This window comes from Pseudonaja textilis, chromosome 4 (genome assembly GCF_049901715.1).
Source record: "Pseudonaja textilis isolate UNSWEBS1 chromosome 4, rPseTex1.2, whole genome shotgun sequence".
Lineage (NCBI taxonomy): Eukaryota > Metazoa > Chordata > Lepidosauria > Squamata > Elapidae > Pseudonaja > Pseudonaja textilis.
The window spans coordinates 25,655,993-25,709,133 of NC_141993.1; the positions used below are offsets into that span (position 1 = coordinate 25,655,993).

The 53,141-nt window shown below is 41.0% G+C and overlaps 1 protein-coding gene across 1 annotated transcript; it reads right to left on the reverse strand.

Moving 5' to 3' along the window:
• Window positions 1-16,740: 16,740 nt before the first annotated feature.
• On the reverse strand, window positions 16,741-18,215 carry LOC113442771 (D(1) dopamine receptor-like). The gene has a single exon (XM_026710542.2). It carries the CDS (start codon window positions 18,213-18,215, stop codon window positions 16,896-16,898), a length of 1,320 nt encoding a protein of 439 aa, XP_026566327.1. The 3' UTR covers window positions 16,741-16,895.
• Between the last annotated feature and the right edge of the window lie 34,926 nt (window positions 18,216-53,141).

Consider the following 53,141-nt stretch of genomic DNA (forward strand, 5'->3'; position numbering starts at 1 on the left):
TAGCTTGGGTTTAAAATGCACCTTCTAAAACAGTGGTCGCCAATTTTGGTGGTCCGCAGAGAAATGTCACCCCCAGAGCACGCCCCCCAAAGCAATTAATCCAGGCTGCATGGGAACACAAGGCTGCATCGCTCATATGGCCCATGGGAACCCTCCCCACCTACTCACTCCTTACCTGGCAAACTTGCCTGCTAAGTTGCTATTTTTCCGTTTTTTTCCCTCCGACCATCAACTGTTCTGTGCCAGGAGATTTAGATTAGCTAAAAAGCAGGAAACCATTTGATTTGTTGCTTTCTAGCTAATCTTTAGATCTTCGAACCTTCCTTAGGACTGAAGCTTCTATTTGTCAGTGCAGACTCAGGTAGCTGATGGCAGATAGATAGATCTCTGAATGAATCTGTGATTCTGTGAGCAACTCAATCTGCCTGCCTGCTTTGCCTGATTTTGCGTAAAAAATCTAAAGCAAACCTTTTAAAACCATTTCCGAGTAACATCCATCTGTGGCTAGGAGGCAATTTTAGGTATTTTAAAGTGATCCTCACAAAAGTTCAAAGCTGCTTTTTATATCATCTACTCATAAATGCATTAAAACAATAGCAGCCTTTTACATCATGACGTGAAACCGGTAATTGGAAAGCGATGAAAATGTGTTAATTTAAGAAAAGAAGAAGCCATTTTCAGTCTGAATATATCATTATTACCCAGTGCATTTATGGAACTTTCTCAGACAATTACAATCTCTGAATTGGAGAATTTCTTAAGAGACTATAATACCTATTAATATTACTTATTGTCTTTCAAAAGCAAGTCTCCATTAAAATGAATGCTGCTGCCCCCTCCCTTCACTCTCTTTCATTCTTAATCCCGAGAGCTGGAGGTCTTTTGTCTTGTAGATAGGCTGGCCCAGTCCTGCTGGGGCTATTACAGGGGTGGGATGCTTCTGGTTCTGCCCGGCTCTATAGAACCAGTAGCTCTGAAGAGCAGCAGACACCAAACCGGTTTCTGTGTTTGCTGCTGTTTGGCCCACCCGCCCGCCTGGGCTCTTACCTGTCCTTTATTTCCTGTTTTTTCAACCTCAGCTGCTTTGCGCAGCACAGCTTAGGTTGTAAAAGCAGGAAAAAAGTGGCTTTTCAAATGCTGTACGTTTGCACGCAGCGCTTTTCAGCTGTCCGGGTAGCACAGCTTAAGGATTTTTAGATGCGTGCACGTCAACATAGTCACTGAACCAGTAGTAACACCAGTTGAATCCCACCTCAGGGCTTTTAACAAAGTGGGAGCTGCTTTCCAAGGTCAAGTTTCTCCTTTAGGGAAATATAATATTCTGCCTTTTTAATATTTCTCAAAATATTTCATTCTTCTAGGAGAAGGGTGGGCGCTAACTTTCTACAAGGCGACTGCTATTGTTTGGGTTTTTTCCCCCAATTTAAATGTGTACATGCCTTCAGAGTCCTATTGGTTCAGCCCTCCATAACAGTCCCAGTTTCCCATCTGACTCCTTGAGAAAAAAATAACTGTCTACTCCTGTTCTAGAGACACAGTAGAGATGGCTCCAAGATCTAACAAATAATAGAATGCTCTCTTTTTGTCCTTTGCCACTAAGTTCCAATAGTGGAAACACACTTTTTCCTGCAAAATAGATTTCTAAGCTTCAGAAACCTCCATATTTCTTTACTACTGTGCTAGTTGGTATTGAGGTTTGACAGTGTATCAAGGGTCACTGCTACATATGTGGAGATATATCAGGAGAAGGGAGAAGAGGCAAGGATAGAGATTAACGTGGAGGCAGAAGTCTGTTCACGGCCTGTTTTCTCCTTCCTCCCACAGACTCCAGAAATGGTAAAGAACTAAAAATGAAGCAAGCGTGTTGATGAGGTCAGATAATATACAGGATGGCCAAATAAATGTAGTTGAACGTTATTGAAAAAAAAAAAAATTGAGCACCAGAATTTGTATTAGATGATTGCTTGAAAGCAGCTTTACCAAATGATGTTGATTCTAAATGTGCGGGTTGCAGTCCCTGTAATTTAATTAAGAACAGTTGCAGGAATTGAGTATGTCTAGCTTAATGAAAAGAAGGACTAGGGCCGACATGATAACAATGTTCCAATATCTAAGGGGCTGCCACAAAGAAGAGAGAATCGAGCTATTATCCAAAGCAACAGAAGGCAAGTCAAAAAAACAATGGATGGAAACCAGTGGTGGGATTCAAAAATTTTTACTACCGGTTCTGTGGGCATGGCGTGGTGGGCGTGGCAGGAGAAGGTTACTGCAAAATCTCCATTCCCACCCCCCCTCACTAACCTGCTTTCCAGCTCCGTTCTCCTTTGCAGGGCAACAAAAGAAGACCCAACCGATCAGCTGGGACTCAGGAGGCAGAGAATAGATGCGGGTAGGACCAGTCAGTCAGTCAGAGGTGGTATTTGCCAGTTCTCCGAACTACTCAAAATTTCTGCTACCGGTTTTCAGAACTGGTCAGAACCTGCTGAATACCACCTCTGACGGAAACTGATGAAGGAGATAAATAACCTAGAACTAAGAAGAATTTTTCCTGACAGAATAATTAATCAGTGGACTGACTTTCCTGCAGAAATTGTGGGTACCTCAGTCTTGGAGGTTTTTAAGAAGAGATCGGACATCCATTTAGTCTGAAATGGTATAAGGTTTCCTGCTTGAGCAGTAGGTTGGGCTAGATTAGAAGATCTCCAAGGTCCCTCCCAATTCTATTATTCTGTTATTCTATTAACTCGATCGATCAATGGCTGAGTGGTAATTGCATAGATTGCCACCAAGCCTCCTTAGAATATACTAGGTTATTGGAAGGTATCCACGGAAAACATGTTCCTTGGAGACCTGGCAGAAAAATAGATGATGTTGAAGAAAGGGAGAAATTGAAAAACAATAGTTTAAGCAGGTGAGTTGCTAAATTTCAATCTTGTGAGGAATTGATTTCTTTGGGGAAGAATATCAGCATATTGCTTGTATTGGGTTTTTTTTTAATGAATGGGTGAGTTTCGGTTACCGCTTTGTGTAGAGGGCATATAGAATGGCCTTGAAGGGCAGGCAGAAGAACTGCTACCAAGGCAACAGTGAGAATAGAAGGGGGCTTATTTTGTTTGACCAGCAAAGTAACTTCAGAAAACATCTTCCCTGAAGATAACATGGGAGGAGGAGAAGCACATTCAGGCTTGCAAGATATGCAGATTAACGGAGTTGGAAGGGACCTTGTAGGTCATCTAATCCAACCCTCCACCCAAGCAGGAGACCCTACCCCATTTCTGACAGATGGCAGTCCAGTCTCTTCTTGAAAGCTTCCAGTGATGAAGCTCCCACACCTTCCAAAGGCAACAAACCAGTGGTGGGATTCTAATTTTTTTACTACTGGTTCTGTGGGCGTGGCTTGGTGGCCGTGGCAGGGGAAGGATACTGTAAAATCTCCAGTCAGAGGTGGTATTGGCCGGTTCTCCGAACTACTCAAAATTTCCACTATCAGTTCTCCAGAACTGGTCAGAACCTGCTGAATGCCACCTCTGCAACAAACACATTCAGACTTACTGTAGCTGTTAGAATAAAATTAATCCTGGTATATATGGCATTGGTTTCTTAGTCTGGTTTACCTTGTTGGATGATACTTTCACTTGGTGCCAGCTATCAATATCAGTGTTCCCAAATCCGTCTTTCCATTAATTTAACCATTTCCATTTCATCTTTTTTCTCATTCAAAATAACTCATTTAAAAATAGTGGAATATAATTTTTCACCCTTCACCAGCAACCCAGGCATTTGGTACCCATGGCTTCATGTCTCCATTCTAAACAGTTGCTTTATAAAAGCATATATGTATGTTTATTAGGCACTAATAGCTGTCAAGCTTTCTGGGCCAGGGCTTAACCAGTAAATCTCCGTCCCCTGACTTAAAAAAAAAAATCAAATTTGGCTGCAAGGTTCAGACAAATTTGACATTTTTCAGTCAAACCCGTTGCAATAGAATCCTTATTGCAAACTAGAATAAAGCTACATTATCACGGGACAGTTGATTGCCTTCTATCGAAATGAAGATAAGAGTTTCTTCTTGTACCCACGGCAATTTTCACTCTATCTTCTCCCATGGACTTCATATCCTTGAAGCTGGATGCTTGCTGGTTATTGACATCTCTATCTACAACACAATAACGTTTGAATTATTTTTCAAAATCCCATCTCTGAAGTATTTATTATACGGTAAACATAAATACATATGTTAACAACATGAAAATATGTTAATTATGATATATTATACAAAAAGAAAGTTGAGTGGGATGGGATCAGGCCAGTAGCTGAACATCTCAAAACAAAGCTGAGAAAATTCCTGTTGGATTCCTTAAGAGCTGCTGCCAGATTTTGGACATTTCCACATCAACTGTGTGTCCACTCCCCATTTCTCACAATCTTAATACAATTAGAACAATGGGACAAAGCAGACATATTCTCCTGCCTTTGAAACCATCCCTCTGAACTTTTAGCCAGTGTGTTATTACATTTATCAAGAGAACAAATGTTTTGTGTGTGTGTGTGTACCAGAAGTGGTATTCAGCCGGTTCTCACCAGTTCTGGAGAACCGGTAGCAGAAATTTTGAGTAGTTTGGAGAACCGGCAAATACCACCTCTGACTGGCCCCGTCCCCATCTATTCTCTGCCTCCCGAGTCCCCAGGGGTGGGATTCTACCTGGTCGGACCAGTTCTATAGAACCTGTTGTTATGATTCTGCCCAGTTTGGAGAACCGGCAAATTGCACCACTGGCTGGCCCCTCCCCTCCCAACCCACTCACTTCTTACTTGGCATGCGTGCCCTCAACTTGCCTGCTAAGTTGCTATTTTTCCTTTTTTTCTCCCCGACCATCATCTGTTCTGCTGTGCTGGGAGATTTAGATTAGCTAGAAAGCAGGAAATCTTTGGATTTCTTGCTTTCTAGCTAATCTAAAAGCAAAGCTGAACCTTCCTTAGGACTGAAGCTTCTATTTTTCAGTGCAGACTCAGGTAGCAGATTGCAGATAGATAGATCTCTAAGTGAATCTGTGATTCTGTAAGCAACTCAATCTGCCTGCCTTCTTTGCCTGATTTTGGGTAAAAGTTGCTCTTTTTTAATAAAAAAATCAATATTTACATAAATATTTACAATATTTACATACAAGCCACACCCAGCCAGTCATGTGACCACCAAGCCACACCCAGTCAGCAAGCCACAACCACCCAGTCACATGACCACCAAGCCACACCCACAAATTAGGCCATGCTCACAGAACCGGTTGTTAAAAAATTTGAATCCCACCCCTGTGCGTCCCAGCTGATTGGCTGGGTCTTTTTTTGTTGCTCTGCACAGGAGAATGGAGCTGTAAAGCAGGTTAGTGGGGTGGGAAGGGAATGGGATTTTTAAGTATCCTTCCCCTGGAGTGGGGTGGAAATGGAAATTTTGCAGTATCCTTCCTCTGCCACACCCACCAAGCCACGCCCACAGAATCGGTAGTAAAAAAATTTGAACCCCACCACTGGTGTCTGTGTGTGTGTGTGTGTGTGTGTGTGTGTGTGTGTTGGTACACCCTTAGACGCTTTGAGCATTGCTTTGTCTTCTTCTGGATTAAAGGAGTTTTAGAAGTCCAGAAACCAGAATAATAGAATGTAAAGGTTTTTCCTCAATTAAAAGCTGGCTGGGGAATTCTGGGAGTTGAAGTCCAAACATCTTTAAGGTGTCATGGATGAGAAACTCCACTGTAAGGATTAAAATTATAAAAGGATGGGTTTTTAAAAGAGCCAACTCAGAAAGCTCAAACTGCCCAAGGAGTTGCTGATACAGTTCTACAGAGAAATTATTGAGTCTATTATCTGCACCTCTGTAACTGTCTGGTTTTGTTTTGCAACCCATCAGGACAGGCACAGACTTCAGAGGATAATTAGGACTGCAGAAAAAACAATTACTACCCACCTGCCTTCAGTTGAGGACCTGTATACTGCACGAGTCAAAAAGAGGGCTGTGAAAATATTTACAGATCCCTCACATCCCGGACACAAACTGTTTCAACTCCTTCCTTCAAAACGACGCTATAGAGCACTGCACACCAGAACAACCAGACACAAGAACAGTTTTTTCCCATCACTCTGCTAAACAAATAATTCCCTCAACACTGTTCAACTATTTACAAAGTGTACACTACTATTACTGTTAATCTTCTCATCACTCCTTATCACCCATCCCCTCCCACTTGCAATTGTAGGAGTGTAACTTTGTTGGTGTATCCTTACGATTTATATTGACTGTTTCCTAGTATGATTTGATTGTTGATTGTACCCCATGACTATCATTAAGTGTTGTACGTTATGATTCTTGATTCTTAACAAATGTATCTTTTCTTTATGTATACTGAGAGTATTTACACCAAGACAAATTCCTTGTGTGTCCAATCACACTTGGCCAATCAAGTGTTCTATTCTATTCTAGCCTCTGTAGCCCTATGTAGCTCTGTTTAAAGGGATGCATAAGACCTCTGTTTCCAGCCACAATGATGAGTTATTGACTAATCAATACTTGTTGAACTGAGGTTTGTCTCTCTCCCTCTTCCCCATTAGCATTTTTTTAACTTTTGGGATCCTAGCTATTCTAATTTCATCATAGAAAGCTCCTTTGAACTTTTGTTATTTCATACCAATAGATGAGACAACACATTTTATGTAAATTGAATATTTTTCCTTGCTGCAAGTGAATGCAATTGGGCCTGAAATAACAGATTGCTTCCACCCTGGGATCTCTTTGGGAAGAACATTTTAACAGTTGTTTACCCACTTACACTATGTTTTGTTTTGCATCACTAATAGATTTGCACAGCAGGTAAGGAATCTTTTTTTTTGAGTTTCAGCTATCAAATTCCTAATAAGGTACACCAAACACATCATGCTGGAACCAAAGAAAACGTACATTTGCTGTTGTGCAAATGAAGGAAAAACTGGCTTAAACCAATCTACCTTAAATTATTCCTTTAAAAACAGCCTTTGCTGGTGTTACACATAGCCCTACAGTAGTGTCTTCTGATGATTTCTTATCACCTTGCCGCCTTTCCCCTGTTAAGCTCTTCCACTGAGGGCCAGCAGAAAGCTATAATGATACCAAAATGGCAAGGGTGTCATGATATATGTTATAAACATGTTATAAACATAAAGCATGATTATTAATACATGAAATAGATACAAATAAAAGGGAACATTAAGACAGGGACGTTGGTGCACTTATGCATGCCCCTTACAGACCTCTTAGGAATGGGGTGAGGTCAACAGTAGACAGTCTGAGGTTAAAGTGTTTGGGATTAGTGGAAGAAACCAGAGTCAGGTAGAGTATTCCAGGCATTGACCACTCTCTGTTCTGACCCAAACCTGGTTCCAAGGAAGCAAACACGAGACAAAGGTAGCAGCACAACCTTTTAATGTTTCTTTACGAATCCCGTTCCTTCATGGGTAAAAGGCTGCTTCAAACCAATTAGCTCCGATAAGAAAGAGCCTTGCCAAGGTTTGGCAAGGCTGCCAAGAACACCAGATAACGTTACTAAGCAATAATTCCAACACAAAGAGTCTCCAAACACCAACTCAGATATTCCTAACATCCACCAGGCTCAAGTGTAAAACTTCTTTGCCTTCTGCAAAGAACTGGGGTTTCTCAGCTGGCTTTTATCTCCTCAGGGAGGGGCCATTACCTTGCAGCCTTACTCCTGAGTCACCTGTGCTGCTGCAGCTGCTCTTTCCTTCAAGCAGCCCTGCACGCATGCATACTGGGCACAGGCTCCTCGGGGACCTCTTCATCACTGCTGCCAGCCTCCACAAACTCCAAAGGCAGCATTCCACTCCCTGTTGTTCCTGGCTCCATCCCTGCATCACATGCAGGCCCCTCAACTGAGTCTTCTCTCTCCAAGCCCTCTGAAGTCGTATTTCCTGCAATTGAGCTTTTGTACAGTTTACCCTGAGTTTGTATCTATTGTGTGCTCGTGTATTGTTGAGGTTGAAGCTGAAGTAGTCATTGACAAGTGGGACGTTGTAATGGATAATTTTATGTTCTACGCTTAGGCCAGACCGAAGGCGGCATAGTTCTAAGTTATCTAAGCCTAAAATTTCAAGGCTGGAGGCATAGGGTATCCTGTTGCGAGTAGAGGGGTGGAGCACTCTGTGTAATATTGCCAGTACATGCTATACATCTTTTTCTTTTCTTTTTTTCTTTTGAATCCCTTTAACTTGGGGTAGAGTCGGGGTAACTTAATGGAGCTGAGCATTTACTAGCCGGATGCCCTCCCTGATGCCTATGCAGAGTTCACAGCAGATATTTTCTCTTTGTGCCCTGATAGAGAAACATCTGCCACTGCCTTGGATTGAACCTTCAACCTTCCAAAAGGGAGGCAAATGTCTTCACCTCTAGACCACCATGCCGCTGAATAATGCCCTACACAATTACAAGTACACAATTCACAGCATTTGTGTGATGATGATGTGAAGAATGTGTCAAGGTTCATGAACCTTCTGGGGGTTGTGAAGGTGAAATAATATTGAAATGTTATAACCAGAGGGTTTCCCCCCCGCAATTCTGCTATGGTTGAATTGGCAAGGAAGGTGATCAGTTCTAAGCAATACATATAAAGAAAGAGACAGGAATAGATGCTGAAATTGATAGTGGGAGGAAAGGAGAGATCAATGACTAATTTAACTGCAAAACTAGGTGGTAGAGTAAGGCAAGATACTCACCCATGGAAAAATGGGTTGCCCAGAAAGTCTGCAGAGTTGCAGTTAAGTCAACTCCACTGAGCATATTACGCCATGCGATCAGTCAAGTTTACTTCCAACCCTGGAGCAAAATACTGGTTTGGAACTGTTTTATCTCGACAGTCTTAATTAATTGACCCACAGTCTAGTTCAGTAAGAAGCCACTTCTTGTGTTCCTATATGGAGAAAGAAAGATGTTCAAACAAATGTGGAAGATACCATACCATAGTCTTTCCTTCCTTGGTTGACTTCTTGAGGAATTGATCCTCAACCCACCCATTATCTTGAATCCAGCTCAACAGTGAGGAGTTAGGAGGAGAATCATGTAATTGATGATATTATTAAGCAATAGACTCAAAATAATTTTTTACTAAAAAATCTTTTACACATCTAGATATTTTCTCTGCCCACTCTTGTTAGAGAGGATTTTTCTTTAAAAAAATAATCAACACAAGTTAAAGGAACAGATGTCGAGTATCAAATGATTTATAGTTTTGCAACTATTTTTTAAAATCTGGTTATGGATTAATGTATGTCTACTTTATATTCATAAACACAGGTATTAGCAGGATATTTACAGGAGGTTCCTTCTGGGCTCAAATGGAGCAGATGGAAGCATGATTTTTCAAGTACACCACTATTTTAAGATATTATAATGACTTTTAATGTAATGTTATGTAATGTGAGGCTTACATTGCAATTCCAATTCTTTCAAAAATTCTTGTAAAACAAATTAAAGTTTTTATGGTTTTAAATGGAAAAATAAAGTTTCACGGTAAAGCTTTCCAAAACTTGGGATCACTGTTAAAACCCAACAAACATTCAAAATTTGCATTTAGAGTTGGAAATTCTAAATTGGAAAACTATCAAAAACCAGCAACATTCTCACATACTGATCTAGAAAGATCTCTGGATCCTTATTTTTTATTTTTTATTTTGCACTCCTGGCAGAAGTACTGAAGCGCTTCCAGATTGAAAGGATTAGCCAGTAAAATCACCATTGCCCAGAGGTTGTCGAGTTGGAGGTTCCTTTCATGTCCCCGGCAGGAGCTGGAGCGAAGGACGAGAGCTCACCCCATCCCATGGCAATACTCGGGTCTCCAATGCTGACTTGCTAACCTCCAACCCATCTTCCTAACCACGAGAGCTACCATGCTTCTCTCTAGACTCTGTAAGATGAGGATTTTCTCTCTCTGTGTTGCATTTCATCTCAAAGTCTAAATCCTTTGGCAATCTTATTTCATAAGAAACTGCCTCTTAAGTCATATATTAAATTGAAAATCTATATTGTTCTAAGAATAGGAAATAGTGCAGCATAACTGTAATCAGCATATATATGAATGACAATAGATGAAATTCAACATTGCTGTACACTGCTCAGAGCCACTTGTGAGCTTGTTGATATAAATTTGGTAAATACACAAACAAACACACAAAACGCATTCTGATTTTGAAACTAGGTTTTCAATGCAGGGGTATTTTGAAGGAATATGGGGGGCGTGCAGAGATAAGACAAATCATCACCTTCTGTTCCATTGCTAAAAATAAATTTATCAAGGGAGGCATATCAAAGGATTTAATCCAACAAGAAGAATTTATAAATACTTTTTAGCTTGATGCAATGAGCCTTATAATTTAAACATGCAACCTCCAAACTCCCAGAGTCTTTAACTGTTAACTAAGCTATTTATATCAGCAATATGAAAAAAAAGTCTCAAATCCAGACAAGTCAATTAGATTTTCCATGAACATTAACTTTGAAGAGCTAAGAAAAGAAAGTTTATACACAGAATATCTCCTTTTATAGCATGTAGTCAATAGCAAAAAAATCCACAGGAAATAAAGGAGCTGTCGCTGTTGAATTTCACGTTTCGTTTCTTACAATGCCGGCTCCTATTTTAGTTCAAAGCATTGCTAAGTATCTCTGGAGATCTAAAAATCAAACAAGGATTCAGCTTAGTCAAGTTGGATAAATTGCTCCCTTGCTTTGAAAAAGAAAACACTCCTGCAAAGGATACAGAGCTGAATAAACTTTCATCTGCTTGATGCAAAGAGAAGGTACCCACGCAATGTATTTGACAAATGTAAAAGATAATAAATTAGCTGGTTCTCAGTGCTTCTTTGTTAAGGCTCCTGAGAGCTCCTAATAGAATAGAATAGAATACAATACTTTATTGGCCAAGTGTGATTGGACACACAAGGAATTTGTCTTGGTGCAAATACTCTCAGTATAGATAAAAGAAAAGATAACATTTGTCAAGAATCGAGAATCATAAGATACGACATTTAATGATAGTCATAGGGTACAATAAGCAATCAAATCATACTAGGAAACAGTCAATATAAATTGTAAGGATACAAGCGACAAAATTACAGTCCTACAATCATAAGTGGGAGGGGATGGGTGATAAGGAGTTATGAGAAAGTTAATAGTAATAGTAGTGCAGACTTTGTAATAGTTGAACAGTGTTGAGGGAATTATTTGTTCAGGAGAATGATGGCTTTCAGGAAAAAACTGTCCTTGTGTCTAGTTGTTCTAGTGTGCAGTGCTCTATAGCATCGTTTTGAGGGAAGGAGTTGAAACACACCACACCACAATCCCACTGTTTTCTCCTTAACAGATTTTCTCTGGAAAAAAAAAATGATAGAAGGGATGAGGGTTGTAAACAGATACGGTGTCGTTTGGAGCTTTGGCACTAATTTTATTTTACATCATAGTTGTCAATCCTGAAGCTTGAACCCTGGCTGAAGCCATCTTGACAGCTTCAGTGTTGCCACACTGTAGCTGAGGGATAGGGAGGGGGGATTTGAGATAGCTGGGATTTAGTAGCCAAAACAAAATACTTTCTCTTGGGAACCAAGGACATTCTCACACCTGGTCAGAGGAAGGAGGAATGATGTCACCAGGCAACCAAACCACGCTGTGATTGGACCACGTGACTGATTGTTTTGAGAAAGTGACAAACTTTTACTTTTAATTAGGTGAAAACTGCGGGAACCTTCAGAGTCGGTTCTCACCAGTTCTGTGCCAATATGATATATCCAATAAAACTATTCTTTGAGGAATCTACCTGCTTCAGAGATTTGCTTTCTATGGGTTTATTACTTGGAACCCTGACAAATAGTCTTGACCATTCTACTGAGCGGAGATATACATGTAGTCCTTGAGCTTACAACCACAATCGAGCCCAACATTTCTATTGCTAAATGAGACAGTTCTTAAGTGGATTTTGCCCCATTTTATGACCTTCCTTGCCACAGTTGTGAATCACTGCAGTTGTTAAGTTAGTAACACATTTGTTAAATGAATCTGGCTTCTTCATCGATTTTGCTTGTCAGAAGGTCACAAAAGGGGATCCCGGGACCCCTGCAGCTGTCATAAATACGAACCAGTTTGCAAGCATCCAAATTTCAATCACATGCCCATGGGAATGTCATTTATGGTCATAAGTGTGAAAAAGCGGTCATAAGTCACTTTTTTCAATGATGTTGTAACTATGAACACTCATTAAATAAACTGTTGTAAGTCAAGGATTACCTGTAATTTAAATCAATAGAATTAATTTATCTATGCTTTGGATTTATATCCCTTCTGTCACGCAGGAGCTTGAAGTAACATACACACCGTTTGTTGATCTTCAATGGTTTTCCCCAGAAAAGTTCTGGAAAAGAGTTGGATTCAGGGGTGGCATTCAGCAGGTTCTGACCAGTTCTGGAGAACCGGTAGCAGAAATTTTGAGTTGTTCGGAGAACCAGCAAATACTACCTCTGACTGGCTCCGCTCCCAATCTATTCTCTGCCTCCCGAGTCCCAGCTGATCGGCTGAGTCTTCTTTTGTTGCCCTGCCCAGGACAACGGAGCTGGAAAGCAGGTTAGTGGGGTGGGGAGGGAATGGGATTTTGCAGTCTCCTTCCCCTGCGATGCCCACCAAGTCACACCACGGCCACCAAGCCACGCCCATAGAACGAGTAGTAAAAAAAATTGAATCCCACCACTGGTTGGATTGTGTTGTGTTGATTTCTACAAAGAAAGTCCAGTTTCCCTTTGGAATAGCACCTTTGGGGCAACTAGACCTGGATGAGTGAGAATTTCCATACACATTGACCTGACAAATTGCCAGTGTCCCAAAGTCATTCACAGAAAGATTACAGGTCTGGGATTATTCTTTTCAGTCTTGAGATTGCAGGTAATATGCAGTGATATTACTACAATGGGCAAGGATAGAAAATCCAATTTTTCCAATCCCTTTGGGTGGGGATGGAGATTATCTCTAAGAGTTTCTTTTTAAAGATTAGCCGTTGTGGGCGGAAGGAATGACTTTGAGAAGAGCTGCAACCTTCTCAAGGCAAGGATCTGATAAAAGAAAGTTGAGTCCAGAGCAGAAATGTAATTTGAGAGTGTGTCCCAGATACGAAGATAGAGAGCGGGGAGAGGGAAGTATATTCAAAGTTGCAAGATTCTCTTACTCTAACCATAAGTCATATTATCGTTCATAACTTTTCTTTCCTAGTCTTGTTTACCTTGAATGGCTAATAGTAGGTTTTCTGCACCACTTTAAGCACATACGTACCCTTTTACAAACCAAAAACTATACTGTCAAAAATCTGCTTTGGAGATTTGGGATGTAGACACTTTCTTGTTGCTCCTTGGTTGATATCTTATAAGACTATGATTCCAGGCATATTGGATGAGCTTCTCCTGCCATCCTGATCCTGGTGCTCTTCAGTAGTGTTAGGACTCCAACTGTGACCTACATATGCACAGCAACCAGGTCTGGAATGCTCTGTTGGATGGTCCAACACAATTGTAGGGAAAACCAAAATGGCAAGCAACATTATAGTCTTATTTGTCCCAAAGATCTTGGTGGGCATAAGCAATGATAATAGCAACGGCAACAACAAGAACTCAAGAATATGGAGGTGAGTTTGGTTTTTAATAGATATGTGGCAGAATGTAGATTCTTTTGTTTATTAGAATGTTCTCACTGTGTCCAAAAAAAGGAGTATAATAAGGCTGTCATGCACATATAATTACACTGGATTCCAATACAAAAGGTACAATTAGGGCAAAACCATACTGAGCATTGAAAATGCCTTCTTTAATGTCCAACTAATTTGTCCTCAAAAAGAAATGTATTTTTGCTAGAAGATTTTATTTGCCAAGGAGCCGAACAAAAGAAGTGAGAAACAAATACTTACATTTCCTGTGTAATCACATTTTCACCGGGCTTGATATAGTCCACTGACTTTATGTCCACAATAACAACAGTGTAGAACAGTAACACAACTGCAAAAGGGTTAAATTGCATACAAGCAGCATACTGTATTTTCAAAGTCACTCCAAAGCCTCAATAAATACTACTAAATTAGCCAAGTGATTATATTCTGATAATATATTTGAGATGCGGAGATTTATTAAGGAAACCATGTCTGATCTTCTATTATTTAACATTTTAAAAACAAGCAAAGAATTTCAGCTTTAGAAATGGTACAGTCTGTGAAAGGTTGGGATGGGAACATTAAAATGTGCACATAAGCTTTTATACATAAAGAAAATACATAACATTAATCCAATAAGAGATGTATGGTAAAATATTTTTGAGTCTTAACAATTCTCTCCTAATCACCAGCTAAATTCCTTGGCTACAAAGAGGTAATGGCTATATCATTTACCTAGAGCCGTGGTGGCGAACGTTTGGCATGTGTGCCACAGGTAGCACGCAGAGCCCTCTCTGTGGGCACTGTCACCCCATCTTAGCTCCACTGCGCATGCTTATGTGCCTCCCAGCTGGACTTCGTGTCTCTGCTGTGCATGTGGGGGTGGGGGGTGGGGCACATGTGCAGGGTTGCAGGCAGGGGTGGGATTCTACCAATTCGCACCTATTCACTAGAACCGGTTGTTAACATTCTAAGCAGTTCAGAGAACCGGTTGTTAGAAGAAATTACTGGCCTAATCCTGTAAGGAAGGCAGGGAGGAAATGTTCTGGTGTTGCTTACAGAAACTGCCTCTCCATTAACTCTTACTACATTCTTGGCAGGACTAGACTTTCTGTCTCTGGAACTTCTCTGGAGTTTTTTCCCCTCCTTTGCTGGTACTTTGCTTGTGTGGAGTTTACCATTCAAAGTTACAATGGCACTGAAATAAGTGACTTACGACCATTTTTCACACTTACGACTGTTGCAGCAACCCCATAGTCATGAGAGGCCAGGCGAGGAGATGCGTGCCTCGATGTGAGTGATGTTGAGTTGGCCACGCCCAGCCAGTCACATGACCACCAAGCCATGCCCACCAACTAAGCCCTGCCCACAGAACCGATTGTTAAAAAATTTGAATCCCACCCCTGGGCACAGGTGCATGTGTGGCGCAGGTGCATGCAGGGGGCACATATGGGGGTGTGGGTGCATGCACAGGGGGACGCATGCATGAGCAGGGGGTATGCCTTGCATTTTGGGTATGCATGTGTGTGCACGCATGCGCATACGCACTTTGGGCACTGATTGCCCAAAAGGTTCACCATCACTGACCTAGAGCTTCCTGTCCTCTTCACACAAAGCTGTTTTTTTTTTTTGCTAAATCAAACAAACAATATAAACAATTGCAACTGTACCTTCTGCCAAGTTCATGTAACAGAGCTTTCAACATTTATTTATCTCAACAAAGACATGCATACCTAATGTATTTATTGGCAGTATGCATTTCAAGCAAAATCTCTACACTACACTACTATATCTATTTTTTTATCTGTACACCCAATAAATAATTAATCTGCATGATTTAAAAATTTCTCATATCTTTGGGCCAGATGTAAAGAACTGAATATTGTTCCACTTGGATACAACCTAAATCTTTGGAATTAGGTTATAGGTTTAATTTAGTACACGTTTGCATTAATAAGTTTAATATTTAATATGGAATTTCTTATTTGCTTAGATACTCCATCCTGGTCAAGGGTCTTTGCAATATACTATAATAGTAATAATAACTGAACACTAGCTGTCCTGGTCTGTTTGGACAAAAGAAAGAAAAAAGGGAGGAAGGAAGGAAGGGAGGATTACTATTTATTATGTATTACACCCCCATAGTAATATTGATAGATTATACCTTTTCTGCAGAAATGGAGACTGATAGTTATTTCAAGTCAAACAGTCAATGAAAAGCATGCATTGGGTATTTACATAAAAGACAACCAAGAACTGATGCAAGTTAAAATTGGAACTTACTGAATGTACAGGACATAACATGAATATTGAAATAACGTAATAAATACACAAACAGAATACTGGCAAGGAAAATCCATTACATGGTCAATTTCTACAAAAGATCAAGGGGAAGGTGGATAAAGATAAAATCTGGCAATGGCTTACAACAGGAACATAAAAAAAGAAACTGAAGGCTTGATTTTGGCAGCTGTTTGAACTAATAAAATCAAGACTCGAACTGAAAAATCATCAAGTGATTTAAAGTGCAGATTGTGCAAAAAAGCCACAGGAAAAAACAATAGATGACAAGATCCTACAAACTGATTATAAACAATGACATAACATAGTGGCCAATCCAAATATCTGGCTGACTTCACAACCAACAATAATTTGACTATTCTGCAAAGCATCCTATTTTCTGCAGTGCCAAAATTGAACCTGAGCTGTAGCATTTCACAGAGGGATACCTATTCACACATACCTTCCTTATTGAAAATTAGTATGTCAGAAGAAAAGCTAGGTTAAAACTCTTTCTTCTGACATTATATGGGAAGAGGAAATGTATATGTGTATGCGGTTGTTAAATCCATCTTGTAAAAAGTACAAGTTTATCCTCTCAAACCAACATATCAACTGCTATCCAGAAGCAGCCATAGTTAGAAAAGTCAGAAATTATGATGGCCACCAGTTTAGATGACTGTGGAAAGGAATTGGCTGTATTCACAGAGCAGCTTCTTCCAAATTCAACAGCCTGTTGGGTTGCTATATACTTTCTAGAGATTATCTTACTTTTGCATAGCAGTCACTCAGAACAGCCCTTTAAGAAAACACATTAAGTGCGTTGGTCTCTCATTTTCTTCTTCTGTCCTATCATGTTCTCATGTGGTTTCTAGATCTAGGCACAACCTCTGAGATGAGGCTGTTGAGTTTCTAAGTTCCATCGTGGAAAATATCCGTTTCCAGAATTAGCTCAGTCTCACACTGAAAAGGTAGCAAAACTGGCATATTGGAACTGCTTCTGTAAGCCCTTGGAGAGGATGGACGCATCTCTTTCTCTGATATGAGCCTTCCATAGTGCTCTTCTTGGATGCTTGCTGTGGAGGGGAGTGGCTCATTCCAAGCTACAATGGCTTGTGCAGGTAAGGACATAGGGGAATCTTCATCTTTTCTGTGTGGGTAGGAGGTCAACTCACCACTCAGATGGACTCTCTGGGTGGCAGAACGGTTGGGAGTACAGCAAGGAAAATGGTGGCCGCCCAACAGGCTCCTGAATGCCCGCTGGAAGTCTACGTTGAAAGCATAGATCACCGGGTTGATGATGGAGTTGGACCAGCCAAGCCACATGAAAATATTGAAGACAGATGGGTTGATGCAGGTCAGCTGCTCAGGGCTTCTGTCCTTGGACCCTGTGTCACAAAAGGGCAACAGGCAATTGAGCAAGAAGAACGGCAGCCAGCAGCAGACAAAAACTCCTAAGATGATGGTCAAGGTTTGAAGCAACTTAGTTTCTTTGCACAGTGAGCTGCGCAGAGAAGAAACTGGCTCCTTCCCCTTAACCAAGCCCAGGCCACCTGCCCTTTCTAAGGTGGAGATGCGACGGATCTGAGCCTTAGCAATGCGAAATATCTGCGCGTACATCCCAATCATGACGGAGACGGGAATGTAGAAGCTGACCAAGGAGGAGACAATGGCATAAGTACGGTTGAGACGCGTGTCACAGTGATAGGGAAGCAAGCCAGGGGTCGCCTCAGCGCTGTGCCAGTGGAGGTGGACCGGGATGAAGGAAATGAGGACCGAGAGAGTCCAAGCCAAGGTGATCATCGTGAAGGCCAGGGACTGTGTCATCCGCCGCTCATAGCAGAAAGGGTTGGCAATGGCCCAGTAGCGATCCAGGCTGATGATGCAGAGGTGGAGGATGGAAGCCGTGGAGCACATGATGTCAAAGGCCACCCAGGTGTCACAGAAGGGGCTGCCGAAGAGCCACGCCCCGCCTGCCACTTCTGTGACCGCTTTCCAGGGCATGACCAGCAGTCCTACGCAAAGGTCAGACAAGGCCAGAGAGAGCACAAACCAGTTGGTGGCTCTGGTCCGGAGGTGGGGGAACCGGAGGATGGCCAGGCACACCACACTGTTGCCCACCAGGGTGCTCAGCACCAACAGCGACAGCAAGCATCCTGCCAACACCCTCAAGCCACTGAGCGGGCCTTGGGGCTCCCAGGCCTCCCAGCTGTGGTTGGAAGCATTCTCCATCTTTCTCCTTTCTGGGCTTCTTCTTTGAAAATAAAAATAAAAATCCCCTCCCTTCAAGCCTGAATTTGGTGGGTGCTTGTAGGGGACCTGGCCAGCCACGGGTTCATCAGCAGGTCCGCAGCGCCACCATCTTCGAATCAGAATCAGAGCCACAGAATTGGAAGGGACATTGGATGTCTTGGATATCTTCTAATGGTGCAGTGGTTAGAGCGCAGTACTACAGGCTACTGCTGACCTTCAGCTGACTGCAATTTGGCAGATCGAATCCCACCAGGCTCAAGGTTGACTCAGCCTTCCATCCTTCCGAGGTGGGTAAAATGAGGGCCCAGATTGTTGGGGGCAATAGGCTGACTCTGTAAGCCGCTTAGAGGTGAAGTGGTATATAAGTCCAAGGGCTATTGCCATTCTAATCCAAGCCCCGGCTCAAGCAGGAGACCCAATACCATTCCAGACAAATGGCTGTTAAGTCTCCTCTTAAAAAACCTCCAGTGATGAAACACCCACAACTTCTGAAGGCAACTTTTGTTCCACTGGTTAATTATCCTCACTGTTAAGAAGTTCCTCCTTCATTCCAGGTTGCTTGTCTCCTTGATTAGTTTTCATCCGTTGTTTCTTGTCCTTCCCTCTGGCGCTTTGGGAAATAAGTTATGTTTTTGTCTTTGTGGCAGTAGCGCCTCAAATCCAGGGAGAACACTGCTCTCATATCACCCCTTCATTGGCTCATGACCACCAGCCAACGAAGAAGTCTGGGACTCGCTGCCTTCATTCTTGAGAATGGTCCAATGCAGACTGGAAGAAAGACGGAGAATGAGAGAGAGAGAGAGAGAAGGGAAACCGGACGGCGCGCCTCCCCGTTGAGTTGCCTCCACTGCTTCCATTGCCAAACTTTCCTGCCTTTTGCGGGCTGCGAGCGAGGATCCGAGGCTGGGGTTGCGGTGGTCTTCGAGGAGAGACGGCCGAAGCGGTCGATGCTGCAGGAGCCGGTGGGATGCTACGAGATCCGGGCGCTCTGCCTCTCCCTTGAACGCGGAGCCAAGCGGAGGAGGCGAGGCGAGGCAGGAGCCGGTTCCGGGGGGCGATGTATCCGCGAACCAGGTTAGCTGTTTGCCGGGTCTCGTTTGAAAGTGCGTGGTGCTCGCCCCAGATCTTCTAGCCAGCTTTTCGCTGTTGAAAGAACGGGGAGATGCCTTCCCTTCCCTGAGTCTAACAAGCCAGCTCCGCTTATCTCTTTCTCTCTGTGTGTGTGTGTGTGTGTGTGAGTGTGTGTGTGTGTCTGCCTACCTACCTACCTACCCACCCACCTACCTACCTACCTACCTATATATCTACCTACCTACCTACCTACCTATCTATAAATCTACCTATCTACCTACCTTTCTACCTACCTACCTATGTATCTATCTACCTACCTACATACCTATCTATCATCTACCTACCTACCTACCTATCTATCTATGATGATGGCAGATGAGATTCTGCCCGAAACGTTGCTACAACTTTAAAAGCACAACTATGCTGATGTGGAAAATACCCGAACAAAGCTGAATACCATACATCTATCTGTCTGTCTGTCTGTCTATCTGTCTGTCTATCTATCTATCTATCTATCTATCTATCTATCTATCTATCTATCTATCTATCTATCTATCTATCTATCTATCTATCTATCTATCTATCTATCTATCTATCTATCTATCTATCTATCTATCTAAACAGCCCAGTCTGAAGCTGGCTCAGATAGAGAAAGACTGGGCTATTCACAGCATCGTGGGAGGCAGGCAGAAATTCTACAGGTGCAGCTTTCCTCTCTGATAAGGAGGAACAGGAGGTGGGGGACAAGCTTGCTGCCTAATGCACAACTGTGTAATACTTACAATTAAAAAAAAAAAACCTACTGGATGAAATGTCAACTGATGCTGAATTTCAAATGGGCCACCAAACTTTAAGCCTGTGAGAAGAGGGCAAACCAGTTTAGAGGCAAACCAGTTTATTCAGGCCAGGCCAGCAATTTCCTTGAATTGAATTATTAATGACAGAATTAACAGAATATATATTCTGATTTTACTATATTAATTTATTTGATTTTACTATATTAATTTATTTGATTTTACTAGTTGTTTTGTTTTAAACTGTGGTTTTACATGTAAGCCGCTTTGAGTCGCCATGGCGAATAAGCGGCAATACAAAACTAATAAATAAATAAATAAAATATAAGAGAGTTGGAAGGGACCTTGGAGGTCTTCTAGCCTAACCCTCTGCTCAAGCAGGACACCCTGTACCATTTTCGACAAATGGTTGTCCAACCCCTTCTTAAACGACATGAGTTCAATGTGCAGCTACCTGCCTTGATTGTAAAGAACAGGGGTCCCCAAACTTGGCAACTTTAAGACTGGTGGACTTCAACTCCCAGAATTCTCCAGCCATTCTCTGGTCAAGAATGACCTAAGCCCACAACCTCAGGAAAGAACAAAAGCGAATCGATCTATCTGTCTCTCCTTCCTTCACAAACAAACACCCAGTTTATCAGTGTATCTTATCGCAGCCCTGAAATTACCCTGAGGGTTTTTTAATCTGTCCTATTGTGGCTTTTGAAAGGAGAGACAGCAGTTAATCTGATTTAAGAAAAGGTTTCCTGAATTGTGGTTAGCCATTCTGCTCAGCTGTTCGTTTGTCTTTTGATTCAGAGACTTTATTGCTTCCATCCTTCAGAAGAAAATTATACCAGCCTGACATTTGCCTTCCTAATTGTCCGTCTCTATCCTGATTTTGTTACTCCTGGTCACTGTAAATTAACATGTGCCAAAACTAAACACATTTTCCATCCCTTCTGGTTGCCTTGAGATGGGGCTGATATAAGGGAGAAAATGGTCCTTTAAGACCAGCATAGCTAAGAGTCTCGCTCGTGGATTGGACATTAAATGAAGGCAATACGATTAATTTTTAGCATCACTTGCATCTTTTTAAATACATAGCAGAAAATACATAAATAGAAAACATTTGAAGGATGGTTGCTGGAATTGGGTATGTCAAGTTTAATGAAAAGGAAGACTAAAGGTGACATGATATCTGTGTTCCAATATCTCAGGGACTGCCACAAAGAAGAGGGAGTCAAGCGATTCTCCAAAGCACCAGAAGGCAGGACAAGAAGCAATGAATGGAAACTAATCAAGGAGAGAAGCAACATGGAACTAGAGAGAAATTTGCTAAGAGTGAACACAATTAAGCAGTGGAACAGCTTGCCTTTAGAAGTTGTGGGTGCTCTATCATTGGAGGCTTTTAAGAAGAGACTGGACAGCCACTTGTCTGGAATAAACAGATAACAGATAATCAGAGTTGGAAGGGACCTTATAGGTCATCTAGTTCAACCCCCCACCCAAGCAGGAGACCCTACACCATTTCTGACATATGGCAGTCCAATCTCTTCTTGAAAGTCTCAAGTGATGGTGCTCCCACAACTTCCGAGGGCAAGCTGTTCCATTGGTTGATTGTTCTCACTGTCAGAAAGTTTCTCCTTATTTCCAGGTTAAATCTCTCCTTGTTCAGTTTCCATCCATTATTCCTTGTCTGGCCTACAGGCGCTTTAGAAAATAGCTTGACCCCCTCCTCTCTGTGGCAGCCCCTCAAATATTGGAAGAATGCTGTCATGTCTCCCCTGGTCCTTCTTTGATACAGGGTCTCAAATATTTCTAATATTGTGTATGTTGTGGCAGCCTGTGCAGACAGCAGCAGAATCGACAGTGGGGAAGAACGAGGACCAGTCAGGGAGTCTGGAAAGGACTCGGATGAGGGTCCTGCATCTGATGCAGAGATGGGGCCAGCACCATCTGGGAGTGAGGTGCTGAATCTGGAGCCTCCAGAGTCTGGCAGCAGCGAGGCAGAGGAACAAGGGGAGCCTGTTCCCAGTGCGTATGTGCGCAGAACTGCTGGAAGGCAAAAGCAGCTGAGATAAAAGGGCGACTCAGGAGTAAGGCTTGGAGGTGATTTCCCCTCTCACAAGGTATAAAGAACAGGCAAAAGTGATGAAACCTTTGCAGGAAGCAAAGTCATTCTTCCTGTTCTGATTAAATCTTGAAGCTCTGTGTGGACTTTGTACTTCAGTTGTTTTTTTATAATTCATTTGGCACACTAGTTGTTGGCAGCAATTCAAAGGAAAGAAAGGTGGGTGCTTATCTTGAAGGGACAGTTTGGGATTCATTACCAGCTGGGAATGAACATAATTCTCAGCATTGAAATAAACCAAGAGTTGTTTTAACGAAACAGATGCTTAATTATGGTCTCGGGAAGCCTTGGTCAGAACAGTATATGTACACCTCACAGAGTCCTTCTATAAGAGAGTTGGGTGGTTTTAAAAATTTGATGAATAATTAAAAAACAAACAAACAAATCATCATGAGGCATGGCAGAAAAGGGAGGTTCCCAGGGCAAAATTCTGTCATAGTTAATGGGATAATCAACAAGTCATAGGCAGGAACTTGGAAATTTGGCCATATGTCTTGTTCACAGCTTAAAATCATGGGCACCTTCTTTACCAAGGCTTCATTGCCATGGCCCTCTTAAACCTTCATTTATTGAGTGAAGTTTTGTTGGCTGTGCTAAGCCACAAATCATTGCATAAAATGATAATCGTTGGCTGACAAATCCCAAGTCAAGTCCAAGCCAACCATGTCGCAAGAGTGCATGGTGGGTGATTGAGGCAACATGTTAAAATAATTCAAAGAGTTTGGCCCCTCCATTAAAGATAGATGCTTGTTTGTTCATTATCTATTTTCTTATTAGAGTTATATCCCACCTTTTTTTTACCAGGAGTTCCAGAAAACCTATTTAGCTCCTTCTTTGTATTTTTTACAAAGCAGGAATCATTTGAGTTTCCATCATTGAGGCCAGTCTCAAACCTGCCTCCAGTCACTATTTTTCTTCTTGTTCTTGCACCATATCCATCAACGGATGTTGACGATCGTGTTGGCGATCCTATTTTATGAACAGCCACACAAAAAAGTGTTGCTGAGTTTTGTCGAAACCAAAACTTAGATTTTGAAGCCATGATGTTCTTCTGCCTGCGTCTCATTTGGTTTCAATCTTTCCTTGGAGGATTAAGTGAAGTATGCTGTATTTTTCCAGGTATTGCATCACATGTCCAAAATATTCTTTCGCTTTTTATGGTTTTGATGATTTCCTTTGGCTTTCCCAGCCGGCATATACCTTATCACTATCTTTAGGGTATCTCAAACAATTATTTGGCTTTGGATTTCTCTCTTAGTAATGCAGTAAACATTGCAGGCTACAGTGTTAGATTTATTTATTTTAGAGCAGTCTCTTTCTGCTGATCTCACAGATATTTGCCATCTTCACCCTTTTTAATGTTAGAACTGTGAAAATTATATGTTGTTCTGTGAAAGCTCTTGGCTCTAAATGAAGAAACCAGCTGGCATCCAAGTTGGTGATAACATATTCACTTTTTTTTTTAAAGTACTCCATAAAAAATAGAGATGATTAAGAGCAGAATACCTCCAAGACATGGCCTCTCAGGGGAAAAAAAAACCAAGTTCCTGGTTTGCCAATCAAATCTTTTTCATTACAGTTATCTATGATGGATGGAAATATATGCAAAGGGCATATTCTTTTTCCCCCCACATGTTGGCTAGAAACATTTTTAGGTGCAGATAATTCAGTGATAAAATGTCCCTTGCATTCTGAAGTAGTATAAGATAGTCCTCAATTTTGATCATAATTGGGCCCAGAACTATGGTTGAAGGTTGAGGTGATTATAAAATCAAGTGCCCACATAATTGTCTCACCTACTGGCCACAATCCCTGCTCTGCCTGTTGCAGCCATGAAGTGACCACACAGGTTGTTATGTAGAAAAGAGGTGCCTCATGGAATCACCTTTGGGAAAGAGATGCAACTAATCTGCTGTGTGACCTTCCTCTACAGAGATTGAGTGCCAGAAGCAGGCACCATTTTGGGAGAGCCAGAGGCGGCTTTGTGCAATTCTGGAGCAAGTGCCATCCCACATGTCGCAGAGGTGGCTGCCATAGAGCCAGTGTCATGGTTACCCTCAGAACCCAGTTCGGAGAAGGAGGAGTTGGAACTAGAACCATCTGAAAGGGAAAGCATACCAGAGGCTGAGGACGGTGCTGTCCCAGGCCCCTCTGGCATTGGGGGAGGTAGTCAACCAAATGGAGAGCTGCCTGCCTTCATAGACACAGGGGAGGGTCAGCTGCTGACTGGCAGTGGTGCTGATAGACAGCCAGTCTCCTCTGATGAGGAACAGTAGTTTAATCCACTCTTTGCAAATTATGGATTGTAGTTTTAGTATAGTCAGACCACGTAAAATGGACCGACTGGATTTTATCATAGATTTTAGCTATTATTTTATACTAGAATGTTTAATTGTATATTTACTGAGTGTTTTTATTTGTTCTGGTCTCTGGTCTGTTACCGTAATAAATTGAATCGAATACTCCACTCAATCTAAGGGCAAGAAGAGTGGAGTGTAGGGTTAGATCTGCAAGGCTATTCGGGAAGAAGTCACTCACCCCTCTTCACACCTGCAGGGGAGTTAACACCTGCAGGGGAGTAACTTAAGGAGAAGCGGTGAGAAGTTAATTTTTGCCAGGAACAATTGTTTTCTTTAGTTGACAATCCCCCCGGCTTCGACTGAGGCCTGTTGCTGTTTGCCTTGCCTCGCGTGGAAGATTGTTTGGATCTAGCCCTTCTCTTGTGGTTCTGCTTTTAGCCCTTTGCTTCGCTGGCCCTTTGAAACTGCTTCTTGCCTGGGACCTGTTCCTCATCCTGAAGACTGCCCTTGTCCTGCGTCTGGAGTCTGCCTTGTGGATTGGACTTGGAACCTTGGACCTTGCCCTGTGAGTATGCTCCTACTCTGTGGGTTTTCTTTGTACTGCTGAGGCTGTGTTTGGGAGACGGAAGATGGCTGCCTCCAGGTTAGTGTGGGGGTGGAGCAGAGGTGGTATTCAGCAGGTTCTGACAAGTTCTGGAGAATTGGTAGCGGAAATTTTGAGTTGTTCGGAGAACCAGCAAATACCACCTCTGACTGGCCCCGCCCCCATCTATTCTCTGCCTCCTGAGTCCCAGCGGATTGGCTGGGTTGCTGTCAGGATTCTGGCAGTGACCTCAATTAACTCATGAGTCTCGAGCCAAACTTCCAAAACTTCAAAGGATTTATTGGGAGGTTAATATGTTGCCCTGCACAGAAGAACGGAGCTGGAAAGCAGGTTAGTGGGGTGGGAGAGAATGGGATTTTGCAGTAACCTTGCCCTGCCATGCCCACCAAGCCACGCCCACCAAGCCACACCCACAGAACCGGTAGTAAAAAAAATTTGAATCCCACCAGTGGGGTGGAGCCTTACCGGTCATTGCTGTTGGCTGGGATGTTTGTTGAGAGAAATAAAGAGGTATCTGGAGGCCTGCCTTGCCTGGGACCACCTGGGACAAAACAGTCATACCTTGCCTGCCATTTCATGCAACCTTGTGCAAAGGTCAGGCAAGGCCAGCAGGAGCACAAAACAATTGGTCGACTAGCTCACAGGCGGAGAAATCAGAGGAACCAACTGCTGTGTGTCCTGCACCAGCCAGGCACATCAGGCTGATGCCCACCAGGGCGCCCGACAGTGACAGCAAGCACCCTGCCAACATCCTAAGGTCAGAATAAAAGATCAACATAAGGAAGCAATTCACCTACCTTTACTTTATTGTAAAATGAAAAACAGAGTCGCTATGGAAATTGCTAAGAGACTTGGCATTGTCGCCAATTAGTGTTGAGAAGTTGTAAGCTGCTGTTTAAAAAGGGCAACCACAGCCATATTTTAAAGAAATAAAAATTGCTAAATTGGAACGAAGTCTGATAGACCGAACACTCATTAGGGCATAAGGGATCTCAGAAAGAAAGACGCTACACCTGTGGGCGGTGGGTTTGTGATGGGCTGTGAGATGTCAAGGACAGTGCTGTTTACAGATTACAGATGAGTTGGAAGGGACTTTGTAGGTCATCTAGTCCAACCCCCCGCCCATGCTGATGATGCTTACACACTCTACAAATGATGTGTGGTCTGCATTGGCTCTGGGACAAGGAGAAAGTGCAGATCTAGCCATTGTGGCATCAAAGCAACAAAAAACATGCCAAAATTTCAAAGAAGAAAAGATTCAAGCAACTGTCAGGACAAGCTATTATGATAGACAGAGAATGATGGGCAGTGAAAGCCTTGGATAATAAGCAGGCTATACAACAACTAAAAGTACATTTTTAAAGGAACGAATAAGAGAAAAAGATGTCAAAAACTAAAAAAAAAAAAAGAGAGAGAGATTTTTAAGACCAGAAAATCACAGAATCATTTACACCTAAGTTAAGATTACTCCAAACTAATTGTGGATGATATACAGTACAATAGAGACAAATGACATAAAGAAATATGGAAAGTTGGTATTGAAAGTCTGCAGAGAAGATTATAAAATAATAGAAAAAATAAATCAGAAACCTATCCCCCTAGAAAATTAGTTAGAAGACATAATAACCACTTGTCATAAAGAAAACCATCAGATGCAGAAGAAATACCCAGTGGGTTATTTAAAAGTTGAGAGGCAATTAAAGTGTGACATAAGACTTTAGAATCTAGAAAAGATAATAGATTCATAGATATATCTATACCAAAGAACAGAAATGCAAGAGATGGTGTACTAAATCTTCAAACAATCATATATTTTTTATAAAGAAGATAGTCATACTTGGAAGGAGATAGGTTAAAAAAACAGAGAGCCATATGTGGAAGCAGATATGACAACTATATCATAAAACAGGCAAAGGAACACAAAATCAGATAGCTAGCATAAAATGGATTATAGAGTGAATAAATATAAAAAGAAGGTTAACCTTTCTTGTACTGAGTATAAAAAGATGCTTGATTATGTCGATCATATCTGATAATGGGGGTGGGGGGGCAATGAAGGCTAGTAAGTATACCGGAATAGCTGATTTGAAGAACATTCACAATGAACAAGAAGCTATTGACAGAGGATAATTAGGACTGCAGAGAAAACAATTATTACCAACCTGCCTTCAATAGAGGACCTGTACACTGCACGAGGAGGGCTGTGAAAATATTTATAGACCCCTCACATCCCAGATATAAACTGTTTCAACTCCTTCCCTCAAAACGACGCTATGGAGCACTGTACACCAGAACAACTAGACACAAGAACAGTTTTTTCATTTCTCTGCTAAACAAATAATTCCCCCAACACTGTTCAACTATTTACAAAGTCTGCACTACTATTACTATTAATCTTCGCATCACTCCTTATCACCCACCCCATCCCACTTGTGACTGTATAACTGTAACTTTGTCGCTTGTATCCTTACGGTTTATATTGACTGCTTCCTAGTATGATTTGATTGCTTATTGCATCCTATGACTATTATTAAGTGTTGTACCTTATGATTCTTGACTCTTGACGAATGTATCTTTTCTTTTATGTATACAGAGAGCATTTGCACCAAGACAAATTCCTTGTGTGTCCAATCACACTTGGCCAATAAAGAATTCTATTCTATTCTATTGTAAAAACTAAAGTTAAAGAAACAATTGTTCAAAATTGGAAAGGGAATGAGGCAAGGATGCCCATTGCCCCATACATGTATTTATTTTGGATAATTATAATTGTTTTAATTATACTATATTTTTTGGATTGAATGTACACCATCATTGATTGTGACTGGCGGCTATAGAAAATGAATGAATGAATATCTGTTTAACTTGTACAGAAGATCTGATATCTAGAATCAAAATACTGTAAATAGGAAACCCTTAACCATTTTTGACGCTGAGATGACACCCACTGTGTTAGCTGAATTAGCTGAATGTAAAAAAAAAAAGACTTGAAACAGTTTGTTAGGAAAATTTTAAAAAGCAAAGAAAAAAAGTCAGGGTCAGGATTAGATGGATTATGTCAACCAGCATATTTAATGAATTCGCGGTTGATGAAAAAAAGATTAAGATAATTTTGTATTCGGGTGTTCAAGGACAGATAAACATGAATAGAGTATGAGAGAAGAAAAGTAGAGATTTATCCTGGCAAGAAGGCAGTGGAAAACTTTCACAATAATGAAGATATTATTACACTATGTTGTAAAGATAATCCTCATTTAGCAACCCATTTTGCTTTGTTTGCAACCTGTCGCAGTTATAATTGTAATGAAAAAAAATAACTGCAACCAATCCTTGCAGCTCTGTAAAGCAAAGGAAAGCTGAAGTAAAATAATAAGCACAGTTGCAGTTTTAATAAGTGAATATGTCACTTAACAAGTAATTGCCAATCCTAATTGTGGTTACTAGACGAGGGCTATCTATGTAATTACGAAGATCAGAATTGTTAAAACAATGTTTCTTTCGTTGGTGGTGCACAGTTCTGAATGCTGTGCCTTAAGAAAGAGAAAGAAACAGATTCAAAGTTGTTTATTATGGGCTGCCAGAAGAATCTATCAATTGGTTCTGGAAGAAATAAAGACTGACTCTTCCCTTGAACTGATGAGTGGCATAATTTCAGTGATGTGAGCAGATAACGTACTAATAAAAAACAATTGCCATACATTTGGTGAGAGGGAGGGAAGTAGAAAGTCAAGACAAGGGATGTAGAAGATCAGAGTGTCAGGATTCCAGCAATCGCTCTAATTAAATAATGATTCTTGAGCCTAACTTTTAAAAACATCAAAGGATTTATTAGAGGTGACATACTGGCATTGCCCTGTATGAAGCCCACCCTGGCATATGTAATGTACCTGTGACCCTGTTTCCCCCTTCCCCCGGGTGTCTCATAAATCAGATTCTCCAATTAAGCACATTCACGGGTTGTCATCAGTCACGTTTTCCAATTAAATATATTCTCGGGCAAAAGCTCTGGTAGTTTAGTTACAATCTTTTAAAGATAAGTGTTGGAATGTACTTTCGATTTCAAACTGCTGCACTGCTTTTCAAGATTTTCTCCCCCCTCCCTTTTTTTATGGAAGCTACTAAAACAGGCATAGGAATATTTTAGGAGTTGACACAGAGATACTTTTGGGATGTTCCAAAAAGAACTGCAAGATACTTGTTGATGCTCATCAGGATTAATATATATACACCACAAAGGTTGTAAGTTCTTTTTAGAATTTGCACTTTGTTCTTGAAAAAAGAACTGCAGGTTGTCACAAAGAAAAAATAAAGTTGGAAGATACTTGTTGATGCTCATCAGGATTAATATCTACACCTGTTGGAAGTTAAAACCCACCCCTCTCCTAGGAAAATGAAATATTTTAGGATATATTAAAAAGGCAGAATATTTCCCCTAAAAAGAGAAACTCGGAAGGAGAAGTTCATCCCCACCTTTGTTAATGGGTGGGCCATTAAGGCCTAGACCAGAGTATATTCTACATAACAAAGGCCTCTGCCCATCTCACCACCTGGCCTGGGAAGATTGCATCATCCAGCACTCAGTTGAACCCATGTGGTCCAGACAAAGCCTACAAAGTTAGTTAAGACCCCCGCCACTGGGAGTCTGACAGCCAATGGGTTACATTTCTTGCACAGGAACAGGAAACACTAAGGTGGGGCCCAACAGAAGGTATAAAACTAAGGGTTTCTCAGCATCTCGGCCCTTTTTTCCCCTTCTTTCTTAACCCAAGGCATGTGATCCTATCCACCATTAAACCATCTTTCCAAGCAGTCACCATGTTTCCAGTGTCTTTCTTCCCCACTTGGAACTGAACCCAGAAGTCTATTTCTTCCAACACACCACAACGGTGGTAAGATCTTTTTAGAATATGTACTTTATTCTTTTTTGGGGGGTGGAAATAACTAGCCAAATTGCATAGGAGAATTAACACAATTGTGCAGGAGACTTTCCTAACTGTAACAAAGCACCATCAAATAGGAAGGCCACAGGCAGGTAACCTCCTCACCGCTTAATTGACAGCAGCTGCAGACCCTTGAAAGCTAACATTTTAGATTTTTCATAGTGCATTACAGCCAGGTCATGTGGGGTTGTGGGAAAATTTGAAATGGTATCCCTGCTGATGACAGATGTTGGAGCAAAGTCAGAAGAGGCAGATTGGGACATTCCATTCAACCCATAGGATGTCTGGGGAAGCATATTTTTAAAAATGGAAGTCTATCTTTTATGTCCTGCTGTTTAATAATGTTGGTACAATCCTCTGTTGCTTTTGATCCCAGTAGCCTTGAAAACGCAAAAAAGCAAACAGAAAGGGACAGATTTCAAAGAGTACCACTAGAGGGCAAACCCAACATTACAAAAAAGTCATTTCCACCCCCGCTCCTCCCAGTTTCTGTTGACTGTCCCTTGATAGTCCCTGTTGTTCAATGATTCATACCGTCTGTTAACACATGGGGGGGGGGGATTCTGTTTCGTTCTTTAAGTGTTAGCAGTTTTTAATGTTAGGAGATGAAGTGAGAGACCGTTTAGGACACCTACAAATTGCACAGAAAAATGTAGTAGCTTGGGGAGTAATCCGTTCTGCTCAGAAAAATAAAAATGGTAAAAACAATTGCATTCTGCAACAAGACATCAAGGACAAGAGTTTATCGACTCTGGAAGGCCACCAGAGAATTCTAGGGGCTGCAGGCTAAATTTGGAAGTCAAGAAGCCCTGGAAGAAAAAACACTTTGATACTGGCATCCAAGAAACTGAATGGTTTTGCCCATGAAGATCCCAAGAGGTAGCTTCAACTCAAAGGAGCCTTACTTCATGAGTGGCCAGTTTACAATAAATTTTAAGTAAACCTAAATATCATTAAACCTATAATGCTGTTCAGCCTGCTTAAGAGCAGTTGCCATGTTTTTAACATGCTTTTCTTCCTTCTCCCAGTGAAATGTCTAAATTCTTAGATAAATTCATAAATGGAGTATTATCTAAGGGCTTCCTGCTTGAGAAGTGGGCTGGACTAGAAGACCTTCAAGGTCCCTTCCAACTCTTTTATTCTGTGTTCCATGTTCTAAGTCAGTGGTAGGATCCTTGGACAAATTCCTTTCTCCTCCTTTTTCATCATCTATATCCTCTCTCTCTCTCTGGTCAGCTATTCTGTTTGGCATTTATTGTTCCAACTGTTTTATAACCAATAATAAAAGTGTGTGAACTCATTCCTGATTAAACCATCTCAATATTTTAATACAGAACTGGGAAATAGATGCTTTGTTTCAGAGACTTAACATAATATGGATAGCACAGCCAAGTTTCTTGAAGGCATTTTTAATATCATCTTTTCTATTCATTGCATCAGCCTTCTCCATATCAATGCTCACCACTTTGGGTTTATTTAGTTATCCATAAGTCACACAGTCCCATGTTCTTATAATCCATACGTTGCATCTCAGTAGCAAAAATGTCAAATTTTGATTGGTGCGGTTTTTTTCCTTCTCTTTTTTTTAGAAAGAAGGCATCAAATAGGTATACAAAGCCATTACAAAGTTTGATGAATTGATTTTATAAGAAACACTCAACCCTTTAGTTTATGTTACACCCTTTCTTGGCAAATAATTTTAAAATCAGGGCGGAAATTTCTACTCTTTCCTCCCCTCTGATGGTATAACATAACCGATTGTATCTGCTGAAATTCTTGGAGGTTAAAACCTTATAATAATTATTCTTCTCTGCAAGAGAATATGCTTCATATGTCATGGTTAAACCAGAATCATAAACCCAATCTCCCTCTAGATGGCTTCTCCCATGGTTCCTTCCTTACCAGGTAGGTTGATCCATTGCCTTATAAACTGCATACATAGTGTGGGTGACTCATCTGATGAACCAGTCAGTAGGCACAGATTGTGCTCTGCATTCACTCACTGCTGTGTGGAAATGGATGAGGGAAGCCACAACATGTTTCAGGGCTCTTGAACAAAGGAAGTTCTTCCTGTTACTCAAGCCACAGAGTTCCTCTCTGTTTGCAGAGATCTTTAGATATTCAAGCTGGTTTTAGAATGCAAGGTCATGTTTGCCCTTTCCTAGGGGCTCTAAGTTCTGCTTCCAAGTCTTCTATAACAAAGGAATTTGAGGTTATCCTATCATTTCAGGTGAAGGAAAAACAACGGAAGGCAACCAAAAAAAAAGTTCATGAACACCTAAATGCAAAAGTTCTACAATCCAGCCATCAATAAAAGGACAACTAAATGTATTAGGTGTTAATGACTTTTATAAACAGAAAATACAAATAACAATGTGATTTCTATGTGTAACTAAAATTATTACCAGCCGAATGTACAGGGCCATATGGAGCTCAAAATACCTGCTAGCCAATGCTTTCTAACTGCTCTAGGTTATAAGACCCCTTCTCTCGAACCAGGCCTTTGTAATCTAACATATAGCCATGGTGGCACAGTGGTTAGAACGCAGTATTGCAGATGAACTCGTTATTCACTGACAGCAGCTCGATCCCAACCAACCCAAGGTTGACTCAGCGTTTTCATCCTTCTGAAGTCGGTAAAGTGAGGACGCAAATTGTTGAGGGCAATATCCTGATTCTGTAAACTGCTTAGATAGGGTTGTAAAGCACTGTGAAGCAGTATATAAGTCTAAGTGCTCCTAATAAGTGCTATTACTATATATGGAAAACATCTGATTGGAGAAGGCTAACCGCATTTAATGTGCTCAGAGGCTTTGGACTTCAAGCAGCCATCTTCATTTCATAGTTATGTGAAACACTGCTTTTATCATTCCAGGTAGTTCAGTGGAAATTAGTAGAAACAATCTAATGGACAGGTTCAACCTAAAGTAGGTGGATGCACCTAAAGTAGATCTTCAGATGGCTCAACAATGTAATATATCACATGAGAAGGTTCAGTTCCTCCGTTTTTCAAGAAGTGTGCTTGGTGAACCATTATTGTCTTCTTCTAATATATTTTGGTCAACTTCCTTGTCTAGCTTTCAGAGACAGATGTGTTATTCAGCAGGTTCTGACCAGTTCTGGAGAACCGATAGCGGAAATTTTGAGTAGTTCAGAGAATCAGCAAATACCACCTCTGACTGGCCCTGCCCCCATCTATTGTCTGCCTCCTGAGTCCCAGATGATTGGCTGGGTCTTCTTTGGTTGCCCTGCACAGGAGAACAGAGCTGGAAAGCAGGTTAGTGGAATGGGGAGGAACGGGATTTTGCAGTAACTTTCCCCTGGAGTGGGGTGGGAATTGAGTTTTACAGTATCCTTCCTTCGCCATGCCCATCAAGCCACGCCTATCAAGCCGCACCACACGTACCAAGCCATGCCCACAGAACTGATAGGACAAAATTGTGAATCCCACCATTGTTCAGAGGTGGTAGTATATTCCAAGTTGAATGGAGAGAAAGTTGCAAGTTGCAAAATATTGCCACTTTGGAACAGCAGTACATTTCTCTTTTCCCAGGAAAATGAATACCCTTTTTGGTTTTGTTTTATTATTTTATTTGTATCCCACCTTTATTATTCGTATAAATAACTCAAAGTGGTGAACATATCCAACACACCTTCCTGTTTTCCCCACAACAAGAAGTCTAGCTAAGAGAGAGTGATTGGCCCAAGGACTTTCATGGTTGACTTTCATGGTTAAGGTAAGATTTGAACTCATGGTCTCCTGCTTTCTAGCCTGGAGTCTTAACCACAAGACCAAACTGACTTTACTGTATTAAAAGCAAGAAGATCAAGGAATTCTTGCCCTAACCAGATTCTTTTGGAGTATTACTTAATAAAACTGAATAAAACTGAACAAAGGGAAACAACAACAGAACAAAAATTGCACACTTAAGGGCCCACATACACAGGGGTGGGATTCAAATTTTTTAACAACCGGTTCTGTGGGCAGGGCTTAGTTGGTGGGTATGGCTTGGTGGTCATGTGACTGGCTGGGCATGGCCAACTCAACATCACTCACATCAAGGCACGCATCTCCTCGCCTGGCCTCTCGTGATGTGGGGGTGCTGCAATAGTCGTAAGTGTGAAAAATGGTCGTAAGTCACTTTTTTCAGTGCCATTGTAACTTTGAATGGTCACTCCACACAAGCAAAGTACCAGTAAAGGAGGGGGAAAAAAACTCCAGAGAAGTTCCTGAGACAGGAAGTCTAGTCCTGCCAAGAATGTCATAAGGGTTAATGGAGAGTCAGTTTCTATAAGCAACACCAGAATGTTTCCTTCCTGCCTTCCTTACAGGATTAGGCCAGTAATTTCTTCTAACAACTGATTCTCAGAACTGCTTAGAATGTTAACAACCGGTTCTAGCAAATAAGTACGAACCGGTAGAATCCCACCCCTACACACACACAGGTAAACTTATACAAACAGTCAGAATAACAAGCTTGCAAGGGACTTCTAGTCCAGGGGTCCCCAACCTGTGGGCCATGGCTCCCTAGTGAGCCGTGAAGGGTTTGCAGTCAGGCCATGGAAACGGCCAGCAAGCATGCGCACATTTGCATCCCCACTTGCATGTTCAGCGGGCGAGTGGGTGCACACACGCTCCGTTTAAGTGAGCAGTAGGTGCGTGTGCATGCCGCTCGTGCAAATGGTGCTGCATGCACATGCGCAGGCGTGCCAATTGCTCGCGCAGAACCATCCCTTCTCTCACTGAATCCGCAAAGCCAGAAACATTGGGGAACTCTGTTCCAGTCCAACCCGCTGCTTAAGCTGGAGAGCCTATAACATTTTCGACAAATCGTCTCTAGTCTCTTCTTAAAAGCCTCCATTGTTGGAGCATCCACAACTTCTGAAGGCATGCTGTTCCATGGGTTCATTGTTCTTACTGTCAGGAAATGTCTTTTTTGTTTTAGATTGCTTCTCTCTTTGTTCAGTTTCCATCCATTGCTGTTTCTCTCGCCTTCTGGTGCTTTGCAAAATAGGTTGACCCCTCTTCTTTGTGGCAGCCCCTCAAATTTCGGAATTTAGAATACTTAGATACAATGAATCTATCCATCTGCCGAGATTTTTATAGCCTAAACCAACCAACCTTCCTTCCTTCCTTCCTTCCTTCCTTCCTTCCTTCCTTCCTTCCTTCCTTCCTTCCTTCCTTCCTTCCTTCCAGATACCAGCCCAGAAAGAGTGCTATCTCCTGTTATTGGATAGGCAATGAGATTGGTGTACAAACCGTTATCTTAAGCCTGAAGGTAAAGAGGGGGAATTGGCAAAATTGTGAAGATTTTAGTCAAATTAAGCTTTGACTTCAGCTTGGTTGACCCATCCTGCCAAGCCACAAATCAGAGGGTAGGATGCAACTTGTTTAGGGCTGTACCATTTGATGTCTAAATGACAGGATACAGCTTAGCATGGCACAAACACAAATCCTGTTTTTTCTTCAGCAAATCAGGAGATGCAAACTATAGCCTAGCACACACCCATCCTGGCATATGAACCCAGTTTTGGCCCGGTTTAAAAGGAAATGAAAACAAAACATATTGTAATTGAGACGATTTAGATCACCATTATAGCTTAAGAAACACATGAACAAAAATTATAGTCCATGATAGTAAAAAAAAAACCCTCACAAAGAAATCAACTCCGCTGCAACCAAATAAAACAATTTAGACAAAATGGTTTCTTTTTTTAAATGAAGATTCCCCCCCCACTCCATTGTTGTAGCTACCTTAAGGCTACCAAGTGCATTCAGCAGGCTACAAACATGGTCATTAGATATAAGGCTTTGTTGTGATATAAGCTTGTTGAATAGGCAGTTGTAGACAATTAGCAGCAACATTCACAGGTTATATTAATAGGATCACTTAAGAAGAGTTAGGGAGTTGACCAAATCATTGTATCTATCTAAGCATTACTGTCCTATAAAGAAGGCAGTTAGCAGTAGCAACCAGATATAGAAGGGGGTAATCTGGAGTAGTTGTAGGGACATGTACAATGGCAGGGATGAACTATATTTGTGCAGTAATGTATCAGTGTTGTGGAATGCAAAAGAAAACCATTAGTCACTGGGGAAAAAATAGCAAACGAAAATGGTGATTTCTCCAATCTCTAGTAAGAAAAACAATGTAGTTCTCCTGGCTGTTTTTCCATTAGATGAAACTCACAATCTAAGCATTTTGTCTTCTAATAGTTAATGTGGTTGTTGCTGTTATTAACTATACTCAATTCTTGACCATCTGCTTTGCATTCAGAAGATTCCAGGATCAATTCTTGGCAATTTCCAGATGCAAAGAGAAAACCTCTTGATTCTGATTCTAGAAAGCCATCATCAATCAATGTCAACTGCATTAGTATAGTTGATTCAATCATCTGGTTTATAAGACAGTTTCCTATGTTTCTTTTTCAAATGTGTGTTGCTTGGATGTCTTGAACTGCAAAATACTCCATTAACGTAGCCGTTTGGCCCATGAAAAAAAATCACAGATGGGCAAGCCAACAGCTTTGCTATCATATCCTAGGGTCCGTCACATGCTTATGGCATGCACTTTATCTCCTTCCATATTAATTTTATAAGATAAGCCATACAATCACCACCATCAGTTTTAACTTATAAAGCCAACTGTTGTCACATTTCATCATAGCTAAAGTAATAATACCTGGGTTAGTTGTTAAGAGCACTCAACACATTTTATTATTTATGCCAGAGCTATCTTCCATAGCAATTTCTTTCTTTCTTTTTATTTTTTTTTATTTTTTATATACAATAAATCATTCCATTTCAACTGTGTGTCAATTAGGTACATATTCCATGTGCTTACAGTTTACAATTAATACTCTTTTTATCAATATAACAATAATCACATTTTTGTATAAGTAATATGCAATATATCTATTTTACAATCTTCCCTTATTGTTTTATATACATACATACATACATACATACATACATACATAAATACATACATATATGTATGTTATTCAGCTTTTTTCGGGTATTTTCCCACGTCATTATAGTTGTGCTTTTAAAGTTGTAGCAACGTTTCGGCAGAATCTCACCTGCCATCATCAGGCTTCTGTATTGTGTTCGCAACTGTAAAAGTCTGACTCACAGACGAACACAATACAGAAGGCTGATGATGGCAGGTGAGATTATGCCAAAACGTTGCTACAACTTTAAAAGCACAACTATAATGACGTGGGAAAATACTCGAACAAAGCTGAATACCATATAGAGATAGAGATAGAGATAGAGATAGAGATAGATGTAGATGTAGATGTAGACATAGACATAGACGTAGACGTAGACGTACATATACCTACCTACCTACCTACCTACCTACCTACCTACCTATATATATATATATATATATATATATATATATATATATATATATATATATATTTGTTTTCTGAGGTTATATATATATATGTATATGGATCTTTGGTTGTTCGGGTTTTCTCCCGCGTAAGATTCAAGTATCTAGGCAACGTTTCGATGAAGTCTCATTCATCATCTTCAGGCTTCTGTCTCCGGCTCTGTGCTTCTCAGAGTAATGTGAGATTGCAGCTGCTTCCTCCTTTTAACTGCCAGTGGGGTGGGACTTGATTGGGTGGGGGCTTGGCTGTGTTCTGATTGGGTGGGGTGTGTTCTCATTGGTAGGGGTTTGGCTGTGTTCTGATTGGTTGGGGGTTAGCCGTGTTCTGATTGGTTGGAGGCGTGTTCTGTTCAGGTGGGGGCTTGGTTGTGCTCAGGTTAGTCTTAGTTGCTGGGGGATTTGAGCTGGTGAGTTGTGATCTTGCTGTTTGGCTTCGAGTTCGTGGTCCTTCTGCATCTTCATAGTGGGTGTCGGTTTGCTTCATGTATGGCTCGGAGGGGTTTGAAGTGGGTAGTGATGCAGCTACCGTGCAGCTTCTGGTCCATGGTCGTGTCTCATCTTCTGAGTGGGTGGGAGTCTGTTTTCTACATGGAAGTGTGGTGGTGGCATCTTGTGTGGCTCTCATGGGTGTGGGTCTGGTGTCCTTCTTCATGTTAGGTACTCGTCTGTTCATGAGGGCGGGTTTCCAAATGGCTGGAAGGCGGGAGGTGTCATCTCGTTTGTTCATGCTGTGTGGGCGTTTTTCTGTCTCTATGGCTTCTCTGATTATTCTGCTGTTGAAGTGTTCGGTTTTGGCGATAGTTCTGGTATTTTTAAAATCAATTTCATGTCCTGTGGCTTTGAGGTGTTGGACCAGGGAAGAGGTCATTTCTTCTTTTTTGATTGAGTTCTTATGTTCTTCAATGCGTGCACTTATTCTTCTGTTAGTTTGTCCAATGTATGTGGTAGGGCAGGCAGTGCAGGGGATTTCATATACTCCTTGGTTTTCTAATTCGATTTTGTCTTTGGGGTTTCTTAGGATGGTGGATATTTTTCTGTTTGTGCAGAATGCTGTTCTGATGTTGTGTTTTTGGAGGATCTTGCTAATTTTGTCTGTAGTGCCTTTTATATATGGGAGGAGGGCTTTGCCGTTTTCTTGTTCTCTGTCTTGGATTTTGGTTGGGGTTTCTTTTTGGATTAGGTGGGTAATCTTCTTTCTTTGGAATCCATTGGCTGCAAGTACGTTGGTGAGAGTGTGTAGTTCGGTTTTTTGGTGTTGTTCATCGGCTAAGCATTTTGTTCTGGAGATGAGTGTCTTGGCTACGGAATTGATCTGTGCTGGGTGGTGGTGTGAGAGTGCATGTAGATAGCGGTTAGTATGTGTTTTCACCCTCTACTTTGGGACAAATCCAAACAACTCGCTGTCTGGAGAGCCGAAACACAGACCACCCTCAAGACAGACACACACACCAACAAACTCAGGAAACTACAACAACGCCAGAAACCAACTCCTCCCCCCCCCCACAGCCACACATGAAACAAACAGTGCACAACATCTCAGACAAGATCCTCACTGAAGCTGAAACCAAGGTCCTTTCAAAAGGATTCAACTTTGCTGTCGCTCCCAAACACATCCCCACAGAAACCATCATATGCGGAGTTGAAACCAGCCTGACCAAAACCAACCCTGATGATGCTAACAAAATCAGACTTGAAATCACCAACATCCTCTGCACTAGCAAACCACCCAAAAGCAACTTATCCAAAGAAGAACGAACTGCACTACTTAACCTGAAAGAAGACACCAGCATAATAATTCTACCAGCAGACAAGGGCAATGAGACAGTGGTTATGAACACATCTGACTACCAAACCAAGTTAACCAACCTACTCCAAGACCCCGCATACAAACCCCTAAAGACAGACCCCACCACCTACCTAGAAAAAACTACCAAATCCAAAATAAAAGCCTCCCCCATCAGTGAAGAAATCCAGCAACGAATCATACCCAGAGAAAAATCATCCAGATGCCCCAAGCTTTATGGTCTCCCCAAAATACACAAAGAAGGAACCCCACTCAGACCAATAGTCAGCTCCATAGGCTCACCTCTACAAAACCTAGCCAAATTTCTCGCCAAACAACTACAACCTTATGCAGAATCCATCAACTCACACGTAAGAAACTCATTCCAATTCATCGAGATCACAAAGAAACAAAACTTACAACCTAGCGACCTACTAGTAAGCTTCGATGTCATATCCCTCTTCACCCAAGTGCCAATAAAAGAAGCCTTGACAGCCATCCAAAACAAATACAACCCCCCCAAGCACATCCTAGATCCAACCAACCACTGCCTATCCAATACATACTTCACCTACAATGGACAAAAATACAAACAAATAGAAGGAGCACCCATGGGATCACCCCTCTCACCTGTCATCGCAAACCTCTACATGGAACACTTTGAAACACAAGCTCTAGAAAAATACGACCACAAACCCAAACTCTGGCTCAGATACGTAGATGACACCTTCATAATCTGGCCACATGGGAAAGAAAAACTGAACAACTTCCTCACACACCTCAACAGCCTACACCCCAAAATACAATTCACCATGGAAACAGAAGCCAACAACCAACTTCCCTTCCTAGATGTCTTGGTATACAAAAGATCCAATGGCTCCCTAGGACACACCATCTACCAGAAGAAAACACATACTAACCGCTATCTACATGCACTCTCACACCACCACCCAGCACAGATCAATTCCGTAGCCAAGACACTCATCTCCAGAACAAAATGCTTAGCCGATGAACAACACCAAAAAACTGAACTACACACTCTCACCAACGTACTTGCAGCCAATGGATTCCAAAGAAAGAAGATTACCCACCTAATCCAAAAAGAAACCCCAACCAAAATCCAAGACAGAGAACAAGAAAACGGCAAAGCCCTCCTCCCATATATAAAAGGCACTACAGACAAAATTAGCAAGATCCTCCAAAAACACAACATCAAAACAGCATTCTGCACAAACAGAAAAATATCCACCATCCTAAGAAACCCCAAAGACAAAATCGAATTAGAAAACCAAGGAGTATATGAAATCCCCTGCACTGCCTGTCCTACCACATACATTGGACAAACTAACAGAAGAATAAGTGCACGCATTGAAGAACATAAGAACTCAATCAAAAAAAAAAGAAGAAACGACCTCTTCCCTGGTCCAACACCTCAAAGCCACAGGACATGAAATTGATTTTAAAAATACCAGAACTATCGCCAAAACCGAACACTTCAACAGCAGAATAATCAGAGAAGCCATAGAGATAGAAAAACGCCCACACAGCATGAACAAACGAGATGACACCTCCCGCCTTCCAGCCATTTGGAAACCCGCCTCATGAACAGACGAGTACCTAACATGAAGAAGGACACCAGACCCACACCCATGAGAGCCACACAAGATGCCACCACCACACTTCCATGTAGAAAACAGACTCCCACCCACTCAGAAGATGAGACACGACCATGGACCAGAAGCTGCACGGCAGCTGCATCACTACCCACTTCAAACCCTCCGAGCCATACATGAAGCAAACCGACACCCACTATGAAGATGCAGAAGGACCACGAACTCGAAGCCAAACAGCAAGATCACAACTCACCAGCTCAAATCCCCCAGCAACTAAGACTAACCTGAGCACAACCAAGCCCCCACCTGAACAGAACACGCCTCCAACCAATCAGAACACGGCTAACCCCCAACCAATCAGAACACAGCCAAACCCCTACCAATGAGAACACACCCCCACCCAATCAGAACACAGCCAAGCCCCCACCCAATCAAGTCCCACCCCCACTGGCAGTTAAAAGGAGGAAGCAGCTGCAATCTCACATTACTCTGAGAAGCACAGAGCCGGAGACAGAAGCCTGAAGATGATGAATGAGACTTCATCGAAACGTTGCCTAGATACTTCGAATCTTACGCGGGAGAAAACCCGAACAACCAAAGATCCACATACAAATACCATGAGAACCTCAGAAAACATATATGTATATATGTATATATGTATATGTATATATGTATATGTATATGTATATGTATGTATATATATATATATATATATATATATATATATATATATATATATATATATATATATATATATATATATATATATATATATATATATATATATCAATCATTCGGCTTTGTTCGGGTATTCCCACGTCATTGTAGTTGTGCTTTTAAAGTTGTAGCAACGTTTCGGCAGAATCTCATCTGCCATCATCAGGCTTCTGTATAGTGTTCATCTGTGAGTCAGACTTTTACAGTGGTTTCAGATTTAAATTTGGGGCAGCCTATTGCTGTGCCAGAATGGTTTTATCTTCACCCTGATTGGTTGGGAGTTTTGGTCTGTGTTTATTGGTCTTGGAGTTTGCTGTGTTCTGCTTGATTGGTGTTTCTAATATCTTCTGTCTGTTTTTTGGCTCTTTTTGTATCTTGATTGGCTGGCAACATTGTGTTACTTTATTGGAGGCCTTTAGTGCAGCTTGGCTCCGGGTAAATGGACGGCTATCATTAGTTAGGAAGCTAGGTTTCATCTGGGTGCCTGGTTGGGGTGTGTTTGAGCCGCAGGTATCTGGGGGGATCTGTCTGTGCCCAGGTGTTTGCCTGGCTTGTGGTGTGGAGATTTTTTTGTTTGTGAGTGCAGGCTTCCAAATGATTGACAGTCTGGTGGAATCATCTCTTCTATTCATGCTTTCTGGTCTTTTTTGAATCTCTATGGCTTCTCTGATGATTCTATGGCTGGGGTTTTCTATAGTGGCTAGGGTTTTGGTGCCATTGAAGTTGATGCTATGACCTGTGGCTTCCATGTGTTGGACTAGTGAGGAAGAGTGTTCCAGTTTTTTGACTGCATTTTTGTGTTCATCCAGGCGGGTACTTATTCTTCTATTGGTCTGTCCAATGTATGTGGCCAGGCATGATGCACAGGGGACTTCGTATATGCCTTGGTTTTCCAGGTCAATTTTATCTTTGGGGTTTCAAAGGATGGCTGCTATTTTCCTGTCTGTTTTGAAGGCAGTCTTGATGTGATGTCTGTGCAGTATCTTACTAATTTTGTCTGTAGTACCTCTTATGTAGGACAGGACAGCTGTTTCATAGGTCTGTTCATCTTCTGGGTCTCTATTATGTCTCAGTGTGTTTTTGTGGATCAAGCCGGTGATTTTGCTTTTGTGGAAGCCGTTGGCTGTCAGTACTTTAGTCAGGGAGCATAGTTCAGTCTTTATGTGTGTCTTGTCTGCCAGGCGTTTGGTTCTAGTAATTAGTGTTTTAGCCATGGAGTTTATCTGTGCTGGGTGGTGATGGGATTGGGCGTTGAGGTAGCGGTTGGTGTGTGTTTTCTTCTGGTATATGGTGTGTCCTAGTGTGCCATCTGTTTTTTTGTAGATTAGTACATCTAGGAATAGTAGTTATTTGTTTGTTTCCGTTTCCATGGTGAACTTGATTTTGGGGTGTGTGCTGTTTAGGCGTGTTAGGAAATTGTTTAGGTTTTCTTTTCCATGGGGCCAAATTACAAATGTGTCATCGATGTATCTTAACGATAGTTTGGGTTTGTGGGTGGCATTAGCCAGGGCTCTGGATTCGAATTCTTCCATGAACAGGTTTGCAATGACGGGTGACAGTGGTGATCCCATAGGGGCTCCTTCAATTTGCTTGTATCTTTGTCCTTTGTATATGAAATATGTGTTGGTTAAGTAGTGTTCTGTTAGTTCCATGAGGAAGGGCACAGAAAAAAGTCACTTTTTTGCACATACATAGTGCTCTCCCCTGACCTGGAGCAGCCTGAAAAGTTGAGGTGATAGAGTTTGAGGACATCAAATCAGGTTAAATTGGTTCGGCCCTCTTCAACAATCCAGGTTTCTTATGTGGCCCCTTGGGAAAATTAATTGCCCACCCATGACATAAAAGAATACTATGAAAAGACAAGTGAGTAGGGAAGTAAAATGTAATTAATACCTTTGCTTTACCAGCCTTGAAGTAGGAACTGGACCTGTCTTGTATTCTCATAATAGAAAAAAAAAAAGAAGACTAGATTGGATACAAAGGCCTTGTTGTAATTAGAACAATGAATAATGAATGGATTGAACAAGGAAGAGTAATTCAGAGGGTACGATCTCCCCTAATTTTGCTGAAATGACATTCTGTAGACTTAAATAACATTGATAAACATAAGTTCCTTTCTGGTAATTTGAAAAAGAAGGCTTTGTGAAAAGAGGTTGGTCCAGCAATAGTCATCAATTGTTCTTTGTATGCAATCACTAGCAGCCTTTCGTCTAGATGTACATACTGTACACAGCTCCCTTTGCATCAGTATGATCCATATTGACTAAGTTGTACAATGGCAATTGTTCAATCCAGTGTGAAAGAGGCTGCCCAACAGGGACATTTGCAGCAGAGATTAAACATGACACTGTAATCCTTAGCGTGTTTGTTCAGGGATGAATCCTACTGAGATTTCTTTCTTTCTTTTTACGACTCTATAATTCCTTGTTTCGGGGTGGGGTCAGGGCGACTGAATGGAGCTGAGCATTTACTGGCTGTCTGCCCTTCCTGACGCCTAACATGGAGTTCACAGGAGATATTTTCTCTTTGCGTCCTGATAGAGAAACATGTTGCTGCCTAGGATTGAATTCTCAACCTGCCGCTCCCTGTTGAGATTTATTTATTAGACTTATATCCTTTGTTTTTCTCCTTGTTGCTAGGGAGCTTGAAACACCACATATCATTTTCTTCCTCCTATTTTCCTTCTCCAGAAAACTTTAGCAAGGGGTTCTCCGTCCTTGCTGGGTGGCCGTGGCCGTGGTGGGTGTGGCCTAGTCGGCCTCCTGCCCTATAGCGGTGGGGTGGGTGGGTGGATTTTTGCCCTTCCTGGGCTCTGGAGGCTTCCAAATTCACCTGATAAGCTTCTGCAATTCAGACTGGAACTTGCCTCTCCCTGGTCTTAGGCCACGCTGCCATTCAGTGGATAATTCTCCCAAGATAACCTATAGCCTGAAAATGTGTCTGCCCAGATATATTTTTTTATAATTGGCAATTATTATATTGCATGAGATCTAAATGATTATAGTTGGGGTGCATTTTATGATATTTCGGGTAAAATAGGATGTCCTTGGAATACTTGTTTTTCATCTTCTAACTATAAGTGCTCTCCATTGCTGCTGACTTCATTATATCCAGCCCCAATGTTTCCTAGAAGAAAACAGAAACAGATATGTTCTTTTATAACCTTGTTTTCAAAGTTACAGTCTGATTCTCTTCCCCCAGCCCTGCTCTCAAATGTCATAGAGGTGGGGAAACTGTGACCTTCCCAATGTGGAGGAGCTACAATTTCCAACAGCCTCAATTATCCTGGCTAATGTGAGACCTGATAGATCTTGGAATAGTGAAGCCCAAAAGAAACTGGTTATCTTCCATTCTTCTTTAAAGGCTGTCTTCAGAAAGTCGAAGGGACAGAACTGGAGATCTTCTTATCTGCACAAAATAAACCTGTCTTAGATTGGCTGGAGAAGTCAGCCTCCTAAATAATTGATGCCTTTCTATGTCTAAGAATAAAGAAAAAAGTTGTTAATTCAGAAAGCTCAAACTGCCCAAGGAGCTGCTGATGCATTTCTACAGAGGAATTATTGAGTCTGTCATCTGCACCTCTATAACTGTCTGGTTTGGTTCTGCAACCCAATAGGACAGACACAGACTTCAGAGGATAATTAAGACTGCAGAAAAAAACAATTAGTACCCACCTGCCTTCAATCGAGGACCTATATACTGCACGAGTCAAAAAGAGGGCTGTGAAAATATTTACAGACCCCTCACATCCCAAACATAAACTGTTTCAACTCCTACCCTCCAAACGACACTATAGAGCACTGCACACCAGAACAACTAGACACAAGAACAGTTTTTCCCCGAAAGCCATCACTCTGCTAAACAAATAATTCCCTCAACACTGTTCAACTATTTACAAAGTGTACAATAGTATTACTGTTAATCTTCTCATCACTCCTTATCACCCATCCCCTCCCACTTGTGTCTGTATGACTGTAAGTTTGTTGCTTGTATCCTTACAATTTTTATTGACTGTTTCCTAGTATGATTTGATTGTTTATTGTATCCTATGACTATTATTAAGTGTGGTACCTTATGATTCTTATGAATGTATCTCTTTTTTTATGTACACTGAGAGCATATGCATCAAGACAAACTTCAATCACACTTGGCCAGTAAAGAATTCTATTTTATGTTATTGTTTATACCTGGAATGTCTGATCAATCCTAAGAATTCATAGCACTCAGAACTCAGTATTATATCATGCATGCTTTGCTTTGCACACAAACAACTTGACCGGCTCTTCCACGCCTGAAATAGTTCATAGGCGAATCTTTTTGCATGTCCTTCTTTTCTTTGTAACCCAGTGGCAATAATAAATAATATAAACGTTTCTTTTTCCTTTTCGGAAACCGCTATCCTACTACAGGTAGTCCTCGACTTGCAACCGTTCATTTAGTGACTGTTCAAAGTTACAATGGCAGTGAAAAAAGTGACTTATGACCATTTCCCACACTGTGGCAGCATGGTCACATGCTTTACATTTCGATGCTTGACAACTGGTTCATATTTATAATGGTTGCAGTGTCCTCTGGTCATGTCATCATCTTTTGCAACCTTCCGACAAGCAAAGACAAGCAGGAAACCAGATTCACTTAAAAAACAGGTTATTAATTTAACAACTTCAGTCATTCACTTAACACATGTCGCAAGACAAGAAGAGTTATAAAATGAGGCAAAACTCACTTAACTTTATGACATATGACCTATTACTTACTGTTTGTATGTAGATTATAGGCATATGTACTGGAGGCAAATTCCTTGTGTGTCTGATCACACTTGTCCAATAAAGAACTGTTCTGTTCTATTCTATTCTATTCTATTCTATTCTATTCTATTCTATTCTATTCTATTCTATTCTATTCTATTCTATTCTATTCTAATTCTCTTCTCTTCTATTTCTCTTCTCTTCTATCCTATCCTATTCTAATTCTATTCTATTCTACAAATTCTATTCTCTTCTATCCTATCCTATCCTATTCTAATTCTATTCTATTCTACAAATTTCTTGCTTAACCACATAAATTTGGGGGTTAATTGTGGTCATACATTAAGGACTACCTGTATAGCTTCTCTTCAAACTAACATGCGTGAGGGGAAGGAGTAATGGTAGTCATTAATCTCCTTTTCTATCGTGTAGGATAAAGGAATTTTTCATTCCAAGATTTTGATCAGCCCAGAGATTGGTACTAATTGAATAAACTTTTTATGCTCCATTGATCAACCACAGAGTGCAGGACTGATGGTAATTTCAGAATATTTCCCCTATTTCTAAATTGGTAGCAATTTTCAACAGTTAAGAGAACTTGGAGAGAGGAAATTGACGGTGTGAAAGTGTCCTTACATTAGAAGATTCACTCTTTCCCCCCACTCAGCCTTGTTCCCTTCAACTATCAGCCTTCTTCTATCAACTGGCAACTAGCCACCAGCTGAATTCTTCCTTTTCAGTTTTTAAACTTCTAGCATGAAATCTCTGCATAAGGTCAAATAAAAGGAAAGCAGCCGCAACAACCTTTTGTCTGGGTTTGTCCTACTTAGTTATATAATAACTCATGCAAGGACTTGCAAACTATAAACATCACATGTATAAACAAATCGATAAAAATATAGCGTTCTTCACGCAACCCCGAATGTGGCTAAGGAAGGGAATGCATTTGTTTAAAGAATGTTTTCTCTCTCTCTGTTCTACATTAGATTAATCAGTGGCTTATGTTACGGAGGTTGTCTTGCTCTTTCGCTCTGACTTGGAATAATCCCAAGTGTTGAACTTTGATAACTGTATAACTAATTAGTTTGTTTAACAGAGTTGTAGAAAGTTTCTTAGGACACTTTATAAACATGGGCCACATAAAGGGCTTCTTTGAGCCCAAAATAGGGGACATCTAGAAGCCATGTGTCTTTAGGAGACCATGAATGGAAGGATACTACAAGGATAAAATGGCCTAACTTATTTAGTCATATCTGATAGTACTAATGATTCTTTCTGCATCATTTCATGTGCCTTCCCCAAAAGTGTTGTATCGGCAACATGAGCTACTACTGTAGTTGGTTAAATATTTCTATCTACCACAACCTCAGGAAGAGGCTTATTTTTGTGTTTGTCTGGTTAGTGAGAGTGAAAGTTTCATAGGCAGGTGACATAAGAAACACTAAACAGTGGTTGCCATTGGTAAGGTATGCTGAGGAGAAGAAGTGAGCCAGTTAGTGTGATCAGTTATATTTATCATTGTTTATAAGCAAATTTGTCATATTATCTACATGCACCCAGGTTCAGCTTCTCTTTCTTCTCCAGACATCTATTTTTCCTCTTCCTCTTTTTAAAAAACCGCTTAGGATGAGTGTTTCCCCTGAAGTAGAAGTGAAATAAAAAAGTGAAAACCATCACTGTTGTAATCAATCTATTCCCTCGCATGATCATTCCCAGATTGTGTGATTGTGTAATTCAGATGCTTTTGTGGAAGGTAAACATAGCTACAAGCCCATCTTGTTGATTATGAAAAAAGATAAGGAGTCATTCCTTCCGAGGTTAGCCTCATAGCTATTAGAAAGATAGCTTTCTTAACAATTAAGGAAATATATGTGCCTAATATATATTCCTTAATCATTACGTATATATCTACTGCTATTAACTATATTTTAGTTCCACCTTTATCATTCCATTGGGTGAATTCTCCTAATTTTATTTTGGTCCATTCGATTGAGTTTTAAAACACTTGAAATATTTGTTAAAAATAATTACTGTCATCAAATCAGTATCAACTCTTAGTGACCACATTGATAGATTTTCTCTATATATCTATCTCCAAACTTCAGCATTCCTAGTAGTGCATCCATAGCTGCTACCATGCTGGTGGCCATCCTTTTCTTCTCTTATACTTTTTCCATTATAATGGATTTCACAGGGGAGCTAGGTCTTCACATAATGGACTAAAATGTGATAATTTAAGTCAGGTAATTTTGATCTCAAATAAGAACTCTGGATTGATCTATGATCATTTGCTTGTTTCTTGGTAAACCAGGATATTCTTCTCCAACACCAGACTTCAAAATATTCAATTCTCTTTCTCGCCTACTTCTTCAACATTCCATTTTTGCTTTTGCAGGGAAAAACATTGGTTTCATGATTGTGACCTCTGTAGCTATGGACACATCATGTTGTCTGAATATCTTTTTTCAAGTCCTGCATTTCTACCCTACCAAGTGTTGGTCTGCAGTTCCTTTTCTTGTTAAAAGTACTAAAATAATTAATTAAGGAAACCTGTAAACCAGGATCTCTGAAGTTCTGAGCTAAGACAGAAAATCTTAAGCAGCTCTCTACATGAGTAAAAGTTCAAAAACAACCAGAAAACTTTGACTTGGCTTTCCACATACTGATCTTGGCTGCCTGAAGCCACTACTTCATTCTGCAGCAGTGTGGAAGGTGGTAACCATCATAAATTAGACTACACGTGCATCTTCTCACCACCACCTTGGAAATTAAACCAATCGAAATGTAGACCTTTTACATGTGAACTCAGGAGCTCTATTGCTGAGTGCTGGTTCCACTTGCAGATCTCTTCAGACTCCTAAAGTACCTGGTTTAATGCTACGTCTTCTACATCTCTCCAGATGTAGAAATAAATCACAGTGAGTTATGAAAGGCATAATAGTGGAACAAAAACATAAATCCTGAAAACTCTAAATGTTATCCTGTAAGCAACTGGATGCTTCCAAGTTTGCTTTGAAATATTTAACTTTCAGATGGAGATACTGTATGCCAAGTTTCTGGACTGTACTTTTATAGTTGAGTTATAAGCCTGTGTAATATTAAACCAAATAGATCCAAAATGACAAGGTAAAGGAGCAAATGCAGGACAAAAAATATTTGATGAAGTATAAACAAAATAATAAGGGTGGCATTGAGTTTGTCATACAAGGTTGGCTTAGGACAGGATAAACTTGTTTTGATCTCTACATTGGGATACACCCTGTAATGTATAATATTATGAGGAAATATTTGGTCTCATATCTTGAATACAGTAACACACATGCGTGCATGTTCAAATAATGTGCATTCTGTAGAAAATTGCCTTAAAGAAAGCTATGATATAAAAATGTGAAGCTATGCTTTAACAAACTCAGCAACTCAAACTCTGTCATGGTTCTATTTATTTGTTTGCTGGATTTTAAATAAAAGTCAACGTGAAACTTGGAGCTGATCTCATCTCCATTCCTCTGAAATCTTTGCCTCATATAACACTATTTTCAAATGTTTCCAATGGTTACTTTATGAAATAACAGGCTAGATGCCTTGCTTACATCTACTTGAATTAGATGTTTTAATTGTTTTCAGTGTTTTAATGGTTTTTTTTACTATTTTTATTGTTTTAAAATGTTTTTAAGATTTTAATTGTAATATTTGTTTCTGAACTGTGAGCTGCCCAGAGTTGTTTGCTGAGATGGGAGGCTATAGAAAATAAATAAATAAATAAATAAATAAATAAATAAATAAATGTGATGCATACAGGTAGTCCTTGACTTACAACATGTCATGCCCCTGTTGGAGTTTGACTCTAAGGGAGAGGGGGAACAACCGACAGGCAGTGAAAGTGTGGCTCCAGAGATTGTGGAGGACGCTGAGCAGTCAGAGGAAGACCCAGGCCCGTCCCCTTTCCATCCTAGGGCATGAAGGAAGGAGAGGATAAGGGAGAGACCTGAATGGCGTGGTCTACGGGGGGCGGGGGAGGAAAGGGCCTTGATCCTCTTCATGGGCTGCAGCTGTGAGAACTAGTTAAAAGGATGGACATGCCTATGGGCCAGTGCTGGAAAAAAACTATGGAAATATCTCTAGTCTATTGTTCCTCTCTGAGTTTGGCATCCTTCCCAGTGTGTGTTCCAATATCTGTGGATGTCTTCAAGCTCTTATCTTGCCTGGTTCCCTTAATTGCTTCAGTGTGGTTTGTGTTGTTTTTACTCTTTATAATTTATAGGCATTTTTAGTTTAAACGGCATTTCCTCCTTTTCGTAACTGCTTGTGGGGGAGTTTTTTGTCTCCAGTCAAGGATACTTGGAGCTCTAAAGCAAAGTGAAGGAATAAAAGGGGCTTCACTTGTTTTGTGACTGTATTTATTTTTTATCCCAGCCTGGGTCATCACATAACAGTTCATTTAATGACTATTCAAAGTTACAACAGCACTGAATTTTTCACAACTTCCATTTTTTGTACTGTGGTCCCCATGGTCGCATGATGAAAATTCAGAGGCTGGGCAACTGTTTCCTATTTATGACAGTTGGTGTAGTCATGTGATCAGGGATGGGATCTGATCAGTATAACTACCGGTTCTGTTGCTCTGCGTCACATGCATCGCATGAGTGCAATTTACGACCAGCTGAGCTGCCCAGACAGCTAGCAGCGCTGCATGCAAGTGCTCAGCGGTTGAAAAAGCACTTTTTTCCTGCTTTTTCAACCGCAGCTGTGCCGCACAAAACAGTTGCAGTTGAAAAAGCAGGAAATAAAGGTCAGGTAAGAGCCCGGGCGGGCAGGTGGGCCAAAACAGCAGCAGACATAGAACTGGTATGCTCTCTGTTTGCTGCTTTTCATAGCAATCGGTTCTACAGAAGTGGACAGAACTGGTAGAATCCCACCCCTGCAGGTGATCCCTTTTTGCAACCTTCTGACAAGCAAAGTCAACAGGGAAGCCAGATTCACTTTAACAACTGGGTGGCTAACTTAACACCTTCAATGATTCACTCAACAACCGTGGCACAAAATTTCAGCAAAATGGGGCAAAACCCACTTAACAAATGTCTCACTTAACAACAGAAATTCTGGCCTCAGTTGTGATCGTAAGCCGAGGGCTACCTATATTAACTTTCACTCTGGACATTTGATAATCAAAAAATATCAGCACCGTTACCAGGGCTAAGGACGGGGTAGAGACGTGTGAAAGTAATTGACTGCAGAACATTTTAGTACAAGTAAAGCGCTTTTTCTCAGAGCAATGAAAGCAACAGCCTCATTTACAAAGCTTGCTGCTCTCATGTCTGTTTCAAAGTCTATTCCTGACTGTTTGCAGCTGGCTTTTGGGGAAGTCTCAGTTATAGCCTTTCTGAGGCAGGAGTGTGAGCCCTTCCAAGTAATGTAGCCTCTTTTACACTTTAAGGAAAGGCCTTTTTCATGCAAACGCAGAGTATGGAGTACAGAATTAGTCCCCGACTTACAACAGCATCTAGTGACTGTTCAAAGTTGCAACGGCACTGAAAAAAGTGACTTATGACTGTTTTTCACACAACCTTTGTAGCATCCCCATTATCATGTGATCAAAATTCAGATGCTTGGCAGCTGACTCATACTTGTGACTTTAATTTTCCACATTCCATTACAGTTTCCTAGCCAGTCTCACAATTCCTTGCTCTCTGGTCCCCCCACCACTCCCTTAGGAGCAAGCATGGACTCATCACATGGCTGTTAAAGAAGCAACTTTAAGGTGAATAAAGAAAGGCTTAAATATTTTTTTATTGCTTTATGTGTCTCTTCAAATATACATGTGTATCTACATTGCATTTTGGTTCAGGTTCTCAGGGCACATACAAAGTGCTCAATCTTTCCATACAGGTAGTCCTCGACTTACAACAGTTCACTTAGTGACCGTTGAAAGTTACAATGGCACTGAAAAAATCATTTTTCACACTTACGACCTTTGTAGCATCCCCATGATCATGTGATCAAAATCCAGATGCTTGGCAGCTGACTCATACTTAAGACCATTGCTGTGTCCTAAGGTCATGTGATCACCTTTTGACTAAATCAACGGGGAAGCCAGATTCACTTAAGAACCATGTTACTACCTTATCAACGGCAGTGATTCACTTCACAATTGTGGCAAGAAAGGTCACAAAATAGGGCAAAACTCACTTAACAAATGTCACACTTAACTAGAGAAATTGTGCTTGTAAGTCGAGGACTGCCTATATCTCTTTCAAAAGCTTAATTGAGCCCTATTTTGGGCAGGTCCACAGGGCGTTGCTAGAGAAGGCAATTGTTCTATACTGAAGTAGCTTTAAGAGTCCTGTAACAGTAAGCGTGCACTTGCTAATGTGCAAGATTCAGCTTTTAATGGGATTATCAGGAAAAACTTTTACTAGGAGAGTCCTTGACTGCAGAGACAAGACAAATCTAAAGTTCTGTCACTTGTATCAAACAGTTGATTCTTTCGCATTGTCCCCTTTTCTATTTTCTAACCCCCACTAAAAACTGAAGATGATTTTCAATCTGTTGGTTCAAAAACTCAAGAGAAAGTGAAAATCACCTTGACCTTACATTGTGTTTCTTTGTTTGGCAGTCTACAAGGTATCCTAACTATTCCTGGGGATTAGGGGCAGGGAAAGCTGAAAAGGGTACTTTTTCCCCTAGAAAAAATTACCAACTATCACCTGAATTAAAACAAAGTTTCACAGCAGTTATCAAGTACACCATGAGAATCATAGTGGGACAGAGCTGATCCTGGAATAAGTAAGCTATTTGTACTTGATCTTCAAGGCAATATTC

Excerpts from the sequence above, each read along its gene's own strand:
- LOC113442771 (XM_026710542.2), bottom strand. The coding sequence starts at position 18,215 with ATGGAGAATGCTTCCAACCACAGCTGGGAGGCCTGGGAGCCCCAAGGC.